At 35.7% G+C, this 53,992-nt stretch overlaps 4 protein-coding genes across 8 annotated transcripts; 2 read left to right on the top strand and 2 right to left on the bottom strand.

The window, feature by feature from the left end:
* Positions 1 to 2,129: 2,129 nt before the first annotated feature.
* On the top strand, positions 2,130 to 7,760 carry LOC144543632 (putative acetyltransferase At3g50280). Its single transcript, XM_078291965.1, has 3 exons — positions 2,130 to 2,663; positions 4,138 to 4,465; positions 6,913 to 7,760. The coding sequence occupies exons 1-3, from the start codon at positions 2,202 to 2,204 to the stop codon at positions 7,533 to 7,535; spliced, it is 1,413 nt and encodes a 470-aa protein (XP_078148091.1). The 5' UTR covers positions 2,130 to 2,201; the 3' UTR covers positions 7,536 to 7,760.
* A 10,977-nt stretch (positions 7,761 to 18,737) lies between these two features.
* HAF01 (HAC13 protein (HAC13)) lies at positions 18,738 to 33,760 on the bottom strand. Of its 4 annotated transcripts, none has more exons than XM_078292276.1 (22): positions 33,591 to 33,760; positions 32,656 to 32,768; positions 32,437 to 32,499; positions 32,303 to 32,345; positions 30,885 to 31,172; positions 30,174 to 30,286; positions 29,723 to 29,891; positions 28,486 to 29,389; positions 27,820 to 28,022; positions 27,155 to 27,392; positions 26,144 to 26,486; positions 25,393 to 25,605; positions 24,684 to 24,773; positions 24,284 to 24,487; positions 23,466 to 23,669; positions 22,953 to 23,063; positions 22,071 to 22,449; positions 21,221 to 21,378; positions 20,853 to 20,966; positions 20,699 to 20,755; positions 19,432 to 20,419; positions 18,738 to 19,268 (listed from the first exon to the last, which is right to left on the bottom strand). In XM_078292276.1, exons 1-22 carry the CDS (start codon positions 33,628 to 33,630, stop codon positions 19,255 to 19,257), a joined length of 5,049 nt encoding a protein of 1,682 aa, XP_078148402.1. In that variant the 5' UTR covers positions 33,631 to 33,760; the 3' UTR covers positions 18,738 to 19,254. The 4 variants fall into 4 exon arrangements, with proteins under 4 accessions (XP_078148402.1, XP_078148400.1, XP_078148401.1 ...); XM_078292274.1 differs by having other exon boundaries at positions 19,508 to 20,419; XM_078292275.1 differs by having other exon boundaries at positions 19,508 to 20,419; positions 28,486 to 29,374.
* Positions 33,761 to 39,880: 6,120 nt separating this feature from the next.
* LOC144543635 (S-adenosyl-L-methionine-dependent methyltransferases superfamily protein) lies at positions 39,881 to 45,314 on the bottom strand. 2 transcript variants are annotated; one of them, XM_078291970.1, is made up of 9 exons: positions 45,022 to 45,304; positions 44,585 to 44,685; positions 43,976 to 44,116; positions 43,211 to 43,292; positions 42,546 to 42,739; positions 41,830 to 41,941; positions 41,118 to 41,231; positions 40,323 to 40,486; positions 39,881 to 40,116 (listed from the first exon to the last, which is right to left on the bottom strand). In XM_078291970.1, the coding sequence occupies exons 1-8, from the start codon at positions 45,214 to 45,216 to the stop codon at positions 40,349 to 40,351; spliced, it is 1,077 nt and encodes a 358-aa protein (XP_078148096.1). In that variant the 5' UTR covers positions 45,217 to 45,304; the 3' UTR covers positions 39,881 to 40,116; positions 40,323 to 40,348. The 2 variants fall into 2 exon arrangements, with proteins under 2 accessions (XP_078148096.1, XP_078148095.1); XM_078291969.1 differs by lacking the exon at positions 39,881 to 40,116 and having other exon boundaries at positions 40,204 to 40,486; positions 45,022 to 45,314.
* Positions 45,315 to 47,344: 2,030 nt separating this feature from the next.
* LOC144543766 (BRAP2 RING ZnF UBP domain-containing protein 2-like) lies at positions 47,345 to 52,252 on the top strand. Its single transcript, XM_078292160.1, has 12 exons — positions 47,345 to 47,659; positions 48,059 to 48,174; positions 48,262 to 48,370; positions 48,894 to 48,999; positions 49,374 to 49,477; positions 49,812 to 49,918; positions 50,177 to 50,414; positions 50,963 to 51,016; positions 51,110 to 51,253; positions 51,624 to 51,688; positions 51,799 to 51,853; positions 51,971 to 52,252. The coding sequence occupies exons 1-12, from the start codon at positions 47,438 to 47,440 to the stop codon at positions 52,124 to 52,126; spliced, it is 1,476 nt and encodes a 491-aa protein (XP_078148286.1). The 5' UTR covers positions 47,345 to 47,437; the 3' UTR covers positions 52,127 to 52,252.
* Positions 52,253 to 53,992: the final 1,740 nt, after the last annotated feature.

The following is a 53,992-nucleotide window of genomic DNA, read 5'->3' as shown; positions in this document are numbered from 1 at the left end:
TCCTACATCCGGATTCAATTCCTCTAGATTAAATCCCTAATTTTTGGGATTCGGGTTAGTACGGTACGGGGGCAGTAGTATTGGACTTTGAGATTTGCAAGTAAAAAAGAACGGTCCAGATCCACTAATTGTAAAAGATTCTCTTGCAGTAACGAAGAGAGGATGTGACGACAACATTACCCGGCTTCTCCCTCCTCTCTCTCTCAGCAATGTCTTCTCCCTCAACCACCAAATCCGACGATCTCCCCGGTTCCTCGCTTGAGATCGTCGGCGTGCAACGGTCGTTGCTCTCTCGCTTCGCTAGTGTCCTGCGTCCGCCACGTAGAGACCATTTTCGCCGCGTTCTATAAGTCGCTGCCAGTTGTCAAGCTGAGAAGCGAGTGCCCGAGGACTAAGAATGAAGGTGCAGTCGCGCTCGATTGGGAATTGGGAGATGAGACGGAGCTTCCATTTGATTCTCTTCTATTCATTCTTCTGGTAATTTCTCTGGTTCCTTATTCTCATTTTGATGTGGTACATTGGCTCGGGTAACACCATGGTTATTGTACCAGATACCTCAACCATACCTTTTAGGCCTGGCACCATGCATCTATGGGCTGACATCTAATTCCTGGTTTCCGTTGGTGCTTAATTGTGCAGATGGACTTGGATTCCGTTGGTATTGTATAGGCAAGCCTTTTTATAGGATAGCATTGCCAATGGGGAATGTTTTTTTTTTTTTTCCAATGAGGCATATGCTTTTGACAGCAAGAAATGAAGGATGGCGCATGGTGGTTTTTAACACCGTCGTGATTTTTTGTGGCTTGCAGCAACATTTGGCTTCTAGTCAGTGGATGATAACTACTATAACTCGAGCAGTTCATGCACCATCAAAGATGTTTCTGTACCTCTCCTCTGTCTTCTTTTAAAAAAAAATTCTGAAGAGATTTTTCTTTTGAATTCTAACTGGAAATAACTGATGGTTACTTGTACCTGAGGGGATAACAATTTACTATATATCTTAGAAAAAAGCACATGAAATAAAGAGTATAATTGTGTCTGGTAGTTTGGTCGTGTAGCTGAGAAGATAACAATTTACTATATATATGTCTCCAATTCTTTTTTATTTAATAATTATTTTGCTTAATTGTAACTGTTCAATCGCTGCAAGTTAATATTGAAAAGCCAGCAAAAGCATAGTCTACGCAAATCTGTATTGATTGAAAAAATGTAGTCTGAGTAGTGAGCTCCTTTGGGCTGTGCTCCACAAACTGAGAGTAAAACCTCATTAAAGAGAAGGTAAGGGAGGAGATAGGGTGAAAACTCCCCTTCAAACAGTAATCTGTACATCCCGATTTGGGAGGTAATGATTTCGTCAAAACTGAACACAGAGCTCACTTCCGAACAATGTTTTCTCCCCTCCACTCCCTCTTCGATTCTCTCCTTTTGGAGCAAGTAAACTCGTCCGGTTAGATCCAGTCTGGTGTGCGTTCACCTCCGCACAGTGATTTTGCCCTTCCCCTCCCTCCGTGTACCCCCGTCTGGAGCACGCCCTTAGAAAAGTGGCACCTCCTTTAGACTAGTCAAAATATTTGATTATTTCAATTCATTGACTATTTAAAAATAATGTGCATCTTTTCTGATTAGGTTCTTTATCAATTAAATAAATACTGTTGAAAGTTCAATTTCCGTTATCATCATTTGCTAGTCATGCTTTGTTTTTCTAGTAATATCTTGACTAAATGCGGGATTCACAATCAATAGCGTCGTGTACTGAAACTATGATAAATGCGACTTTTTATCTGTGGAATATGCACAGATGTAGAAATTTCAGCACATTGATACAGAGACATGTACATGGTGGAATCATGTTCTTAAAAATACTAAATCATATTGCAGTTTAAACTTTAAATTTGCTACTGGCACGAAATTTTAATTAAATATGGTTAGTAGATTTCATCCCGATAAACATATTTCACTGCTAAATAAAAAGACAACGAAGAAAATAAAGTCTCGTGCGTATTCCGTTTTTGAAATTTGTTCCTCCGGTGTCCCCTCTCTCTCACATCTCCATCAAACGCACTAAGACCTTTGCTCTCCCTCAAACGCTTGTGCTTTCAGTCTATATATGTTTCATACATACATGCTCCCTGATCAGATCTCAATCAAACACGCAAAGTCTGAACTTTGCGAGTCGCCTACGCTCCAGCTTCAAAAATCCAATGGCATCTACATTTCCTACCGTTAGCATCACTGATACTTACCAAATCAAATGCAAAGAAAATCCCCTTGCGCCTCGTCTGATCCAGTTGACAACATGGGAGCTGGCCGCGCTCAATGCACAATACATACAGAAAGGCCTCGTCTTTGTTAAGCCTCCTCACCTCTCTTTCAAAGAAATCTTTGGGTTGTTGAAAGATTCCTTGGAAGAAGCCCTACATCACTTCTACCCTTTCTCAGGCCGCCTGAAAGTCACTTGCGATGGTCAGGCCACGTTTGTCGAGCTAGAGCTAGTCCCTGGATCAGATGGGGCGGAGATCATAGAAGCTGTTGCGGAGCAAGTCACAGTTGCTGACGTGGCATCATACTATGACCGGGATTCGCCGGAGGTGCTAAAAGAGCTTTTCCCACTTGATGGTGCTGTTAGCTTTGACGGCTGCTGTAAACCGCTTCTCGTTGTACAGGTGTATATTTGGGAAAATTACCTCTCTGTTTTTTTTTTCTTATAATATCGTTCAACTTTTATGCAACTTTTAACCACTGAACTTCCGTTTCTTTTTCCTAACTTAGACACTTGGCTCATTTTGATTCAATACCGAACAAATTACGGCTTCATTTCTCAAATTTGACCAAAGTTGATTGATCACTTGTCCAGTTTGTCCTATAAATAAATGCAATTTTTTTTTCTATTTTTATGATACTAATTTTATTGGGAAGTAAAGAGAAGGGAAATATTTTGTTTGCACACTCTTTAATATTCAGTAAGTTTTTTTAAAATGAAAAAAATAATTAGCTTGGCAAAAATGCTAGGGATTTAAAAATTGTTACACTTAATAAGTTCTTTTAGGGTCGTTGAAATGTTACAACCAGATAAAAGTCTAAATTCTTAGAACCATTAAATAATGGATTATCATCCTAATGCCTTAATTGTCTTTTGAAACAATAAGTCATTTGGCAATATTAGTTATTAATCATTTGCAAGTTATCCTTCTATATTGAGTGACTCTTATCAATATTAGTTGTTAATTTACTGTTAGGCTGATTGTGGATGCTCCAATGAGAGATCGGCTCATCTGGGTTTTGGTTTGGTTCGTTCAAGTTCAAGTTCAAGTTTAGGATTAATTCTGTATATGAGGTTATTTATCTAAAAAATCCGACTCAGAGCATCTACATCCCTAAAACTCAAAAGGATTTCTAAATAACTGTTAACTATTTTTTAGAAATTATGGTCTTTAAAATTTCTAACTCTTACATTCCTGAAACTCATTTTAGAATTTCTATTAAGCCATGTCAGCAACAAATTAAAAAAGAGAAACAATTTGAGCCAATCATTTGGCCAACATAGAGTTTATAAATAGTTTTTTAATAAGAAATTTTCCTGCATAGTTTCTAAATAAGAAACTTTCTCACATCTCTGAAATTGGATTAGAAACTGCCACGTCAGATTAAAAACTCTAATAGTTTCAGGTAGATGCTCTCAGAGATACAAGTATACAACAATTCTTAAATTTCAGTAAATTATTTTGTCCCATAGAATATGTAGTGACATTCTTTCTAGGGGCAAGCCCAAGGGTACTCATTTTTTTCCGGGCGCTAACCGACTTGTTATTTATTTTTTTCCGCACAGCCCAGTTTTTTTTTTTTTTTTTTCTTTTCTTTTCGGCTACAGCCCAGGTTTGTGGGAGCTGTGACACTTTTAACCCCCCTGTGAGGCTGTGACACTTTCGTCAGTGGTAGTGGGAGCTGAAGGCAATTATTTTACTTTTGATGGGACAAACCATGTCACGTAATTGATTATAAATGCAATCACAAATTTTACATGACCAAAGATCATATGCATAATTTTACCTTTTGCTATTACTGCAATAGTGTAGTTGGATGATGATTGCATCTGTATTTGTACCTGATCTGTGTTTATTTGTCCTTTGAGAAATACAGGTCACAGAGCTCAGTGATGGTGTGTTTGTGGGCTGTGCTTTGAACGTAATGGTTGCTGATGGTACTTCTATCTGGAATTTCTGGAATTCATGGGCAGAGATCGCTCGCGCCAAAGCTGCTGGGATAGACTATGTGCTTTCACGACCACCGGTTCATGAAAAGTTCTTCGTCGATGGATTTGGAGATCCTCCTATCAAGCTTCCGTTTTCTTCTCCAACCGAATTTATCGAGAGGCGTGTGTCTCCTCCAATACGGGAGAGGTTGTTCCACTTTTCTCCTGAGTCAATCGCCAGACTCAAGGCTAGAGCAAACCAAGAGTGTGAAGAAGGTACTATGTTGTGAATTTTAGGAGTGTTTATTTTGGACTAAATCTTACACAATATGCTTTAAATTTATAAATCTAAAAATACAAAGTAGATCAATTGCAAGCACACAATTTATCATTGTAGTAATGAGGTATCGATTCAAAGACTAAGGCAATTGTAATTTTTACTAAAACTAAATTAAAACTAAATAAATTGCAAATAATTAAAAAGGGGAGGGGGGGGGGGTTATTTCAAAGTAACTAAGTGTGGGTTCAATACCCAAAGCAGTTAGTTTGTAACAAGAAATTAAATCAAATGCAAGTAAAAAGTGTTTTGTAAATCAAGATAGCAAGGTCTAAGGGCTTTTGGTCTACAATCACTTGGTCAATCTATTCACTTTTGGAGTTCTCTAAATTCATGTCTTGTCTTGATGAGAATTCCAACTAGGTTGGTATATTTCTAGTTCCTACAATACCTTTCACAATTCATGATCCTCCTGCTAATGTACCTCTTAATTAGGGCTCTCATCCACCTAATTGGGTTATTTAACATGAATCATCTACTACTATTACTTGGTACCATATTTGGTTCTATGATTCCGGGAATAGATTCGAATCCAGTCAACCTTATCTAAACCCTAAGATTATTTGTGTACAATGAAAGTGTTTCTTCTTTATCATACACCCTTAATGCTAAAGTACTGTCACTACCCTAACAAGGTTCGATTACCAAAACACAAATCATGCATGACTCATAAATATATAAAATAAAATCAAACATCAAGCCAAAACAATCATCATAGAGAGAACATCTAAGTAAATAAACTAACACAAGTTCATGCTATAACCTAAGCCCTTAGTGAGTGTTCGGCAGTGAGGCTTAGAGCCTTGCAGCTTAAGAGTTAAGCTGTAATAAAGAGGAGTTGTTCGGCTGATTTTGGCTTAAAGCAATGAAGCTTAAGAGCAATAAAGGTGCTAAGGAGGAGCTTAAGGAGGCACTGTGCCTTAAGCCTGGGTTTTTGTCAGCTTAAGCATTTGCTCTAAGGAAGCTTAAGAAAGGTGCTCTACGCCTCTCTAAGGCACAGCTGTTTGGCCAGCTTAAGTAGCTAAGGAGGCTAAAGCCTGTCTAAGGAGGCTAAAGCCTCACTGCCGAACACTCTCTTAGAGAGGAAATTAGCCTCTCATGGGTGCAAAAACAATAACATCCATGATAAAAAATAAAGAATCCATACAAGTAAAATCAAGAAAATAATAAGAGAAATAGAATACACCAATTCTCAAGTTATGCCTCAGTTTTTCTTGCAAGCTCCTCAAGATCTGCCAAGTTCTTCAATCATTCGAGCCTTTGATTCACTTGAGAGATGAGATGGATGGATGGAGAAGATGATTAGGGTTTGATGGAAGAGAATGGTGGAATGAAAGATGGCTTCCCCAAAGGGAGATTATCTTCCTCCTGCTGCCTCCCCCTCATTTATAGCTAATTTGTGACTTAGGAAAGAAACAACTAATGATGGAAGACGAATCAATCAAGATCTCATGAGATATGGCAATAGATATCAGCTAATGACTTACTAAAAGGGTTCCTGCGACTTGGACATTACAAATTCTGATTTATAACCTTCCTATAATTGTAGATCTCGTTGTCCTCTTTTCAACAAGCTTTTATTTGCCTAAAACGGAGTTCGTATGACCAAGATATGACCAAAATACGAAAAGATGTCGTAAGTTGGAATTTTCAGATTTGGACTGTGCGGTAAGGGGTGGCCGCACGGATTTCCGTGCTGTGAGCTGTGCGGGCTGGCTGGGCCGCATCTTCACCCGCACGGAGGCTATGTCTGGGCTGTGAACTGAACTTCAAATGGGCATAACTCCTTGTCCGTAGCTCCGTTTTCGGTGTTCTACGACTTTTTAGAAAGCTTGTGAAAAGATCTATCATTTACTTCATTTGCTGTAATTAAAATAGAATTCGGCAGTAACTTGATTCTTGATGTAATTCTAAACTAAATTACGCTAAATTAACCTAAATGCATGAAAATTGATCAATTTATTGATACAAAATCCTAGGTAAAAGTATATCTCATTTACACTCATCATACTACCATACTAGCTCAAATTAAAGGCCTATTTGTTGGAATTTGCATAAAAGTCTTAATTTTCAAATAGGTAATTAATTTATTGAGAGAACCACATCGAGAGTTTTGTTATCTTATTTTGGTAGATGTTTGTTACCGATTGAAACTGAAATTCCCCTTAACCTTGGTAAACCTTTGGTGAAAAATCTGAATGTCTGATATAGTTTTATCTAAGAAAACTCTGATTTTGTATGACTATATACCTGTATAATCATAAGCTCTTGAACTCTTTTTGGAATTGCTATTAGAAGTAGAGCAAAATTATATGAACTACTACTCTAAACTATTATTGTATTTAGGTTAATTAGATCTAATTTTGAACTCTTTTTGGTTCTGTAGGCAATATTTCTTCTTTTCAAGCTCTTGCCTCGTTGGTGTGGCGATCTATCACTCGGGCCCGTCATCTACCTAAAGATGCTCAGACGGCCTTTCTGCTGGCAATTCAAAACCGTCCGAGACTGCAACCACCTCTTTCACCAGACTACTTTGGTAACAGCATTAATGTGATAAAAACTGTTGCATCCGTGCAAGAGATTCTCGACCATGATCTCGGGTCAGCAGCATGGCTTGTGAACCGTGCCATCGCTGCACATGATGACTCCTCGATAAGAAGCATGGTACGTGCATGGATGACAGACCCGACAATTGCCAAACAAAGTGCTTTCAACCAACATCTTGTGTACATTGGCAGTGGACCCCGATTTGAAATGTATGAGTGTGATTTTGGGTGGGGGAAGCCGGTGTCAGTAGGCAGTGGCACTGCAAATAAGTTTGATGGCAAGTTCTCGCTGTATCCTGGGTGGGAGGGTAGGGGAAGCATGGACTTGGAGGTGTGCTTGTTGCCTGACACCATGGTTGAGTTATTGAAGGATGATGAGTTTATGAGGGCAGTTTCTGAGCCTGTTGATTTGAAGGTGCGGTTGGATGCTTGTTTGACAAGGGATATTTCATATGGTAATTAATTTTGTCAAGAACTAAAGATAGGAACGTGCAATGGCATGCAAGTTGCCAACTGTGTTCTCAGGTTGCACGTACTTAATTAATGCTCTACGTTCATTTATGAGAATGTTATATGCTTTGCCTATTAATTTCCCGCTTGTTTCATTGGTTAGCACAAATGGAACAATGTTTTACTTTTATATTAGGAGATTGTTATTCTAAGAGCACAAATTAAAGTTTAAAGTTTTGAGCGCTGAGAGAAAATTTTCTTTATAAATGTCTATTTTATCTTTTCTCTCTCATATTAAGTAATAAAGAAATAAAGTTAATAAAAGATGTGAGAGAAAGTTTCCTTTGTAAATTATTATCAAATAAGTCAAATAAATAATTATAACAGCTATTAAAATAAGTATTGTAGTTTTGTCCGAAGAGTGGACAACGTACATAGGTAACATTACAAAATAAATTTTATTCATCAAATAAAGAGCAATATCCTCGTTGATTCCACTATACTCTTGACTTTAAACAAGTACAAATATGATTATTATATGATTTAAAGGAAGTTTGTGGTAGAAAATTATTGAGACACTAATGACACTGATTTTTTTTTTTACATATTAAATACTGATATATGATTAACATATGATACTTTTATGTTTGGAGATGATTATTATATGATTTATTTGTGTGGAATCATATGAGGGATGTGAATTATATTGGATATTTTTCTGTTTGAATGGAAGATCAAGGCATCATAGAAAATTCAATGTAGATCAAAAGAATATGATATAAGTATCATTCTAGCTTGTTTGTCGAGTCGAGCATTTTCATCATCAGCGCATCTCCATTTGTAGCTGATCTTTTTTTTTTTTCTCTCTAACATTTAGCACTTCTTGTGCCTCTACGGCTTATAGGATTGAAAACTGACCGGTTTTATATATCAGATAGTGGTAAGCCATATTATTTGTATTTATTTTTCAGATACATATATGGATCTAATTTAAATATTGTAAAAAAAATTAACATATTATTCAATAAATTATTTTTTTTGTTAGAAAATAAAGTAACATAAAATACAACTATATATAATTCAAACATTTTGTAATTATAGTGAACTAAATATTTTTTTATGTTTACAAAATATATTTCTCATTAACAAAAATGTATCACCAACATAATCATATTTCTCATCAAAAAGACATAAACATAAATAAATATTCCTATCTAAGCATATATAATTCTAAAACAGAGAAAAAAATATAGATACATACAATTATTCGTATTCGTATATGTGTCTAATATGTTACAAAATATTTCAGCGCCACCAGTATCTAAACAAATATCTACCGCAAACTTAATTATATAATAATCATCTTCAAACAAAAAAATATTAGTATTTAATACGTTAAAAAAAAACATCAGCGCTATTAGTGTCTGAACAAATTTCTGCCACAAATTTGCTTTAAATCATATAATTTTTTTTTTATTCAAATGCCTCAGGCTTTAAATCAGTAAAACAAATCAGCGCAAAAATATCATTAAAAAATAAAAATATAATATTTAGTGGCCGGTAGAAAGAGCCTTGTTTAATTTGGTAATCACTTAAAGTTAGAATTCTCTCTCACTTCTTTAATTAGTTACATTTCTTAATTAGTTAATATGAGAAAGAAGGGGTAAATTATATATTTATTGATAAAGTTTTCTCTCCCCACTCAAAATTTTAATTTGTGCTCTTAAAATAGCAATCTCTGGTGAATTAATTCCACACAATTTTTTGAGTGACTTTTAAACTTCAATCGCATTGTGCTCTTTTCGCAACATCTTTGTAGGCACTAGTAATAAATATTTCACGTTGAGAGTACTACTCTCTGCTCATATATTTTGGGGGAAGCATCGCTGGAGCCCTAGACACATCGGTCGACAGTTGGGGAAACAAGATTCAAATTATGCGATTTTGTAGAAGTTTTATATAATTTTATTAAAAGCTAGCTTTTTTTCTAACAAATTTATATATTTTAGATCAATTTTCATCTATCTTTTTAAAATTTATATTTTTCATGAAAAAGTATATAAAATTGTTGCATCCAAAATTTCATAGTTTTTAATTTTTTTCATCGTGGTGATCATAACATCCTCCATTCTAAACATGATTTCTTTGTCAAAAATATACCTAAGAGTGAATCGCAGTAAAATATCCAAATTAATTTAAATGCCTTCGTCAATATTTCCTCATCTTTGCTTAGTTCAAAAGGCTTATAAGTTGTCAGAACTTTGTATTAAAAAAAAAGGAAATCTTTTTTTCAGTTCTGATCTTTTTAAAAGAGAGAATCCATACTGCACCATTTGTCGATTAACTAAATGTTTTATTATTATATATATATCATCACTATCATTATTATTGTAATCATCTTTTCATCATCATTATTTATTATTTGCAGGAATCGCATAATTGTGTTCTCTCCGGAATAAAGATTTCAATAATGTTTATGACCGTGCTCTTGCTAGAGGACTATGCAAGATATTCAAAAAGTTAAAATGTTTTTCAAGGCATCGCATCGGTGGTGAGTAAAACATTCCAATGGCAGCAAATGCGAGATCTGTTAGAGATTTTGACGGAGGATTGTCCCATGGTACTTTTTTATTGCTTTATTTCTTGCATACGCATGCTTCTAATTATTTCAGTTAATCCTACTAAGGTGATTTCTTTTTGGCTTGCAGCAACATTTGGCTTCTAGTCAGTGGATATATGATTACTACTATAACTCGATCGAGCAGTTCCCGCCCCATCAAAGTTGTTTCTGTACCTCTCCTCTGTCTTTTTTTCAGTTCTTTTTTCTGAAGAGATTTTTCTTTTGAATTCTATAACTGGAAATAACTGATGGTTACTTGTAGCTGAGAGGATAACAATTTACTATATATCTTAAAAAAAAAGCACATGAAAGAAAGAGTATAATTGTGTTTGGTAGTTTGGTCATATGTAGCTGAGAAGATAACATTTTTTTTAAAAAGGCATTAGCCCGTTTCATTACCATGAAACATATCAGTCTTACAAACTCCTAAGCAGTGTTGCAAAATGCGGTATGCGGAAGGGCACCGCATACCGCATATACAGTATGCGGCCGCATGCATATCCGGATTTTTATGCGGACTAATATATACGGATTTTAAAATAAGAATTCATATATAATTTGTATCATTATATGTATAATCTCACAACAAAAATAAAAATACAAACATAAATGTGAAATAGTGAATAGCTGTAACCAACATATCAGTTATCACAGCAAACATAAATGCCACAGCTCACAAGTCAGTTATCACAGTATAATACAAACATAAATTTCATAGCATACAAACAACATAATACAAACATATCAAAGAACATAAAATAACATAATACAGACATATCACAAGTCAGTTATCACAACATAATACATAAATTTCATAGCATACAAACAACATAATACAAACATAATGCGGTTCTATGCGGCCGAATATGCGGCCGCATATGCGGAACCGCATATAAGACCGCATATGCGGAACCGCATATTAGACCGCATATGCGCCGCATAGAACCGCATTTTGCAACACTGCTCCTAAGCAACCGAAAAAAGAAAAGAAAAAAACAGTCATATTACATCACCATCAAAAGAGAGATGCACACATGAAAGCAACCAAAAAGGTGCATTTACAGCACTACTGAACATATGCAACTAGTCTGAACCCATGAGTCTACTTTCTTCTCTTCCTAAAAGAAGGTAACAATTTACTATAGATCTGTCACCAATTCTTTTTTTTTAATCATTATTTTGCTTATTTTTTAACTGTTCAATCGCTGCAAGTTAATATTGAAAAAGTCAAAAAATAGCAAAAGCATAGTGTAAATTAATCTGTATTGATTGGAAAAATATAGTCTGAGTGAGTTCCTTTGGAAAAGCGGCACCTCCTTTAGCCTAGTCAAAATATTTGATTATTTCAATTCATTGACTATTTTAAAATAATGTGCATATTTTCCGATTAGGTTCTTTATCAATTAAGCAAATAAGAGATGTTGAAAGTTGAATTTCCGTTGTCATCATTTGCTAGTCATGCTTTGTTTTTCTAGTTATATCTTGACTAATTGCGGGATTCACAATCAATAGCGTCGTGTACTGAAACTATGATAAATGCGACTTTTTATCTGTGGAATATGCACAGATGTAGAAATTTCAGCACATTGATACAGAGACATGTACATGATGGAATCATGTTCTTAAAAATATTAAATCATGTTGCAGTTTAAACTTTAAATTTGCTTAAAAATATTAAATCATGTTGCAGTTTAAACTTTAAATCATGTTCTTAAAAATATTAAATCGTGGATTTAAAGCATTCAACGTGATCACTATATGAAAATATACTTATAGATCAAATTTTATATTTTTTATAATTTGTTTACTATTTTCCTTTGTTAGGTAAAAAATCACTTGGTTTAAAAATTCCATACCGTTCAAAAATAGATATTTTCTAGTTGAAAATGATACAATATTTTTTTTTACAATCAAACACTGTGAATATATTTACAGAAATTGTGTGCATTTATTGACAATGAACTTGAGCAACATATGAAACTTTAGAATTATATACAAATTTCAGTTTTGAAATGCATTTTTTTTTTCTGATGAGTGGAAGTAGTATGTAGTTTGTAGTAGTGTATTGATTAAACCTCCAGGGGTCAAACCCGGTCCGGTCCGCCCGTGCCCGTTACCCAACCGGACCGTGCCCATTACCCGACCGGACCGTGCCCGTGTTCCAAGTATGCATGGGTACATGAGTACGGGTTTGAAATGGGCTGGTCACATAATTTAGGGACGAAACCCGTGCATATCCGGACCGAGCTATACTCGTGCCTGTTCGAACCGGTCCGCGTACCCGTGATACCCGTGCACGTGCCCGTGTACTCGTGTACCCATGCCCGCTTTAAAATTTTCAAAAAAATTTGAAAAAATTGGAAACTATTGTGTATTTTAGGTGTCAATATGGGTCTAATTCGTACAATTTATGCTTTGAATTTTTAATACCTAAATATGCAAAGAAGATTGAATTGCAAGCGCACAATCTATCTTTGTAGTAAATGAGGTATCGATTCAAAGACTATGAAAATTGTATTTTTTTAATCTAAACTAAATTAAATCTAAAAGTATGCAAATAAGTAAATTGGCGGGGGGGAGGTTGTTGCAAATTAAACTAAATTTGGGCTCAATACCCGAAATAGTTGGTTGTAACAAAAACTAAACTAAATGCAAATTAAAAGGGGTTTTGTGATCAAGATAATGAAGTCTAAGGACTTTTGGTCAACAATCACTTGGTCAATCTATTTACTTTTGGAGTTCTCTAAATTCATCTTATGTCTTGAAAGAGATTGGCTTATCTACTTCCTAACACATGTCATTCATAATTTCATATCTTCACATTAATATACCACCAGCCTAGGTTGTCACTATCTATTTGGTTTCTTTAATTGAAGTCATCTACTTTTACTAATTGGTACAGTATTTGGTAAATTCCTAGTCACTCATATGTAATGATCTTTGGTTTACCAAACTGTTCCATACCGAACCTTTAGTTCTATGAATCTGAGTAGACTAGATTTGGTCCATCTAACCTATAATCCCTAAGGTGATTTGTGTACAATAAAAGGGTTTAATCAAGCAATCCCATAGAGGCAAGAAGTACTGTCACTACCTCTACAAGGATAGGTTATCAAAAACACAATTATGAATGATTCACAAATATAAAATAGAACTAAACATCAAGCCAAAACAATTATAATAAAGAGAACATCCAAGTAAATAAACTAACAGGGCCGGTCCTGAAGATTTTGGGGCCCGGGGCGGAATAAAATTTGGGACCCTTTATATATACAAAATTTTTATGAGATCGGCCAATACATTTCGATAAGTACTTCAACACTATATGTTTTAAGTCATTTTTGTATTTTTAAAATTCAAATAGTCGATCCGAACCGTTCAATATGATATTCATATTAAAACGTGCTTGGAGACCAAATTTTACATTTTTTTTGGATCTTTTTTACTTTTTTTAAGGTAGATAGAAAATCCATTAATTTAGAAGATTCTAAACCATAAAAAAAATTCTACTTACCTTAAAAAATAATAAAAAGTTAAAAAAAATGTAAAATTAGGTCTCCAAGCACGTTTTAGTATGGATATTAGGTTGAATGGTTTGGATCGACTATTTGGACTTTTAAAACGCAAAAACTACTTATAAACATATGGTGTTGAAGTACTTATGGAAGCAATTAGGGGTGAATGGTTCAGTTCGATTTCAATTGAACCGAACTAGGCAAACCAAAGTTATAATTTGGTTTTAAAAATAGAACCGAACTGAACTGAACCGAACTAAAGTTTTATTTTGGTTTCTTCAGTTTCTTCGGTTCAAATCAAAAGATATTAATTTTTTTTATTTAAAGCAATTGATTTATAATAAACCGAAGTATATTAAGAAATAAACTAGGGTATTAAGAAATAAACCAACGTATTTAAAGCAATTGATTAAGAAATAAACTAGGGGTAGTCCGAACCAAATTCATAATATATAAAAATTTGACCGGTTCGGTTTTTTCGATTTTGAAAATTTTCAAACCGAACCGAACCGAAGTTATAATTTGGTTTTATAGAAAAATTTGAACCATTTATATATACAAAATTTGAGCTCTAATAGTTTATTTATTTTTAATATATACAATTGTTTTATATATACAATTGTTTTATATATATAATTGTTTTATATATATACAAACTAATTTTTTTTTTTTTAGGCCCCTAAAATTTTGGGACCCGGGGCGGTCGCCCTGGCTGCACAGCCCCAGGGCCGGGCCTGTAAACTAACACAAGTTCATGATACAACCTAAGCCCTTAGAGAGGAATAAGAAATGCATACAAGTAAAATCAAGTAAATAACAAGAGATGGCTGCTTGCTACATCTCTGGTTTATCATGAATGTTCTTGTATGCATTAGGGTTTATCATGAATGTTATTTAGCCATCATGAATGTTATTTAGCCTCTCATACACCACCATTCTCTCCTTGAAACCCTAATGCATACAAGAACATTCATGATAAACCAAAGATGTAGGAAGCATTTCTTGTATGCATTTCTGCCGAGGTGTGCGACTTATAGTGCGGGCATAGGTGGCCGCATAGGGAGCCGCACCAATGTGTTGTGGTCTGTTGTTTGCTGCGCTGAGAGCTGTGTGATTAGATAATATCTCGAAGTATAATTATGAATTTATTTGTTACTAAAGCGATTAGATAACATCTCGAAGTATAATTAGGAATTTATTTGTTACTTGTAATGAATAGGGTTTAGGGTTATTACTTAGCGAGTAATAGGGGAATATAATTAATTAGATTGGTGTGATTGGTTTAATTACATTATATCTTGTGATAATTTGAATTATTCCCCACAAGCCGACCTTAGAGTTGGAGAACCTTTCAAATACGCATAGAATCGAACCCAAGTAATCCGTGAGGAATTATAGTACCGATATGCGACTCTACTCTGCAGGGTGGTCTATATCGCATACGGCAGTGACATAAGACCGTAGGCGAGGCTGTAGGTGAGGCCGTATGCGGTAATGACATTACCGTATATGGGTAGACATGAGTACCATAAATATTGTATTGAGGTAATTAGAAGGAATTCATCCAAAACCCTAGAGGCTCCCTAAACTTGGTTTACAACAATTAGTATCATCACCTATATCCTTGCCAGAGTAAACTGTAAAATCACCATGTATCTTTATTATTTATTTTAATTAATTAGTATACACGCAACCCAATTAAACCCGAAGAACCTAAACTAGTGTTATTTTTGTTAAACTACTAAGATCTATCCATGTGGATCGACACTCGACACTACTACACGGTAAGATTATGCACTTGTAATCCGACATAGTAGCATTATGGTAACTAAGTATATATTTATATATACTAAAAGTTAGTAGTACTCATTTAGAGTCATCAGCGACCACGACTCCCAGACTGCCCTCCCACCTGTATCTCTCTCCTTTGGTGGCTTAGGGCAAGCCTGCTTCATGTGACCTATCTCACCTCAGTTGTAGCATTGTTGAGTCTCGCCTCTATACCCTATGTTATCTGAGTTGGAGACCGCTAGTGCTGACTTCACCCCTGTAAATCCTCTTGCCCCAGCCTGTAGCCTAATCCGGCTCTCCTCCTGTATCATGCCTGAGACTGCCTCCTCAAGTGAGGGAATCCTGTTCTGAGCCAATATCGTAACAGCTCTCTGCTCAAATGTTGACATCAGACTCTGGAGAAATAACATAGTCCTATCCTTCATGGATACCGCTCTCTTAGAACAAGCAGGGTCGATGCAACATTGTCGGACCCAGAAATGATCATAACCATAAGCGCTCCAGCTCTATAGCATACTCATGCATAGTCTTCTCCCTCTGTACCACAGCCGAGATCTTCCTCTTGATATGGAACACCCTTATGATATTCCCCACACCATCATGTTGGCTTTGGGAGCTCTCGACTTATCCGTTTGACTGGATTTGCAAAATATACATAATTGCATTTTTATAGTTTTTCTTCTTGAAAATTTGTGCAGGTTCATGACAACTGAAGGTTTAGCAAATACACATCAAGGATGAATTAATGAACTACAATACAACATCAAGGATGTAGTCATGAAGCACAAGTAATTGGATAGCAAAGGTATTAACTCAAAATTAAGGACAATTAATCTGTAAAATTGGTAAAATAAGCTTGAGATTGACCTAAGTGAGGCCTACCGCTGCAACGAAATAAATAAATCCTCTGTAAATCTCGTGACACATAAAATATGATTTAGCGTCACAGAACGCTAAACCTTCCAGAGGATTACCGTTGGCGGTTGCAACGGTCATGGACTGTTGTCAACAGTATCCACCGTTATACTCCAAACCACTCAGATTACCCTACCATTGTAACGGTCCCCTGTACTGTTGCAATGGTCAGCACCAATTACTTCATTTTTATTAGCTCTCTATAAATAGAAGCTATACCAAGGTTTGGAGCATCACTCTAGCTGCCCCTAACTTCAATATTTCGTATTTAAAGATCTAGAGAAAGCCATTGTTGCTTGTGCACTTAAACTTCAATACTCACAATCAATCTCAAGCTTATTCATTCAATTCAACAACTCCTAGAGTGATCTTGCGTGATCAAATCAATTACTACTTCGAGCCTTGTGCTCACCTAGTAATCCTTGAATCCTCACGAATCGGATTGTCTTCCTTTGAGCCTTCAGTGCTCCTGTTCGGGCCGTGTGACTTCCCAGAAGATTGTAAGGGCTCACCGGTTTCACCTTGTAATTCTTTTGTAAGGGCTCACCGGAGACGTAGGCGTTAGTGCCGAACTCCATAAAGAATTCTAGTATCAAGTGTCTCCAAACTCTACTATTTACTTTATTTATTTTATATTTTAGTTTAGGACAAAGTTATTCTAGTTTCCGCCATAAATAACTTATAGACACGCTAGAACCTTATTATTTAGACAAAAATCTAAACAGGCCTTATTCACTGTCCCCCCCCCCCCCCCCCCCCCCCTCCCCCCAAAGTGCCTTTGGGACCAACACATCATAGGTTCTTTTTAGCTTCTCCCAAACATCCTTTACATTCTCCATGTCTGTGGATGCAATAGACGAAGGCAACGAGCTTAGGAGCCAGATGTACACCTGCATGGGAGTGGACTTCCACTCATCTCTCCCTGGTGCACCCTCAGCAGGCTCTGCCTTGTCTCCAGTCAAGTACCCCTCTAGATTCTTTCCTGATACCTCACCCAACGTGACTAGCTTAGATACGAAGCTGGCCCATCGAGTTTCGCATCAATAGGTAGAAGATCCAACCTCTACTGCCTCGGCTCAACAGGAGCTTGGCACATGGCAAACGCTCGCATCATGACAACTACCTCATCTCATGTCAGCTTCGCGCAGGCTGCTGCGAACGAATTCGCCTTCTCCTCCTCTGACATTGATCCGACTCAGATCTACGCCTTACGTATCGATCTAAGTCTGAATCCCTCCTACTTCTCACTTAGACCCGATCTTGCACTCTTAAGACGGATCTAGATCATCTCCTCCTTTCTTCTTCTTTTTCTTGACCCGATCTTGATCTATCTCATCAAGATTCGAGCTCGAAAAACTCGATCAAATCTCAATCCAAACCCACTTCGGGTATCATGGGGTATAGGCCCCCCACGCTGGCCAAATCAACATAAGAAAGTACCTTTAGAGCTTGGCCGGCCTAGAAAAGAGAGAAACCGGCCAAAGAAAAGAAAGAGAAGAAGCTCGGGCTGGGGTTTCGACCTAGATCTGTTGATTGCCGAGAAAGGAGGAGAGAGGCGGAGTTCTGGCTGGTGGCTGGCGGAGAAAGAGGACGGCAGACACTGGCGGAACTCTGGCCGAGAACTGGCGGAGAGAGGGTGACGGAGATCTAAGGTAGAGGCAGCCTAAGGCATTCCAACGGCGGCGGACTGAGATCTGGTCCGATCAGACCGATCAGAGGCAGTGGCTGCACTGCCTAGGCGAAGGCGACAGTAAAGGCCGGAGTCGCTGGATGGCGACAAAACTGGTGGTGGCGGTCTATAGATCTAGGGTTAGGATTTTTGTTTTTTGCTCTGATACCAAATAGTAAATCATAATTATGAAAGGTATTTTATTCCTTGTTCACTTTGGACCTATATAGGTGTTAGAACTTACATTCGAATCCCTACAATTCTCTATAATCCTTTTTACCAAAAAGACCCTATCAAAACCCAAAATACCAAAAACATAATATATCTCAACAGTAACTTTTCACCCGAGCAATTAAAGGGACAAAATAACTCTTCCCAAAATCCCCAATAGTACCATCAGTGATACATTTATTATATTCAAAATATCTAACATTTTTTTCCCACAATAAAAAAAAAATTACATAATTTTTTTCATTCCGGACAAGGCTAAGCATGTCACCCAAGCAGAAGAGATCTAGGCTACATGTGTAGGTTTTCAACTTTTTTATATGCCTAGCTCAGGTTCAAATTACAATCCCAGTTCAAACCTAGCTAGTAGCACCTGGTTTTATAGTCTAAAAATTAAGTGTCTATAATAAGTGTTTCTAGTGATTTTACTGATTGACTCCCCTGAAAAAGAAAAAGTAGCAGATCAGAAGATTTTAGTTTTAGTAGCGAATTTAATCTAAGCAACAGCAATTTACATTCTAATCAACAATAACACTAGACCATCAATTACATATCTACGCAACAACATTGCAACGCAACGCAACAATATATACACATCTATTCACTTATAGTTTACAACAGCAGCACATGCCATCCCCCTCTAAACTAGTAGTCAGTGAGTTAAATCCCAGCCTCAGCCTCATACAACTCATCGCTGTATTGCTCCAGAAGATGATCACACAATTCCAAGAGTTGATCGGCCAGAGGAGGTATCCCTGGATTCCTCCCATCATTGTACAGGTGTGCATTGACAGTTATCTGCCAGACATCGTGCCGAAAGTCCTCATGATCCTTATACTCCAGCTTACGCACTTTTTCTCTGATGGTTGAGAGGTCCATGGGATGCTCCACTATGTCGAAGTAGTCTGGTGCCTCTTTTTTGGTGACCGGCTTTAGGAAGAGGTACGAGATGGCTTTGTGCTCACGTAAGCTGGCTACTATTTTTTCTAGTATGTTATTCAGCTCCACCTAACAAGATCGAAATTAGTCTTTGTTGTTTTGCTTATTTATTTTTTTGAGGTTACAGCCAACCCAAGGTTTAAAGGAGAAAAGAGAAGAAAAATCACAGGAATTCCCATTTGCAATGGAAACCAAAAAAAAAAGAACATGGAGACCAATTTATGTATCCAACCTGTCTGGTCTAAACAATGACTGGTACCTAGCAGTACCATACCAATACTAAAATCTGAGATGCTTTTTTCATGTACCTCTCCACCCCTGCGTCGTTTGGCTGATGACCCATGCTCGACTAAGTCAACTACAGCCCGTCTCTTGGCAGACCGATCCCTCTCTGGTGGGCCCAACCCCCTTCTACTCTCATTCTTAAAAGTTCGATGCTCCTTCAAGTAATCATCTCCTTTAAAATCGTGCTTCTTCTTTTTCTTCTTCTTCAACTTTCTCCTCTCCATTTCCTCTTTTCTCTTTGCTTCTTCATACATTCTTGCCTCATACAACCTCTGCTGCTCCTCTCTGTATTGCTCCTCTTCTGATATGGGATCCTGGTTCCAACCCAACCCTGATCCTTCACTATAGTAGTCGGCAGTTTCCTCAATGTTGGTCTCAGGTGGTGCCAGTTCAGCAATCCGTTTCATTTTCCTGACCTCATATCGGGCTGAGGGGGTATGGTACTGGTCCCGGGGTTGTTTTATTATGATCTTCTTGCGGGGACCACTATCAAGGACATCAGCAGGAGCTGGGGGGCGGATTACGATGCTGGGCCTCGGGCTTTGCAAATCTTCTAGTAGTTTGGGCTTGTTGGATATTATTAGCTTGTTAATTTTTCCTACAGGTTTATTAATCTCTGAACTTGGATCTGCTAAATTTTTGTTGTCTGAAACTACGGTTATTGAAAGATTCCTTTCAAGGGACTTTTCAGGTTGGCCCAACTTGAACTTCACAGGCAATGGTTTCACCCTCTCAACTCCTTCAGACGGTTCAGCAGTGACTGATGTTTTTGAGGACAGTTTTGGAATCAACTTCTTTGCGGTGGTTTTTGGCTGGGATGGACCTGCCACATCAGCCAAATTGGGTTGTGAAGATGTTTCTTCTGGTACTTCATGCTGATCTTCTTTATCTTCACCGTACTTGGGACAGTTCTTGTTGGTACGCATGTGCCCAACCTGACAACAACAACAACAACAAAAGCATTATAGAATAATCACAAACATAAAAATTGTTTCAAAGAAAAGTTCATATTGGGTGTATAATGTGTCTATCCTTTTTTGAACGTGACATGTTCTACAGGTTAGATAGCAAAAATTTAAACAGAAAATGTATACATCTTTGTAATTGCTGACATACAGACATTAACAATGATTACCTGGTAATTTAGTTTCAAGCTATTTTAGAAGTCATTATTGCTTCCACATTGAAAAAGAAAATTCTACAAGTAGTCTCACCTGTCCACATGCCCCGCACACAATGCTTTCTCCCCTCGGCGTCTTTTCCTTGTAAATCTATTGTTAATAAATTGACAGATTAATATAATAAAATATAATATTAATTAGCTAGGAGAGAGAGAGATAGATAGAAGAGTCTTTTTTTATAATTAACCTTAGTTCCATCTTTTCCAATAGCATACTTCTTCTTAACAGGCACAATAGGACTGTCTTCATTTACAAAAAGACCCTTCTTGTGTAGTAATTTTGTTGAAGTGCCCACTTCAGCCTGAGAAAAGAAATTAAACTAGAGTATTTAATCTTTTTCTACTAATTTGTACCCCCTTTTTTGAACTAGGATCAACAATGATTCATTTTCCAGTTCATGTTTCGGCCCTTACCTACAAGTAAACAAATATCTGCCATTTTTTTAACTAAGTTTTTTTTAACAATAAGATCCCTTAAAGGTCTGCATGAACAGGCAAAGCACTTTATCAAAAATGAAATTGGAGCTTCAAAATCTCCCAAGAGATGAGAATTTACCTCTTTTGATTCTTTATAAGCAGATTCCCTTGAGAAAACTGAGCCGCCTGGACCAGGAGTAGTGGCTAAAAGGTCTCCAGCTTCTGTCTCAAATTGAGAACCACGCACTTCTATTCGAGTCAGCTTCTTCTTCTTTCCTCTACCATCCATTCCATCATCTATATGTACAAACAAAAATCACAATATGACAAATAATGATAAATCATGTTTAAAGTGGTACCATAACATACTGATAGCCACTATCAGTTTTTCAAAAACAAAAGTGGTACCATAACCGAAATTTCAGAAGAATAGATAACTAAACCAGAGTACACCCTGCACATTGTACAGGACAATATTTTTTCCTTATTATTTATTAGTGTTCTTTCTTACTTCGTTTTAAAATTCTATTTCTAATTAATGCAGTCTTTTTGGTGAACTTTAACTCCAGGTCTGGTTTGGGGTTCAAGTAAGGTCAATCAGGTTCCGGCTTCGTTTTAAGTTCCAATTTTGGGTCAGGTCAATTTCAAGTCATGGGTGGCAAATATCTAAGGTCAGTTAGCCTGTGTTCTTTTCATGGTCTAAGTGCCAAAGTGGCATGCTGGTCAGCAACTACCTGGCCAAATGGGTAATATATAAGACCACATGTAACTTCATCTAAAAAATACTAAAGAGCATGTTATATTCAATTGAAAAAATGGACATTCTATAAAGGTCAAAATGTCATGAAAAGGTACACAAGAAAAAGGGTACAACAAGTTAAAAAAAAAAACCATACAGGTGTAAGAGTACATGACTTAGTGCTGGCCTTGAGATCATAACTTCTGCAGACAACATATTCCCTTACAGTAAACCTATCTATAACAGTTACCTTGAAGCATTCGAATAATAACATTTGCCTCCACCGCATCATCTTCAATCTCCTGCTCAGTCTGCAGCTGAGACGTACCCCGTCTCATCTTGAGCCCGCCTACTCTGAACCCCCCCTCCTCCCTCTCACTGTCCCTTCCATCCCCAGCCTCCTCTCCTTCCTCAAAATCCAACAAATTCTCTAGATCCCCAGCAAAGGAGTCCAGATCACTGTTCACTACCTCATCATCAGTGTCTTCCTCAGGAACTGCAGAGAGGCTCTGGGCCTGACGGTCCCAGATCTCTTGGCACCTTTCTTTTACTTGTTGTTGGACTTGAGAAAAGCTCATGCGCTGTCCCCGCTCCCCACGTGCAAACTTGCTGAGAGCTGCCGCATCAACCTGTAGCTTAAGAATGTCAATGGAAATTTTGACCAATCTTGCAAGTGTTTAGGAACTATGAAGGTAATTATATAAATTGATGAGGTCAGAATGATTGTCAGAGTAGTGACTGCATTTCTTCAAAGTTTTGCTATGAAAACATCCGCAAATCAAATCTAAAGGGAACATTTCCTCAGAGAAGGAACTTCAGGAAAGACCATTCAAATTTCAGGACATTTAAAAGACGGGAAAGACCCTATGCATAGGGCATCTCACACCAAGTCTGGATCCATTGCAGTCAGGTTCTAATTTTTGCATCCTTCATGGATAAAGGATATAGACATATGAGTATCAGACACATTAACAACCCAGTAGTATAACCCCCCATAATATGCCTACTGACTCAATTATGTGCTCTAGCTGACAAATGACCTTCAATAAGCACAAAAAGGGAATTCTTTATAATCTTAGCATATCTATATATGATATGTGATAGGCTCCAATCTAACGTATTTACATCATACCTGCAAACCCGATGTGGCTTGCTCACTAGAAATTTTCCTTATCAAAGCGATTCGGTGCCACCTAGTCTGTTTAGCAATCTGCTCATCTGGTATGTTGAACTTTAACAATATCTATGAATGAAAAAAGTGAATTAAAAACAAACAAATGTATAACAAGAGTAAATAAATTCCACGACTCCATACTGATACTAACAATTGCAGCATGGAATTAAAAAAAAAAAAGAGTACTATTCTGTTTGTTTCAAGAAAAAATGAGAATACTTTTCTATATACAAAACTGAGGTGACATTTAATATCAGGCCTCAATTACACCTCAATCATACTTCATCGTGCAAGTAAAAATCAAATAGAAGTGGAAAAGAGAAAAAAAAATACTACAAACATAACAAAGGATATACAATCTAGTTGGTAGCATTTAGCCTGAATCCAGCACTGTCTGGTACATTCGACACCATACTGGTAAAGGTTGTTCATGGCATCCCATAGTGGCAAAATTTGTTCACCAACACATACCTCTCGTGCTGCTTCCATGCTTAATCTGCGAAGATCGGCATCTGTTCCTGTCACTGTAGTATTCTTTGCAGTAATAACCTTCTTTTTTAGATTTGCATTCGAGACAGGAGCCTTTGGTGCAACTCGAACATAGCTGAACCCCAAGCCACGACCTGATGGATCACCAACACCTGCTATCTCTAGCCGCTCCAGATTTTCTCGATCCTTGAACAAGACACATTGCAAGTTTGAATAAGTCAAGCCATTAAGAGGAAAGAGGACCAGAATATTAACAGTTTGAATGAATCAATTGAAGAACTCAAGGATAAAAAAGCAGTTGAAGTAAGATATCAATTCTGCAACAGTTAATGGTGCTGCATAAGTATCATCCTATGTATGGATCAAATCCATGTAATTTAGGAGGCCGCTCAGCACACTCAATAGAGTAACAGTTAACAGTACAGCTATCTAAGTACCATCCTATATAATGGATTCAACATAAGTAGTTTAAGATTTAATTCAGCACACTCAATACATAATGTTAATGGTAGTGCAGAAGTATATTATATGTACAGATTATGACATAGGATTAATGATTTAGTTCAGCACTTGATAGATGCAATATTTTTACCTATGTAAGACAACTGCTTTATAATTTGCATAATTGGAGTTAATTTAGCCATAATAATTAAATATGGCAAATAACCAAGACCTAAAACACAGAGACAAGTTCCCATACTAGTTCATCAGTAGTGACATGTAACAAAAAATTTAACATTGGTACCAGTACAAAGCAGTACTGCCACCTGGCAAAAAAGTCTTTCTGACAGATCACAGACCTTGGTTGAAGCAACGAAATTGGAGGTGAGGGCCCATGGGGTGATCTGGAGCTCGCGTTCAATGTGAGATGCAGCAGCAAGCTCAATTGCCTCATCAGGGAGCCGGTTCATGGCAGATGATAGTCCCGCCGAGTGTGTAAGCTTCTGTATCCCCATCCTTCTTAAATGGTACAAACCTGCTTGCATGCTCTCATAACAGCATACCTGAAATTTTTGTAACAATTTAGGCTAGCTCTAGGGAAAACAAAGCTTACATTATTTTGTTCTTTCTGCAAACTTCAGTATGAAAAGCAGTCCAGTGTACTGTCCTCATAAGCAACAGTATCAAAGCTGCACCATCAATCTATGAAGTAACAGGCAGGTGCTTAAATAAATTGTAAATAATTAAAAGGTAACTCACTTTTTCTGGTGTTATTAGCCGTCTCAGCTCATCCTCTGTCCGAGCACGGTGTTTAGGCCTTCGTACCAAGTACCAATTGTTCGATTTTCTCTGTGAGAAATATATTAAAATGACAAACTTAGAGGCTTACTTAAAATGGAGGTTTCTACAGAACTATAACAATAAGTACATCAAAGCATATTTTCGCCTTCAAATGTCACAATTACCTACATGCCTTAATTTTACAAAAATCCTGTCCTCATGTTTTCCTTTTCCACATTTTTTTTTAACTAGGAGTAACAATTGGTTGAGTGATAATATGGGTTGGCATTTTAAAATTTTGAAATAAAATTATGAGTTGATACTTGCTAAATAGGCCAAGCGCACTACTGGAATGGAACAGGTTGAACAGTTAATTAGGCAGTCTGTTTAGGCCAAACTAGAGGATTTACACAGCCAGCTTATTGGTTTGGTCTTTCTGTTATATATGACTATCAATGGGATATCAGGTTAGTCTTTTTTTTTAGGAAAGAATATTGGGTTAGTTAAAAGTCTACCTTTTATTTTAACAACATAACAACAATATAAGAAACAGGTTAGGTTCCGATCACTCTAGACCTCCTGAACCAAAACAAAAGGGATATGCTTTGGATTTGCAGATCGCTATACCAAAATCTTTACCAGACACCAATTAGAGTGAAACAAAATAGAAATATGAAATCAACTATACCACCAATTCGGCACAATCCTTCACTCGGTTTTTAATGATACTCTGAGTCAATCCGGGGAAATGAGAGCACAACTCATCAAAGCGAATGATGGGGTGGGAGTCTGGCTTCTCTCTTGCCCGAAACTCGCGGTACATGTAGACAAGCATCCTGTCTATCAGGTAATTTTGCAATACCTTCGCTGCTGACGGCGAAGGCACCTCCATGTGCGGTTCCTGTTCCCAGAAATGATAAAAGAAAAAACCCTGTCAAATTTACTTTCTTGCAAAAAGAAGAATAAAGAATAAGTGGGGTAAACAGTTTCGGAGCTTCAACATCTTGCCTAATCAGACAAGTCACTGGGGTGAACAACTCAGTATGACAGCTATTACCGTACTGATATCACTGGCCAAATTACAATCTGAACAAAAACCAGCCCAAAATTTAACTAATTTAACACAAATTGACTTTGACCTGGCTAAGCAGCAATCAGTCCAAATTTGGCCCCATCATACCCAACAGAACTAAGATAAACAAAACTTGATCGAACCAAAAAACTAAATGCAGCACAAAATCCAGAAATACATGATTAGCACAAACTATACTGAACTGGCCCAAACCTTCAACCCAGCCAGAATGGACCCAGTTGTCCAACCCAAGCAGTCTTGACCTGCAGTTCGGCATAACTAGGTTTAACGTCATACGGACTAATTCTCGTGTTGAGACCAAACCGGTTGTTTTATATTTAAGAGCATAAGAATTAAATAAAGTTACCTGCTGACCAACCACATAGAGCCGATTGACCCGGCGAAGAGAGAGAAACCCCTTGGCTGAACGTACTAACAAATAATCTGTAGATGCGAGCTTGTGAGGGAACACTGGTGCACGATACATATTTGTCTCGAGGCATGACTGGGTCTGGCCAGGACATATATCCCCTAGAAAAGGGGACTTATCTGATGGTTCCAAGGCTAAGAGTGTGCCCATGCCAGTCTTGCGGGCAGTGTTTCCAAGGGAGGTCACAGTCAGGTCGTTAGACTCCTTTTTCTGATAATATGTGCAGAGCCTTGCACCCATTCCCACATTTCCAAGAAGTAATGGCCTCTCCTCACAATACCTATACGAGTAACATAAGAAATCAGCAGTGAAAAAATTCAAATCTAGTAGTTATAAAGGTCAAATGGTTCAAAATCAGCATCTTGCAAAAGCATAATATTGATTGGCATATGCAAAACTAATGTACATAAAGACAACAAACTTGATACATTACCTATAGTTTTATAGTATAATGATAAGCCTATCAGTTTTCAAATCTGCTAAACACCATCTTGCGATACAAAATATAAGTTTAGCAAAACCACATCAAAATTAATAAATACATAGCAAGATCGATGACATATACTTGAAGTCTTTGATGGACACTCCAAAATTAAGACATCACAAAGTAACTTCTCCTATTTTTTATACTTTTACTAATAGTGTATGTTTGGATGGGGAGTGAGATTAGTGAGGTTAGCATGCTAACCCAGCTGTTTGGGATAGTTGCTAACTCAACTTTTTCTTGGAATAGCAGAACAAGGTTAGAGGCTATTCCAAACAGCTTCTCACCCATTCAAATGCTATGATCCGAAATAGTTTGCTAGCCTGGTTTATTGCTATTCCTCAACCATCCAAACATACCCTAAACTTCTATAATTTATTCCAACTAATGCAATTGTACCGAAGTCTGCTTTAGTATGGTATCACAAAGCTGCGTACGGCATGACAAATAGAGAGATAACTTACTCCATGAGAAAAACATGGCCATCCTTTGCTGATAGATCAGATTTCTTTTTAAAAACATTTGGGCCTGTAGGCGGCCTATCTTCACCCAGTAACTTTTCTGCTTTCGGCCAGACATGCACCGTTGTGTTCACAATATGGAGCACCGAGTTGGGCCGGACCCCGTGTGCCGCAAGTGATTTTCCCTCCTGCAGCTCCCTCCCATTGTAATATACCTTCAGCTTCTCTTCAAGCTTGAATCCTACACAATTTAAAGCATGTAATAATAAAATGTAGGCAGCTGGAGAATTGGCAGGGCTGCCAAGCCAAAGTAGGCACTATTACCATACTAGGTGTACCATTGCTAGAATAGCAGCAGTCTGAACCAGCAAGCACAGAATACTTAGCAGTTTTCACTGTTCTGTCCTTTCTTCTTTTCTTTTCTTCCTTTTCTTTTCTTGTCCTTGGTTTCAGAATTAATTATAAGCCAGAGTGAACCATTTATTTACTAACAGTACCAGACTGGCATTAAATGCTCGTCATTACTTGGATGGACTTCACTATTTAAAGAAGAGCATGACACCCCATATGGATAATTCAGCATGGGCTACCTTAAATATTTCTCCACAAGCAAATGCAGAAGCACACCAAAACTAACAGAAATAGGTAAGGGTGCCATAGAGAAAAACCTAGTTTCTTAGATGCTTTGGATTTAAGAGAAGATAAGCTCTCTTCAGCATAGATCTGAAGCTTCATCCCCTTCCCGCTGAGTGTCATTAATATCACCTTCATGGGCCCTTGGTTAATTGCATCTTTTCCGAATTGGGCTGCAAGTTGGTTCACATGTGGATACCACAAGGCCCTTGGCCTGTGGAAGTTGGCTATTTCTTTGCTGCTCACATGGCAAAATTTAATATATGAGAGAGAGATAAATCAAACTTCCAAGGCAAGTATGGTTTCTGTTGAAGTTACACATTATTGGGTTTTGATGACATATCAGATTACCACAGCAGCAGGATGTGGTTCACTTTGATAAAGGTCATAAAAAATTCAACATATTTGCTTATTTTTATTAGCTGGCAGAAACCAGTTAACCTTTGGACCAATCTCTTGATATTGCATCTCACAGAATGGGTGCCACGTACCAGAACATACAGTCTGAAGTTACAAATGCACAAATACATATTATAACCCTGCTTGCTGTACAGAAAGCAACAAATCCCTATGTCCCAATACCGCTCATGGTGGGTAATCATGTTAAGAAAAAAGAAAATAAGAAAGAAAAAATAGCAGCAGTACCATTACTACTTGCAGCAATAATAAATAAATTAATAAGTAAATAACAACAATCTTACTTGCTAAGTCTTGGTTTCATGGTTTGCAGCTTGATAGCTGGGATAGAATGCAAGACCCTGAGACCTCCGTTTGCCCGCTTTTTTGCAAGAGACTTGGCCTGAGTTGTCCCCTTTCTGTTAGCATAATATTTATCATTGGATACATCAAACTCTTGACCTCCAACTACTCCCTGACTATCTAGCATATCCAAGTTGTCCCCTGAACCTGTCAGATTCGGCTGCTTGGGAAGTACAATTGCAACCGCACGAGACCTCAGTTGTGAGAAGTTATCACTATCTTTCTCATCTAATGCCTCGAATATCATATGGTCATCTTGCAAATCAAAAATGAGTTTGGGTTTCGATCTTTTGATGGCCTCGTCAGAGTCCCATATGATGCTGTCAAGCCAAGTTCCATTCATGAGCTCCTTATTCAACAAAGATAGCTTTTTAAACCGGGTTAGGTTATCTTGTAATGGAGGAGCTTTTGATTGCATATGGACCTTCAAAACCTCGTGGTTATGGACACTAACAATTTCATTATCTCCCTCTTCAAGCTCTATCTCTTCTTGGTTAACAAAATTACTGCTAGTTTGGGGTGAATTGCCCCAAATTATTTGGTTCTCCCAGTCTTCATGGTCAAGTGGATAGATATCAGGGCACTGAAAATTCAAAAACTGGGAGGGTAGAGTGCTAGGGCTGATGTATTCCTTCATTGGCTGAGCTGGAATGCACGTGTGCATTGACCGTTGCCCACCTTCACATAATTCCTCCCTTGAGTTGTCTTCGGCATCAATCTGGGTTGATCTGGGGTGATACTTATTAGGGAAATCTTTAATGGTGCTTCTAAAATAGATCTCTTCATCATCTTCAACTATCTCAGAAATGTTTATTGGTGCTCTGAACCTATCTGAGAACATTGTACCTTCTTTTTAATAAGTAATATTACTCAAATCAAAATACAAAAAAGGTTTCCAAAACACCCAAGCAAGGTTTCCAAGACTGGTACGGCACCATACATTATGGTCCATTGTATGTGCCAAATGACAATTTTCTTGCATTTTTTTCATGCTTGATTGGTTAACTCTGGGATCATAACCACTCTATTTATGGTGGTTCTTCACTAGCTCTGTAAATTAACCAGCCTGTACCAAAACAAATATCCATCCACTATGCAAATAATAATGAGTGCTGCAAAAATGCAATTCCTAAATTATAGAGTGAAAGGAAAACTCACATAATTCAAAAGATCATGTACCTCTATTGGTTGATCGCTGTTGAGTTGGTTTTCTTGAGGGCTCTTTTACTTTTACACCAAATATCTCAGAGAACCTTAGAACCTCCACGCCATTCTCTACATAAAGCACTGGGAGAGGAGGCACACTTTTGGTGTCAATTTTTCCTTCTTCATTACCAGCATCCATATCCTATATTGAGAAAAAACTAAATTTATTAAACAATATGAACCGAAAGGTTAGAGCAAGGAATACAGGCTTGCATTTCCAGCATTTAGCACTGAAGCTCAGGAATGGCCCCTACCTACAGGAACAAGTTTAAAGTTTGCCATCTTCTATTCAAAGTTTCAGCATTAAAACACATTCATAAGCATAAAGTGATCATCAAACAATGAGTCAGTTAACAGCACGACAGGTCAAATAATACCAAGCTTCCAAGAATATTCTGGGAAACAAAGGAAAAAAAAAAAAAACCTGAAGATCATGAGAATCAAGGTCTTGCAGATGCTTTGGGGACATAACAGAAGCCATTTCTGGATGAGAACTCTTTTTCTGTTGCAATCTCTCATCTGAAATTACTTCGGGATCTGGAAATAATGATAAAAGTTAAAAATGTTAACCCCACTGAACTTATACCCTTAAATAGTTTTCTTTAACTTTTCTTCATATAAGAAAGTCATTTCATAAAATAAATTAGTTGTGGAACTTAGGGTTCTAATAGCAAAGGGGTGGAACTTCTCCACTACCCACACAAAACCTCAACATTTTCCTTAATAATACCAAAGAGTACCTCCTGAAAACCAAATTATTTATCTCACATGCCCCTACCTGATCCATCCCAAAAAATTGCGAAATCTAATTATTTTCCACAATATCTTCCCATGACAAAATAAATTAGGAAGGAGAGGCATCAAGTGCATTTTATAACTAAAAAGGGGAATATTTCTCACACTTACAGAATAAAGAATTATTTCCAGTCCAAGGCATCCAATCAAGAGGTATTAAATGTTCTGAAGATAAACTCATCAGAAATGAAGATTTTATTTCAGGAGGCAAGAGAGGATAGACATACCGGGTGTGTGCCCGGGGGGAGGGGGGGGGGGGGGGGGGGGGGGGGGGGGTTTAGGACATAACAGGACAGAATTTAAGCTTCTCCCTTTACTGTGTGCACAAATAGATTTTTACCTGGATGATAAGAGCTCTCTAGCGGTTTATCTCCCACCTTCTCCTTCTCAGTATCCTTTTCTATTTCCTTTTCCATCCCACCTGCCACATCTTCTTCCTCCTCATCATAATCCTCATCGTCAAACACAGTGGCCTTCTTATCCAATGAAGAGATATATACATTTGTTGAAAAGTACTCTTTTTTTGGTAACAGATTATCCTCCTCAGTTACGGCCTCAACCTCAGGTCCATCATACTGCTCCTCAATGCCTTCATAATCCACTGCATCCTCAGCTTTCTCGTCATAATCTGAGAAATGCAAGCAAGGAAAAAAAAGAGATAAGATACTAGTTGGGATGTTACTGGGATTGTTAATCAAACCAATTGCTCTAAAAGCTTGAGCTTATAAAGGAGGGTGTCATTTATTTTATATTCTCAATGCTCCATCTCAAATATGGTAATTTGAACATAGACCATAAATGAACAAGATTATAAATAAAATGAAGCTATTTTGTAATAAAGGGTGGACGCGATTTGAACTAAAAATATCTATTCTAATATCATGTTAACCAATCAATTGATTTCAAAGCATATATACTAACAGAGTGAAAGGTTGTTAAGTATCTTGCACTTTTAATAGGCTTCAAGTAAGAAACAACTGGGCCTCTATTGGGTTGTTTGTAGAAGTGGAAGATTGATGGTGAGGCTAGTTTGTTGATTCACATCAGATTCAGGTCTCAGATCATTTTATCGTTCAGGTCACTTCAAATTCAGGTGAAGTATAATTTAGTCATGGTTTGCTGTTACCAATGCAGGGCAAATAAAATACATCCTCGTCTTTTCAAGTCTTGCATTCACCAAAAGAAAAGGGTTATGTCTTCATAAGTAATTACTTTCAAGTTAAGGTCACGTTCATTTTTTTACCAAATCTGTTATTTTATTTCTTCAGGTTAGGCAGCTTCAAATTTCTGGTTTATTCAGGTTGGAAATACCAGTTAGTCAGGTTTTCAAATTGAACACTTTCAGTTCGGACCAGGTGCTTGTCAAATTGGATCCAATTATGGGATGATCTGGTTCACTTCAATTATTGAATACTATAATTCACAATTGAACTTGTGGCTTTTTTCAGGTGCATGCGCAAGTTAGAAGACTAAAGCTGACTAGGACCAGTGACTAGTTATTATCAGTGCTTTAATTCAATTTGGGTTCTATCCCATTATTTGGATGAACTTGTGGAACCATAGTTACAGGTGCAGAGTTGTTACATTTGACTAATAAACTAGTTAATCAGCTGTTGCATTCAACTAATAAACCAGTTGGGCTCACTGCTAGTGCTTACTGCAACAAACCAACAGTAGTTGCCTACCCAATTATAAGATTGATGGTTTGTTGCAGCTTCCTAAGTACATGAACAAGAGGCCTTGATGTCTGAAGCCTACCTTGTTCAGAAGTATCCATTGTTGCTGGAGAGGCTTTAGATAACTATCAAATAGATGAAATGTAGGCATTAGTAAAAATGATATGGAAAGAAAGAACCAGATAACAAATAAAAATGATGCATAATTAAAAGTACCTCTATTTCGGTGAGAGATGGGCCCAACTGGTCAACCAAGGCAAACAGATGCTCTTTTGCATCCTAGAAAAACAAAATAATTTAACACTCAAGATAAATGTGTGTAGTTTTGGATTAACAAGAGCAATTCCAACTTATTAAAATCTACAGCTAGTGTCAATTTTGAAGCCTTTTAGTCATTTCCTCAGAAGGAAACATACATGTAGAAAATAATTATACCTTATCAAGATAGTCTGCATCAAGGTCGCCAGAATTATCAACATTTCCAAACATAAATCCCAATAGGCTATTCCCTCCATTTGGTTCATCATACTCTTCATCATAATCGTCATCTAAAAATAATAATAAATCATCACATACGATTTCAAGTGAAAAAATTCTTCTGAAAAAGGAAAAAGGTCGCAACATTTAAATTTTGTTGTCAAAATGCCCCAACTTTTGAAAAGAAAAGACAATCTTATTGTTTTTGCCAAGTATAATTGGATACATTCATTAGAACATTTGTACATGAAAATATATATGGAAACCAGTTTGATAGAGACTCTTAGCAATAATCATTCATTAAGACAGAAAAAAAAATAGTCTTTTAAACCTACTAAATTTTAACTGACTTCTATAACATAATCATTCAATGCAAACTTGAATAGCTATTTGAACCTGTATTAAACCCTAAACCTTAATTTAGTATTTCATCTATGCGACAATATGTATTAGTAGATTTGCTAAAATAACCAAATCAAAGATTGCAAAAGTCAAATTAAAAATTGCAAATCAAAGTGCCTTGTACTGAATTTATGATTTCCTAAAGGCTCTAGAAAGAACAGGTTTTACATATATGATAATATTGTAAAACACAATAATGCTTTCCTAAACTTGTATGATTGAATTTTTAAAAGAAATTACAATAATCCCAAGTTTTAACTTGTTACTGAGGTCTAAATTCCTCAATATCTATTGCTAAAATCCAGATTTCAGTCCATAAACGTAAAAGCCCAACCGAACAGATTTGGTTTATTCAAAGGAAAACACGAAATTGTGATCTTTAATCCTTTTGAACTGCAGACCTACCTACATTTCTATCCTGAAAAATAGACAAACTAATCACAGACTCCGTAAGCCTTAAAAAGTAACAACGCAAGACTCGGGAAAATTACCGTCGATCACTGAAGAAGGACCTGGCAGAGTATCCGCCATGGTTGTCTCCCGTTTGTCTCAAAACTTAGGTCGGAATCATAGGCAAGAAGAGAAGCTTTACATTGAGCAATTGAGCATCCGAGCAAGAACAAGAAGAGAAACTTAGGTCGGAATCATCGGATTTAAACCCATTAACTAATAAGTACTTGATAAAAACCCATTAAATAATCGGGTTTAAATATTCCATATCGCTCCGATGTGCTGCCGAAGACCGAAGTGCCGCCGGTGTGCTGCTGTGACGCGAGTCACAGAAAGGCTTCGTGTGCAGCGCCGCTGGTCAGCTTCCAGTCAGAGAGAGAGAGGGTCAGCGCCGCTGGTCGATTTCGTTTTCAGAGAGAGAGAGAAGGCTGCGGCGTAATGGGGATTTCGATTTTCAATTTTCAGAGAGAGAGAGAGAAGGGCTGCGTCGGAGAGAGGGGGCTGTCGATAATCAATCAAAGAGAGAAAAAATGAAATGGGCTCCCCTGATTCAATTGATTTCCGTCAAATTAGAAATGGGCTCCGCTGACTTAGCCCTCAGCCCAAAAAATTATAATTCCGCCTAAAGTATTATAATCGCTGACTCAGCTAGTTCCGCTCAGCGCAAAAAAAGTTCCGCTCCGCCGAAGTTAGGCTCCAGATTGGGCTGCAGATTCTTCCTATTAGGCTGTATTGGGATGTAGAGAGGCAATTTAAATTTCAGGGAAGGACATAGATCAAATAATCAGATTTTTAATACTATTTTTGAAAATTCAGAGAGAGGCAGCTGACCTCCTGTACTACAGTGGGTCCACCCCTGAGAGTATGTACGAAAGAGAGAGAGAAAAAAAAAAAAGAGAGAATTTATCAGGAGGGGAGAGGGAGAGGGAAGAGGAGAGAGAATGGGCTCGCTGGGTGGAGTGGCTTCGGGTATGGGTCTCGAATCAGGCAGGAGACCGTATTGCGCGATCATTTGAAAAGGATAGAAGAATATTAATATAGAGAGTGTGGCTGCCAGTGGGACCTGCTAATGTAAGTCGGTCAATTTTGCTCCCACTTAATCTGGTTTAATAAGAAAACTGGATGATTAATTTTGTAGAAACTAGAAAGAAATAATTGAACCAGATTCAATACGCCTCCGGGCCTCTTCAAAGCTCAATAACTATTTGGGCTATCTAATGCAATCCGTCAAAGGCCCTATTTGACCTTTCTTGGACCTAGGTATCAGATAGCTACTACTATACGCTAAGGCCCGTAAATTTGTCAATTTCTATTGGGGCTACAAGTACTTGTGCATAGTGCGGATTCAAATGTATTATGGATTAATAATTTATTTTTAAAGTTTAAATCGTCAATTTAAAGTGTTCAACATAATCACCGTATGAAAATATATTTATAGATCAAATTTTATATTTTTTTTAATAATTTGTTTACTATTTTCATTTGTTAGGTCAAAAATCAATTGGTTTAAAAATTCTAGACCGTTCAAAAATAGAGATTTTTTAGTTGAAAATGATACAATAATTTTTGTTTACAATCAAACACTTATGAATATATTTACATAAATTGTGAGCATTTATTGACAACGAACTTGAGCAACATATGAAAATTTAGAATTATATGCAAATTTCAGTTTTGAAATGCATTTTGTTTATTTTTTTTACTGATGACTGGAACTACAGTAACAAGGTTCGCGAATTATTCGCGAAATAATTCAGATTTGAGTACTCTGCGAATCAATCTGCGATTAAAACATTAATTCGCGAATTAAATGAATTATTCACGAATTATTCGTGAATTTAAGGAATTTTACGTTTTATTTGGGTTAAATTTGCAAAAAAAAGTCCGCACCTTTAGCTTGAAATCTAGATAAATTTTGAATTACTTTGCTTTTCGCGTTTTTCTAGGAGTATAGGCCTCTAGGGCTGCTAGATCACGTGAAGCCCAAATCTTTTGTATTCTGTTGGGATCCTCTCCAATTTGAAAAGAGTTCATTGCATGCTTAGTGAAGATCTCAACGGTTGAATCTGAAATTAATGGTGTAGATCTTATTAAAATCATTCAACCAAATCTGAAATTAATGCTGTAGATCTCTAATTCTGGGTTTATTTTTGTATATAAAAGTTTGTATTCAAGTTGCTATTTAATGTTAAAATTTTTAAAAAAAATCTCACATTTAGAATTTAGTTTCGATCCGTATTATTTCCAAATTATATCCGAATTATACCTGAATCACGAATTTTTGATCTCGCCGAACCAAATCCGAATAATTCATTACTACGAGTGAAACTAGTATGTAGAGTCTGTAGTGTTCTTTGACACATTAATGGAAGCAGCACAAGTGTGATGGAGTATCCAACAAGTACTTACCTTGGATTCCCTGCGCACGTGAGACCTCTGCCAATTTTAGATTTTTAGCAGCTTCACTTTGGAGACTTGCCGCGTGTGCAATCTTTTTCTATACAAAGTTGGTTGCATGCACACGTGCGATACAAAATCACTGTTTTTGAACAGTTCAAAAAACAGTAATTTTCTACTTATTTTTTATAGTAAATTTTTTTCAAAAATTATAAAATTTCATTCATAACCATATTTTAGTATATATATATATATCATGTTGAACGGTTCGGATCGACAATTTGAACTTTGAAAATGAAAATATAAAATATAAAGTATGATAAAGTATGATGAAAATGAGGCATTGGAATCCTCCTCTACATAGAATATATATAACATTTAACTATAGAAAAATTTTACCGTTGCGCTGCGTTTCTAGTCACTCCGAAATGATCAATTGATGCAAATAACAGCCAGTTTTCAAGTAGTTAACTCGATCGGACTCAGCCAATTTTCCAAATCATGTATGAATTACTGTATTAGGATAATAATGAACAGGGCTGCTGTATCAACATGCATGTCTAAAAGTAAAATTATTAGAAAATGAATCGATCGTACTTGCTATTACTCGTATATATCTCTTATCTTTTTTGTTAAATGATAACTAATAAGAAGTTTTGATTGAATTGTATATATTGCTATTTGATGAAAAATAAAATGAATCTAATTAATGGAGCTCAAAACAAAACACATCATTGTTTTTTTTTCTTTTTTCTTTTTTCTTTTTTTTTGTTATGAGTCTAATGGAGTTCAAAATGAATTTAATCCTTCTTAATTTTAAGTAGTAACCAAACAAGGCCTAAAGTCAAAATCATTGAACATTTTTATCTCAATATCTAAATTGTTATCATAATATATATCTGAATTGCAATCATATTATATTTTTAGAGTGTGGCTATGGTATTATGCATAGAGCATATTGGTCCATACTATGTTTCAATATATCTTCATTTTCAAAGTATAAACAATCAATATGAATTGTTCAACATAATTTATGTATGAAAATGTACTTGTAGATCATATTAGATTTTTTTTTACTACTTGTTTATAGGTAGAAAATCATCAGTTGATCTAAAAATTATAGACCATTCAAAAAAGTGAACTTTTACCTATCTAAAAAGATACTAAAAAGGTACTTAAAAACTATAAAATTTAGTTTGCAAGTACATTTTCATATGAGTTTATGTTAAACGGTTCATATTGACTATTTAAAGTTTGAAAACAAAAATATCGGTTCATAATATAGACCAATATACAAGCTTTGCATAGTACCATAACCTCACTCCATATATTTACTTATCTCTTGTAAAACTTAAATCTATATTTATAGGTGCAAAGGAGATGCTGATACAATTTAACCATTATTTGACACGGTGGTTTAGAAAAAGTGAGATCCAAAGAAGTATATATATATGTAGGTGCAAATCTACAAGAAACTTTTAGACTAAACTGCGCAGCATATATAAATAGTTCTATATTTTAAACTTTACAAGTCCAATTATGCAAAAGACCTTAATTTATTTGCAAAACCATGTAGATCTGTTGAGATGATTCGGGGAATAGCTGGATAGCTCGGGAAGAGCACTCGTGCGGGTCATAGGCTAAGATTTTAATTAATTAATTAGCCCCCATAATATTAATATTAGGCCTAATCCTTAATTAGCTGTAGGTTTGTAGGCTATAGCTGTGTGTATTAAATTCTTAAAAAAATCTTTGTCACCCTCCCATGATCCCACATTTATTATTTGGGATTAGCCACCCTTTTGAGGCCTCATTGACTTTGACTGGAACCAGCTATGTTTTTTTTTTTTTTCCACGTGATAGCCATTTGATTTGTGATAAAGTGAACAACTTTTGACTGTTAAAGTAGGCTTTCTAACTACTTATTAATACGGTTTTTTATTGCTTCCGTATAATTGACTTGTCTTGTATACATTTTTTGATTTAGTATATGTTGTAAATGTGTATTTTTTTGTATATGTCTGTACATATTGTTCTATTTATTTATTTTTTGGATAATTTCATGTGTAACTTTCAAAAATCTCAAAATTACATATGTTTTCTTTCTAAAATTTATAATATTATATTTTCTCTTTTAAATTTCAAAACTCACAAATTGTAATCAATTTATTGTCTTTCATGTTAAATTCATTTTAAAATTTTATAAGGTTTCATTTTACTCTTTATTAAAAAAAATAAAAATAATATATATATATATATATAGGTTTGCTAAGCTCAAAACGTTTTTGCATTTCTCTACTAATGGCACTCACTAATGTATGTCTAAATGACTAAATGTCACTGTGTATGTATCGCAAGTAGAAAAATTAATCATTTATTCTCATAAACTTGTCAATTAGAAAATTGAATATTTCTCCTACACAAGCTTTATATTTTTATTTTTTAACAAAGGGTAAAATAATAAGTTTATAAATTTAAAATGAGTTTTAATAGAAATAGCAATAAATGGTTAAAATTATGAGTTTTTTAAATTTAGAATGTTAAATATGATATTATGAATTTTCGAATGAGAAATCATAATGTCAAATTTTCTGAAGGATATACATGAAATTCTAGTGTATCCATTCGATGTTAGATGTGGAATATTTAGTATTAACCTTTTATGTAGCTATGTACGAAGTAGCGAAAATATGGATATCAAGCCAAATCAGCACATTTAGATTTGCTAGAGCTGAAATGGTACCAAAAATTTTAAATGGCAAATCTCTGGTACAAACTAGGTTTTCAGAAATCCAGCTTGCAACTAATTAAGTCACCTAAATGAGATGAGCTCCTTTTTAACTGTACAGGATTCACTAATGACCCTAGGCAGATCTTAGTCATCTATGTAGTTATTGGCATCTTCTATTAAATAAAACTTGCACGAACATTTAGAAGATTAACAACTCAAGGGTTTTACTACAAGTAACTTTTTGTTGGATTTCAAGATTTCAAAAAAGAAAAAAAGAAACAACTGGAGTTCTCACAAGTTACAACAAGCTCCATGCTTTTTTACCCATCTCAAAGTTACACCAACATTATTTTCTTTCTTTTGTTTCATGTGTGCCCCCTGAAATCTAACTTTATATCAGGATATGCCAGAGAATTCAAATTTGGCATTTCATATTTTTCAGACAAAATTACATTGATAAAATATTTCTCAAATTATATTTAACCAAATTAATTTCACAGTATATAGTGGAGTGATCCTATTGTCAGACATCACATGAATATGGTATAGGTTCCCCCTCCCATTAATTTACAAGTAGGTAAAATGGTACATTTGAAAATTTCATTTTCAGAATTATAATCAACATCTGTAGTACATCTCTACAGATGTCTTTCACTGTTTTAATGTTCTAACTATTAGGGAAAATATGACAAAGGAATAGTGGATTTGGGATGCTACTGGAATTTGCTTGAGACAAACATGTACCGTACGAATAGTCAAGCAACCATGTTCAGACAATGGTAAAAGAAGAAATTTCTTATTAGAAACATGTAGAATGCTAATACTTTGATTGTGTAATTGAGGTAATTACTTGCAGATGTTCTGACATACCAGAGATCCACAGACACATTTTTAATGAACTGAATTAGTGAGAGGAACTGATTTGTGAAAGGCTGGGCCACTAGTTCCCAGTAGCCACATAACTTGAACAATGATGTCATGTATTTACCGGTTTTTGTTTTATTTCAATATCTGATGTATTCTGTTACCAGCCCTAATAGTCATTTCATTCAGATCATAAAATGCACTAACATTCATTTGACTTTTTGTTTCCAAACCAAAATGTATCAATTTAAGTTTGTATATAACAAATGTTAAGTGTCAAAATACATTTTTTTAAATTATATGTTAGTATATTAATAAAAATTATTGGCATCTTAAACCTTACAAGAGAAACTAAACTGTGCAAATTCATCACAAAAGAATAGCTTTGCGGGCTCAGGCTTTTGCCTTAAACAAAAGAATAGCTTTGTGAACCCATTCAACCTTTATCATTTCTTAACAGCCAAGGCAGTGGATCTTTATTTCTTTTTCATCACAACCAATTACTGCTTTGATTTCAAGAATTTCTCGTAAAGAGAAAGTCAACCAGATAGCACAACCATTAGTCAGCTACTTACCTGAGATGTTAATACCGATGTTTAAAATGTTTCTATTCAATCATGTAAAGTCAAAGCTTATTAACAAATGAGAGGGAAGAAGTGGAATTTATACTACAAGAACCATTATTTCTATAAAGCAAATATTATTTGTATAAACATAATAAATGCAATAACTACATTACAGCTAATGCTGTTGAAATAAACTCAGATTTTTTTGTACATACCAGTAAAAGGCTTTAGTAGGCCTTAATTAGGGCTTTTGAGCAGAGAACATGATGAAGGCCTGTTGAACTTTACTCGAATAATTGATTAAACCGCATGATTTGCATAGATCCTCTATCTCTTTCTCCTTAAAATAATTGTAGCTGCTATTTGTTTGGCTCACAAACTGCAAAGACATGAAAAAAAAAGGTAAAGGCTCTGGTGATTTCCATTATTCAAGGGTTGCTTTAAGAAAATTTAGTTGGGAAATAGTGTTAAAATAGCTGAGGATGAGTCTAGGTAATTATTCTTCATCAGGACTATCTTAATACTGATTGCCTGGTTAATTTTGGAACAAAGAGGAACTGAATTTTTTCAAGTCAAATTCTCATTCTACAGAACTTAATAAAATTAGCATTCGAGGGCAAGAGAGCTAGCAAAATGCAAAATTGTGCATTACTGTCCTAAATCAAAGCATTCGATACCAATGGAGTGAAACGTCTCAGAAATTTACAAACATGATCATGTAGCCCAGATGCTTCGAGCCTTCACTAATCCAATTTCTTAGAATAATGTTTTTGGTATTAAAAAATAACAACTTTAGGGGATTAGAAAGTTTATGCTAAAACATTATTTATGTGGAGGTGGTGATTGTGCAGTACTATTGATTTATTAAAAGCAAGACAAAAGAAATAAAACTTATGTATTCCAAATAAATTTAAATAAATATTAAAAATAATAAAAACTTGCCTTTGAAGGATTATTAAAATAATTATATATAAATAAAAGTCCCAGATTAAAGAAACAGTACAAGGCACCTGTCCTAGAGGTCTTAACAAGCCGTTAGAAAAGGGGTTGTTCAGCCTGGTTGAGAGAAAAGTTGTCCCGACAAATACACCACCACTTCTCAAAACACGGCTTATTTCTGCGACCTGGTACAAAAAAAGCTAAACCATAAAATATTGTATAACAATCAAGATTTCAAAACCCCATATCACACCAGGGGGCCTACCGTAAATAAAAGGCAGAGTTGTACAATTTGAGCTGACCTGAGGGACCTGCCCAGATCAGGCACGATCAATCTAACCAACAAATTTTGATATATCAACCCAAAATCCAATCCAACAAAACCCGACTAAAAACCAATTGAACTAAGAGGAGGGTTAAAATGCCTCATGTCTTTCATGCCTCATCGTGCCTCATATCCATTATCTCCGTTTTCAAAGTCCAAACAGTCTAACTCTATGTTTTGACTTTGAAAACGGAGATAAAGGATACGAGGCACGATGAGGCATTTTAGCCCTCCTCTTTAACTAAAACCCCAAAACAACCTTAACCTATTTCTCGACCTGGTCCAATGGTGATAACAATCAAAACCAGTCACACCATGTCAGACATCAGTGCTCTTTTTAATGGTTTTTGACTATGCTGATATAGACCTCTTACTGGTTGGTGATTCGCATACATACAAGGAAATGTCAAGAAAATAAGAACAAATATAAATAAACAATAAGAAAAAATAATTAGTACTGCATTAGAAGGAGATGGCCAACAATGCAAGGCAGCCCCTGCATGTACGGCATCAACTGAGCTTGATGCGAAAGGAAGCCTTGATACATCAGCTCGTACAAGTGCAAAGTTCCTATATGAAATCCAAAAGTAAAAAGAAGATCTACTGTTTATTCAGATTTGCATTTTGCAATTTTCAGCCACTAGTTTACAGAGTTTAAAAGAAACAAAACTGACATGTACTGGTTAACTAAAAAAGTTAGTAAATTGCCCCCAAAAATATAGAGGACTAAAAATGCTTCACAAATAGTTTGCAGAAACTTAGTACGCAACAATAAATTTCTTCACTTTGTGTATTTCATTTTGGATTTCTGAAAATTAAAATTACTGTAAAAGGTGCAACACAATTGTCAAGTGTCGACCATTAGTAAAATACTTCTCAAAGCATCAATTTTATGTTCCAATATATTAAAGACAAAAGAACTAGCCTTTGGTCTAGTGGCTAAGGTAATACTCTATGTGTGAGATGCCGCAGGTTTGAAACCCAGATGGAGGATCCCTCATGGATACCCATACATAAATACGGACTTGACCCTATTCTTTCTCAAAAGGAAAATATTTTAGACAAAAGTTTAAAGGTAAACATTGGCATTGTTTGCAAAAGCCAAAATAAGTTATCAAAACGATGAGTCAAAAAACATGAATGATGCCAGTTTCCAACATTAAGAAGTTCTTACGTGTTTGACAGGCTCTCTTCTTGCTTAGAAAATTCATAGCATTGACGAAGCATGTTCTCAGAGAAATCTAGAGCAATAACTGCAGAATAGGAACCTGATTTTGCAAATTTACGAGAGAACAGGCCGCTTCCGCAACTCACATCCACAAGTAGGCCTCCTGCAACGGGCTCAAAGTATTCTTGTGCCATATTAAACTGTCAATTTGTAGAATATGTAAAAATTAAGAAATAATTATATAAAAATGTTGTAGAAAATCTGGTACTGATCCCTCTTGTTGTGCCTTCTGTGCCAAGAAGGGCATAGAAATAGAAAGCTGATAAGACAAAAATGCTTGCTTGTTTTTCTTGTCTGAGACCAGTAAATAGTGGTAGAGGACTTGTGTTTGCATTAGGGTTTGGGTTCGGCCATTGAGGGGATAAAATCTTGCTTTTTGCTTTTTGGGTTCAGCCGTTGAGGGGAATAAAATTTTACTTATTTCAGAAACAAAAGATATTTATACATTAGTAGAACTGTTGATGAAAAGATGGTATCAGAAGTCAGAACTGATGCATGGTTGGAGTTATAGTTAACTTCAACTACGAGCCCCAAAAAACACCATAAGTACCCAGTTCAAGCTACATGATTATATACAAATTAATTATGCCATAGACATACGAGAGTGATACCTCTTCCTCAGGACCAGGGAAACCGCTTCGGTTGAAGTTCTGGCGCCAACCTCTTTCATACAGAAAAGAGACTAAAGGGCTCCTATAATTGAAATTGGAAAATACAAGCCATTCATAATAAATCAAAAACAGTATTGGCTTTAGGAAAAACGCATTGCACTGGAATGTGCTGTGTAAATTATCATCTTTCATTGCATACATGTTCAGTGGGTTCAGAGTATTGGTTACATGGTATCCTTTGTCTAATTTTGAGTAGTGTTTATGTATGTGCTTCTTTTGTTCGATTACCCCTTCATTAGCTATATTTTTTAAAACCATGCTTAGTCATACCATTTGAAATTTAAAAATTAAACAAAAAAATCTGATGTGGGTTTGGAACATGGCAATTTTCACTTTAACCAAGCTCAATCATCTTTTTGTTTCTTATTTTTTTGTCAATTGCTCTACCCAATTTATCACGAATTATTTGCAAATTAAACCAACTACATAGCAATATTTGCAAACAAACATTGGAGAAGCCCTCTCTTTCCAAATGCATATGGTATATGTCACAATTAAATTGCTCATATAATAAGCTATTCTCTCAAAACCAAAATTTTGAATTACGTACGCATAATGGTAGAAAGTGATTGACTCAATAATAGAGGTTCCATGGCAAGTTGGTCATTTTTATATCAACTTTATTGTGTTGTTCCCAATTAAAATAAAAAGGTTGGGCATTAATTGCTTTTTTTTTTGCAAATACCCATCTAAGTTAAAACGTACCTAAATAGCTCGGTTCTGACGGGTTTAATCTCATTATACTCTTTCATGCCAGATGTAACAGTAAGGTCTAAGAACACATCTCTGCTGGAAAATGTTTTATTGCACTTCTGGCACTTGAAACCCGACCTATATATAGCTGGCCTAAAATGAAGATTAACTGTTAATTTAAAACTCAAGTACTTATTACAATAGAGTGCATCCATTTAATTGAACTTGGAACAGCAACAACAAACTACCACACAATAAAAGTAAGCACTCAAGCAAAAGTACAATTGGATTTCATACTGTTTTATGCCATGCTGGATAGTTAGGAATACTAGTTTATTTCTTTCTTTTATCATTTTTTTTTTTGGTTTTAACCCTAAAATTAATAAAAAGTAGATGCTAAGGACAGGTACGCAAAACAGCTGGCATATGAAATTGGACTAAAATAAGGTTGAGCTGTAAAATCGAGAATAGTTGAGGCTTATTTCTGCATATATTTTCTTAAATTATGTTCAATAATATATTTGCAAAGATGAAACTTAAAAATCATCCAAAGGTCGAAGTTAGAATTATATATTCAATCAAAGTCAGCTAAATAATTTTGATTAAAAAAAAAAAACATACAAGTTAAATCCAGGAGGCCCTTTTCTTATCAGCGGTTCATAACAAATTGGGCATGCGAAATAAGTGGCTTCTTCTGAATTGTTGCGCAGAACTTTAGCCAACTGAAAAGAAAAACAAAAATAAATAAAAATACAAGTATAATTTATCGAAGTAAGAATTGTGATGCACACAGATGAAAAATAATTTATCTTCTGAATTGTGATGCACACAGATGAAAAATAATTTTCTGATAAAAAATTATATATGGACACAATAAAATAGAAACAAATTAAAGTAATGTGACTGCAAATTACTCAATAATACAGAGTCCAATAGAATCAAAACCACTAATTAAAGCCATGGAATTATATTACAATATCAATTGAGCTCTCAACTGATCCACAAAGTGCAGGAACTAAGATGAAGAAAAAGGATAAATTAGAATGAAAGAGTAATACCGGGTCTAAGGCGACGGCGTTCCCATAAACCCGCAGCTGGCGAGACGACGCTTGATGGAAGCGCAAAACTGTTGAACGAACAGGAAAAGATGAAGGGCATACATGTAATTTCCGACGAAAGGTAGGTGGGAAAGGTGCAGAGGGTGAAGGCGAAGGCGAAGGCGAAGGCGAAGCAATCACTGCTCTAACCGCCATCTTCTCTCTCTACCCGCTCTACCGTGCCGTGCAACTGAGCGGGTTTATTTGTGTGCTCCCGGGAATTGAAGGGTCCTCGCTTTACTACGTAGCGCTGTGATTGGTGGTGCTTATACTTTCTTTCTTATTTATTTCATACAATCTTTTATAAAAATATTTATAGATACCTCTTTACTTATTTAATAAAATATTTAGCTTAATTTTTTTTATAATTATTCAGAAAAAAATCATGACACTTTTCATATAATAGACAGATATACTTAAAAGTCTGATAGAGGCATGTATACGAGGGGAGAGGGGGGTTTCCGATGGGCATCGGACCAAATCCGGTTCGATGGGGGGTTTAAACCGTCAGATCTGCTTTAGGATTCGCACCCGCAATTTTGCGTCTGCTTTAAAATCCGTACACACGAATCCTAAAGCAGATCTGACGGTTTAAACCCCCATCGAACCGGATTTGGTCCGATGCCCATCGGACACCCCCCTCTCCCGTATACGAGATCTTGACAACACTAGTCTTGGATCAAAAATAATTCAGAATTCGGACCTCTATTAGAGACCAACCCAAAATCAAGCAAAGACCCATACCCAACAAACAAATTCGGCCTGAAAAGGCCCAACAACCTTACATGATGAGACCAAATTGGGCCCTTCTTAACATAGCCTAATTGGGCCTCACCCGAAAAACCCAACTCGGTATCAGTTTAAGGGTATCATATAGGCCAGAGTAGGGGATGTCCTATTCAAGATAAAAAGTCCCAATAAAGAGGGACTGAACTTTTTCTAGCTAGACGAGATATTATACAGGTTGGAGTCCGAATATCTTAAAAATATTTCTCTGTGAAAATCTTTAGTCTAATCTCGAATTCGGACCGTTCGTCAAGAGCAGGACGAATCCAAGGTCTAAACTTACAACCTAGTCCTCCCAGGACATAGGGCATATCAAAATCAAATATGAATAACTAAATATTAATTGTTAATACTTTTAAATAAAGATAAAGATGTACAAATAATTTCTCTTATTATTAATTTACCAGCCTTCGAATATCTCAATTGACGGACAATTTTATACCTTAATTTATTTTGACCGTCTAGCTGCTTTTGGTTGCTTCTTTAATTAGTGAGATTTTGTATTTGTTTTTCAATTACCTAAACTTCGAAATTTGTTGTTCTTTCTGAAAAAAAAAACAATTTACTAAAAAGATAAAAAAAATAAAACAAATTTCTAGACAAGGAGACTCTTTGCGCGAATTGAACGTTTCAGTCTCATTATGAAAAAAATTTATTTACGCTAATAGAAATTATCATTTAAATAATTAAATTGGACTCTTATATTATATGTAATGTTATATTTAACAATTATTAATATCGGATATAAAATAGCTCTGGCTCATATTCTTATCGGATAAGGTAACAAAAATTATTTCTTATCTATACTATTTTACTGAATGCAATATGAATATGATAAATAGATAAAAGAATTTTGTTGACGTTCCTACTTGTAATCTCTCTCGTTTTTTCAATTATAATAATTCGGAACGAAATCACCTATAGAATGTCTTATTAAAAATAAGACATGTTCACAGACCTAAAACTTTATGCAGCACTTAGTACTATAACTAAAGTAGTAAAGTATATGTTTCTGAAGTGAAATTAAAAAAAAAAATTAAATAAATAACAGTGTATTTACTAATATCAAGTTAGGCTAGACCAGAGCACTATATGTCGTCGCACGGTCGCAGTCGAGTCATGTCTAAGTGAATTTGAATCCTAACTCAAAATTGTGAGTTTGGATCCGGACTATCTGTTCTCACACAAATAGTAAACTCTCTATGTCTATGCGATCATTTCAACTCGAATCGAGTTAGTCAGAATTTTGATCGTACGGTCCGGATCTAAACTAAAAATTTGGTTACTTTAGGATTGATTATGTTGGACAGTTAGATCGGTTTTAACTTTTGAGACAAGAGGCCGAGTACAAACCTGATACATATAGTGGGCCAAAATATTGAGTCGGATTTGCTGCATACATATTCGGTCGGTCCAGCCTGGCCCGTAAGTTTTAGAGCTTGACTTGTAGATGTAGTTGTTGGTCTGGGTCGGTTGACTCGGTTCACGTTGGTATAGATTTCTTGAGAAGCCGGACGCCGGAGCACTGCAGACTACAGATTAGAGTATTAAAAAAGAAAAGCGATTGCTCGTCTATTACTACGCAACCGCCATGTCTGCCTCCAATGGGTTAGATCCGATCGGTTTTCCTCCTACTCCAATGTCCAACTCCGATCATACCAGCGTTCCTTCTTCTTCCTCCTCTCCATCGTCGTCCTCCGCGGGTCCCACTGAGGCAGTGCTCTTCTCCTCGGGAAACCCTAGGATCGAGGAGACACGTGGCATCATGCACCTCTACCGTGATATTGCTCCCTCCTCTTCTTTGATTCTTCCAGTATGATAACATAAACATTTTAGCTTCTTCTATTCGAGTAGGATCATAATTGAATCATGTGTCCACATGTTTAACTACGATTTATGAAGAGTTATATGATTAAAGTTGCAATGCTGATGTTTGTTGTCGGGAGAATGGAGATCACTGCTTTTGTCACTTTTGTGACTTTAAATGTGCAATTAATGAGAGCTTTTCAAAGAACAATGAACAGCTATGTTCATAATTTAACCTTTGTGCTAACATGTATTTAGGACTAAGCAATCACTGCACGAACTTTCTTCTCTTCCTAATTCAAGGTGAAAAGGAAAAACAAAAATATTCATATGAATGAATTACAGAAATCAATCATATCTGAAACGAATGTTGATGAGAGACGCTGATTCAAATTTTGGTGTCTAGATTGGGAGGAAGCCTTTGGTGTGTGTTCTTTCAGTCCCTAATCATATGACCTATGCTGATTTTTGTCGATTTTGTGGCTCTTTTATACAACACATGCTTGGAATGCGTATTGTCAGGTATTATTTTTCAATGCTGTAGGTATTAGTTTTTTTTTTTTCTAGGATATATCTTTAATTCTTTTCCCCCTTTGTTTGGTGGATCAGGATTGATGGTGTGGATGACCAGTACAGCGTAATTATTACGTTTGACGAGCAAAGTTCCACTGATGATTTCTATAAGCGTTTCAACGGAAAGCGCTTCTCTTCTCTTGAGGTTAAGTCACCTCAGCACAATAGGACTTCATTGTCAGATTTGATTAGTTAATTAATTAATTGGCACATGTTGGTTTAGAGCAAGCATGACCACTTCATAACATTTAGGTCGGGTGTTGGTGTGGTAGGGTAACTGTTAACTACCACATTAGTTCTAGAAATGTACTGATCGGGTACCTTCAAAGTGAGTACAGTACTTGTTGTATGGCTATTACATTCTGTTGGAATGGCACTTCATCACCAGATTTATTTTTGGCTTGTTAAACACTTGCAGACTACCTGAAATTTAGGTTAAGTGAAATCATGTATAAGTGTGTACAAATCAATACATACTAGTATTGGCATAAGTATGGTGGACTTCCTGAGAATAGTACACCAGAATTTGGCACTTTACTTTTTAATTCAGACACTTGTGTACCAAACTGGGCATTGTTAATGGAAATTATTCTGTACTGCATGGGAATTTTACAAATATCTGAAAAAAGGACTGTGTTATGGTAATTGTATGTAGTTTTTTTATACAGGGAGATATTTGCTGTGTACGCTATACATCAGATGTACAGGAAACTGAACTAATAGAACGTGCACAAATATCTGTTTCAAGTTCAGCTGATTGCCCAGTATGTCTTGGTGAGTGCAGTTGTGTGTGCTTGCCTTGTTAAATAATCAGCTATATCAAGACTTGTTATATGCCTATAACATCAGTGCCTAATCACAAATAGCTTTCAAATAGTAAAACCTAAATCAAGACACCTAATTGCAAGCTTTCAAAAATTGTTGGGTGTTAGTTGCAAAGTTTGCAAATGGGTATTAATCACAAGTACAATATATATTGACTTTATTTTTCAGTAATTTCGGCTTCATGCATAGTTTATAGTTTTATTATTGATTTTTTTTTTCATATTTTTGTGTTCAGTTGTATTGTTATTGCAGAGTTCATATACTGATTAAAACCTTCTTTTTTCTATGTTGCTTTTTTTTTTTCCCTTTATCCCCTCCTGTAGAGAGACTAGATCAAGATAAAGACACTGGTGGAATTCTAACAACAATTTGCAACCATTCTTTCCACTGTTCGTGCATTTCTAAATGGACCGACTCTTCATGTCCTGTGAGTTGTCATATCCTCACCTCCTCTCTCTCTCTTTCTCTGTGCACGTGCAAATTGTTCTCTACGTGCTTTTACTTTACTGTAGACTTATTTTATTTGGCCATTTTTTGATATTTTGGGTGAGGTATTTTGCTATCACTAACCTTTGTTTTAGCAAATAAATAACAAACAAAGTGGCTTTCATTTGAGAGGAGGCTTTGGAGTAGAACATATTTGACAAATGAATTATTTTAATCTGAGATTTTAGCTAGAATTTCACTTTTTCCTGATTTGGGCAAGTCATGATTGGTTATGTAATTATCTCTCATTACATATGTTTAAATGGTTTCAATAGGTTTGTAGATACTGTCAGCAACAAGCCGATCAATCAACATGCTCTATATGTGGTGAATCTGAGAACCTATGGATGTGTGTCATTTGTGGTTTTGTCGGTTGTGGCAGGTAAAGAAGAACTACTAATTTCAATCTTCTCCCTTTTTTTTTCTTTTTTAATTAATTTTAACTTGGGATATGGGAGGTATGCTGATTGTATCAAGTATATTAACTGTGAAAAGTATACCGAGTCGAGAAGGGTATTTGACTATTTGTGATGGTTGTACTATTTTTATTATATTTTGTTAGATTTTTTCCTTTTTGTTATGTTTGATGACATTTTCCATATTGTTGTTCCTTTTTTATTATTTTTGTTCAACACTACAGGTATAAAGAAGGGCATGCTGTAAGACACTGGAGGGAGACACATCACTGCTATTCTCTCGAATTGGAGACCCAAAGAGTGTGGGATTATGTAGGAGATAATTATGTGCACCGTTTAATTCAGTCAAAAACTGATGGCAAATTAGTTGAATTAAGTGGTGACCAGGGAGAAGAGATTGATAGAAGCTGTGACTGCGATGAAGATCTTAGTGAGGTTCTTTTGAATAGCAAAGTTGAAGCTGTAATTTTCTAACTAAATCTTATTTTTTTTAATTTAATTTTTCTTTTTTCTATATTTGTTATTAATTTGATCTATTGGTTTCTTTCACTTAATCATATATTTAAGGTTCAAGCACATAGCAAACTGTTTCGGTAAACTTGTACTTTAGTGAGCAACCAACATTAAACTATTTTGGCTTAGTGAGAGTCCAGTAAAATGAGTAGTGCATGTGATGAAGCTGCTTGTAACCAAGGTCTACTACGTCCTCTAATATTCCAAATCTAGTACACATATTTAAACGTTCTTTATTTGTACTGCAAAGTGGGAGCTGTTATTTTCTTAAGGGTGCCCTCTAAATTTTGAATGATTTTTTGAGGGTTTTTATTTCTTAAGATAAGTAATGTTTTGTTAGTTGAGACTGAGAGTCAAAAGCACCATCCAACAACGAAAAAACTGATTAGTAGTTTGGGCTAGTACATGTATATGTATATATGGTAATGCTTGGTAGTCATTAAGAACCTTTTTTATTAGAATTTAAAGTGCTTACTTTTAGCTCAATAACTTTGCAGATTGTTGAAGAATACAATAATCTTCTCACCTCACAACTGGAGAACCAGAGAAAAGTATGTTTAGGTTCCCTTACTCTTTCTATCGGAAATGGAATGCTCGCTTTTGCAGCTTCATTTATGAAAAAAGTTATTTTTATTGAATTGTAGCACTTCGAGTCACTTCTACTGGAAATTAAAGAAGACAACGATAAAGAAATAGCTGAGGCTGTTGAAAAAGCTCTAAATGCAAAGCTACCAAAATTGCAAGCAAAATTAAATAAAGCCATTGAAGAGAGAACATTTCTTCGAGAGGTAAATAGTATACTTGTCATACACGTTGATTTCTAATAGTGACAGCTGACAGGTGAAGCTGGGTACGAAACATAGCGTTGACAGTTTGGTCTTGCAAATCTAGGTTTATGCTGAGGTTTTGAATCAGAAGCAAGACAGAAACCTTTTTTTTTTTATTTGTACCAAATTAAATTGAATTATTTTTGGTGCATCTTGTTGTTAGTACATCTTGTGCCTGTATCTTTAATTGAAAGAAACTACCATTGGTATATCTGATTCTGTTTCAGAACCTTGTTTTCTTATTTAATTATTTAATTTTTATGAGTGTTCCTAACATTGATCATATACCTTGTTTCAACTTTTTTTTTTCCCACTTTTTTATGGACAAAAGATAAACAAGAATCTTTTGGAAAACCAAGAGATGTGGGGAGAGAAGATAAAAAAGGCTGAAAAGAGGTACGAACTCTGTAAAGCATGAATTCAACTGATTCTTGATGTAATCTCATTTTATTTGGCGTGAAATATTTTCCGACCATGTTATCTAAATTTTTTTTCCCTATATCCAGGGAGCAAATTAGTACTAGACTGAAAGATTTGAAAGTCAATCAATTGGAGGAACAGGTTTGTATATTTTTATGGCTTTATCTCTAATTCAACCATGGATTTCTTTGTGCTGCATTCATTTCTATCTTAATTTTTGGATATTACCTTACATATTCTGTTCTTAACTTATGACAGCTGAGTGCTCTAATTGCTCAAATTGAAAATGTGAGTACTGATCATGGCTCCAGTGAGTCAGCTACACCAGAAATTGAAAATGCTACAGTTCCTCCCTTGCCTTCTAGTAGCAACAGCACTTCCGATACATCAGGAAAAGGAGAAGAATCTTACTAGAATATATGCTTACATATAAAAAAAAAGGAAAATCATTCACATGTTCATAATATCGAAGGTGGGAAAAGTAAAGGTTTGTAATTTGGTTGTAAAAATCTTTTTGAATGGAATGTTTTCTGGGAATAATTGAAGCTCCATATGTCAATGGTTATTAGTTTTTCTGAAGCACAATAACTTGATTCGAAATTCATCCTAACGAAATGGCATTCCCATTCTAATATGAACCGTCTAGTATCTGATGCCGTGCTAACTGTTTTAAGGTGGGAACAGAAACCAACCCAAATCATATATCAAATATCTATAATCCGTATCAATATTTCCAAATATTTTATACATTTATTGACCAGCTTTAACCACAAAAAATAGTTGGAAGTATATATTGTCTGAATTTTATTTTAGAGAGCCGCGGAAAGACTGGAATGTGCAATAATCTTGCATGGCTGAGTGTCTATGCAACCCAAAAATCTCTGTAAACAATGTAACGTATTACGAACCAATCCGTAATATGCATATTACAATAAACTCACTCTTAACGGTCTAACTAATATGTATTCACTATCCAGTAGTATCATCGACTACAAAACAAATTATATTAATTGGGGAAGTTGCTAGACTACCTATTTAACATCGATCAACTTGGAACAAAGTAACTTAAATCTATACCACTATATATCCACTAGTCTTGTATGTCCAACTCTAAAGCAATTACATTGATTGACGAGGTTACTAGACGACCTTGCTATTAACATCGATCAACATGCATGGAGAATATGCCATCTGCACTCAGATTTGCTTGAAAATTGTATATTTTATTTTCTTAAGAAGAAGTTGAGGATCAAATTATTTTGACTATTTAATATTCATAAGATATTTTCATTAAAATTTCAAACCTGCTACCTTATCACCTCTCAATAATGAGTTAGGCTACTATGACATTGGTGTTATTTGAAATTAAATAACACCAACTTTTAAACCCTTAGATCTGCCTTGAGATTCGTAATATCCGCTTTTACTGTTCAAGCACTTTATTTTGTACGAATCTCAAGGCAGATCTAAGGGTTTAAAAGTTGGTGTTATTTAATTTCAAATAACACCAATGTCATAGTAACCTAGCCCCTCAATAATTGTACATTCTTAAAGGGCAATTGATCCAAATAGATAACTATGAGGCACAATACAAACAAACAAAAAAAGGGCGAGTGAAATAGCAATCACAATCAGTCGATCACTCTAAAAGTTCATTTTTTCCATGGTACTGTAAACAGCCAAACTTTTTTTTATTTTTTTTGCTGTTGGTTTTGCTATTGAAGTGTCTGCAATAGCAAAATATAAAACCCGCGATCAATATATGGTAGGACTAGGATCCATGATAATAAAAAACTCAAACCAATTCAGTATGCTTACAATTTGGAAATTAAACTACCACTTCTATATATAATGGTAGAGTCTGCGTCATCAAAATTCAAGAAATACGAACCATTTCTTAAAACTTAAAAAACTTTTTTGATGATAAGATGGTAAACTCGTTAATATAATCTTTCTTATAAATAGATCTTTCTTAAAAACTATTTTATTGTGCTTGTATATGTTTATAATCAAATCAAATATAAATAGATCAGAGTTAAATTACGAATAAAATTTATCATATAAATGTTTATTTTTACTAGCAATTTGGTTCTTAATATCGATTTGTGATTGTATTAGGTTTATACTTTTGCCAACAGTTAGTTTATTGGTTAACTAATTTTCTCATCAACTGTCTCATTAAGTTTCATATTCATGCTTATCAAGTTGGTTCAGAGTCAGGGCCGGTCCTGAAGATTTTGGAGCCCGGGGCGGGAGAAATTTTTGGACCCTTTATATGTA

Source organism: Carex rostrata, chromosome 25 (genome assembly GCF_964058835.1).
Source record: "Carex rostrata chromosome 25, lpCarRost1.2, whole genome shotgun sequence".
NCBI classification, from domain to species: domain Eukaryota; kingdom Viridiplantae; phylum Streptophyta; class Magnoliopsida; order Poales; family Cyperaceae; genus Carex; species Carex rostrata.
The sequence above is the reverse complement of the archived record's forward strand: the minus strand, read 5'-3'. Positions and strand labels throughout refer to the sequence as shown.

Bases quoted from the DNA above. Each gene is read 5' to 3' on its own strand.
- HAF01 (XM_078292274.1), bottom strand. From the start codon at position 33,630: ATGGCGGATACTCTGCCAGGTCCTTCTTCAGTGATCGACG. The intron at 28,023-28,485 runs GTAAGATTGTTG...CCATGTGAGCAG, and splicing joins ATGAAACCAAGACTTAGCAA to CAAAGAAATAGCCAACTTCC. The intron at 25,606-26,143 runs GTAACTTTATTT...TTCTGGGAACAG, and splicing joins TCTATGTGGTTGGTCAGCAG to GAACCGCACATGGAGGTGCC.
- LOC144543635 (XM_078291969.1), bottom strand. From the start codon at position 45,216: ATGGCGGTTAGAGCAGTGATTGCTTCGCCTTCGCCTTCGCCTTCGCCT. The intron at 44,686-45,021 runs GTATTACTCTTT...TTTTCTTTTCAG, and splicing joins ACGCCGTCGCCTTAGACCCG to TTGGCTAAAGTTCTGCGCAA. The intron at 41,232-41,829 runs GTACTAATTATT...TTTTTGTACCAG, and splicing joins GGCCATCTCCTTCTAATGCA to GTCGCAGAAATAAGCCGTGT.
- LOC144543632 (XM_078291965.1), top strand. From the start codon at position 2,202: ATGGCATCTACATTTCCTACCGTTAGCATCACTGATACTTACCAAATC. The intron at 2,664-4,137 runs GTGTATATTTGG...TGAGAAATACAG, and splicing joins AACCGCTTCTCGTTGTACAG to GTCACAGAGCTCAGTGATGG. The intron at 4,466-6,912 runs GTACTATGTTGT...TTGGTTCTGTAG, and splicing joins AAACCAAGAGTGTGAAGAAG to GCAATATTTCTTCTTTTCAA.
- LOC144543766 (XM_078292160.1), top strand. From the start codon at position 47,438: ATGTCTGCCTCCAATGGGTTAGATCCGATCGGTTTTCCTCCTACTCCA. The intron at 49,000-49,373 runs GTGAGTGCAGTT...CCCCTCCTGTAG, and splicing joins TGATTGCCCAGTATGTCTTG to AGAGACTAGATCAAGATAAA. The intron at 49,919-50,176 runs GTAAAGAAGAAC...TCAACACTACAG, and splicing joins GGTTTTGTCGGTTGTGGCAG to GTATAAAGAAGGGCATGCTG.